Genomic DNA, 67,858 nt, shown 5'->3' with positions numbered 1-67,858 from the left:
GGGCCTCCTCCTCCAGGCTGTCATGCTCACTCATACCACTTCAGCAGGCCCCATCTCACGCCTCAAGCCTGAGCCCCATCTGGCTCTCACCCATATCTGCTCTACTTAAAGGCGCAGGGCTGGGGGACGAGGCCTGCAGGCTGGATGCAGCCATCCCACCCTTACCCTCCATACCCATCCCTTCTCCCTACTGACAACTCATCCACCTCTAGCTCTGTCTGCGGGCAGGTGCCTGGTCCCAGCGAGGGGGCCACCATGTCACTGGTGACAGGCAGCTTGCTGGGCAAGCTGGAGAGGCAGTGGAGCATGACAGGATTGACACCGTTCAGGTACTGGTATCTGAAGAAGTGGTCTTCACATCAGTGCTCAGTGACGTACTCTAGGGGACAACAGAGGGGGGCCAGTTGAGCTGGAAACTGCTTCACTAGATCATGCTCAACCCAGCCCTTTGCTCATCACCGTGGTTTAGCCTTTCCTTCCAACAATCCTATGAGAGTAGGTATAATTATATCTTCAGTTTAACACTGGACACCGAAATTCCAAGAGGTAGAGTGACTTGCTCAGTTGGGTGGCAGAGCAGGAATTTGAACCAAAGTCTGGCCCCAAAGCCCAGAACTCTTGGTGGCAGGGGTAGGGGAAGAAAGGCAAGTGCATCTGATCAGGATCAGGACTCCTAAGTGACCCGTGACCCTCTCTCTGTCCCCACTCACTTATTCTTGTCCCCTCCCAGAGGGAGGAGAGATTGGTTCCTGAGGGGAATCTGGGAGATTGCCACCAGTGAAGCCAGGAGCCCCTCCCTCTGGGATCCAGCAGTCCCCCTGAGAGGGCCAGAAGAAGGCCCTTTCCCAGGATGGGGCGGAGGGGTCTGAGTATGGGGTAGGGTGGAGGATGGACATCTCTGCCTGGCTCTGCACACCTGAGGTGAAGGGCTTGTGGCAACACATGATATTCCGGATGTCATCCAGCTTCCTCCAGGAGCCCTTACGGTCCAGCAGACCCAGAACCTTCATGCCCAGGGACCTGTGGGAGGGGAAGTGGGGGTGGGCAGGGGGGCTAGGGGCTGCCAACTGCACTGTGCCCCCAGCCTAGAGGCCTGGAGGGATCTGACGAGGTCAGCGCCCAGAGAAGAGGTACCTAACAGTCCACATGGGAGAAAAGTCTAGAGGCTACTTGAGGCTTTGTAGGGGTGACTCCACATGTGTGTGCAAAGGTGGCGTGCAGGGTGCAGACAAGTCTCCTCGTTGGTGTTTCGTCCTGCTTTCTCCAAGCTCTCAGCTTGTCACAGACCTTCCCTGGTCCCCCTCCACCCACATGACAAAGCCCCAACTGCTCTGCCTAGGAAGCTCCCCACCAGCTGATTTCTACAACCTTTCTAGCTTTTTCTCCCACCCTTTGCACTAACCAATCCAGTCACAGCCTTCTTGCTAAACATAGCCAGAGATGTACTTTGTACACTGAACCCATAAAAGTGGGCTTGCCAACCTACGGGCCGGCACTTTTCACTTTGTGGATGTCGGTACTGTTTTAATTATTTTACAATGAGCATGTACTATTTTATAATCAGAAAAAAATGCTTGAAATGAAGTCAGCTTTCTCCCCTGTCCAGGGCTTTGTTCAAGCTGTGCCTCTTCTAGAAAACCTTCTGCTACATCTCCACCTAGTATCAAACCTATCTGTTCTTCTGTGTGCATCTTAGATGCAAAGTCCTTCATGAAGCATGGCCTGATGGCCCCCCAAACACACGCCTTGTGTGTGTCTTTCACAAAGTACCCATGACTTCCTTCGTTCCATCGTAAACCCTTAAGTACATCACTCCCTTTATTATCCTACAGTGTACTCAAATCAGCTCCTAGTATACTGTGGGCTCCTTAGGGCCAGGACTGGGCTGTGTATGCCTGACATACCCAGTTCGTAATAATTGCTCACTAGCTAGGCCAAGTCAAGTGGAAGGGAATGGAACATAGGTTAGGAGGTTATGGCAGTTGGTCAGTAAGGTAGGCTGTGGAAGGATGCTGATGTGCCATGAAGAGTGTGGGCACCTGGAGAGGGCGCAGGGGCCTTAGTAACCTGACAAGCCCAAGGGCAGCTTCCTATGTGCTCATTAAGCCGCTCACTCCTCCTTCCATGGGTCTTTGCTGAGCGCCTGCCCGCTCAGGACCTGGGGATGGGAAAAACTGGATGGGAGCTTGGTCATTAAAGCAGAGGCTGAGGAGGCAAGAGAGAAGAAAGAACAGGCCTTCCTTTTCCAAGGCCTGCCACACATGTCCTTCAGGACACCCTGCAGTCACCTCACACTAAAACCCAGTGACTCCCTCCCCTCTGTAAATGACCACATGGCTGCCAAACGCCAGCTCCTCTTCCCATGGGCCCTTCTCTGAGCCTCACACAGGCTGTCCACGTGGTCTCCTGGGCCCTCCCTTGCCTAGACCCGCATATCCATCCGGGGACCAACTCAGGTGACTCTACCTTCCGGGATGCTCCCCTGGTCCCTTAGCCCTGCCAGGGCCTCTCAGCGGGTCCTTGTCCTGAAGCCTGAGCCCCCGTGTCTGCCTGTGCACCCCAATCCACTGTGGACACACTCAAGCTCCACACTCCGCCTCACCTCTGCATCCCCTCCCACTAGTGCTTCTCCAGAAGAACCGTTCTGGCACCAAAGCCCAGAACACGAGGATCCGGCTCCTCGCCCTGGCCTCCTCTGGGCCTCCTAATGCAGCCCCTGCACAGATGGCCGAGCCCTGCACTCCTCCTGCCATACTGACCTGGGTCTGCCCAGAGCCCACCCGCTCTCCCCTCACTGATCCTCCCCCCCCGCCCCCTGCCCAAAGCTTCAATCCCACGTGTCTCCCCAGCAACCACCTCCTGAGCCCCGCTGACCCGCCTCCTCTGTGCACTAGATGTCAGCTGTACCCCCTCCAGCCACATCACACTCACAGCCTCAGACTTGAGCTGCTTGTGACCCCTCCGATTGCTGATTAACTGTGCTGCACGTCTCCCGAGGGAGACTGTGAGTTCCTCCTGGCCAAAACTCTATCCTAATACTAGTCAGTAACCTCTATTGAGAGATTATTTTGTGCTGGATGTTAGCACATTAAAGTCTCCCCCACACCTATGAGGTAGATATGAATATTATTTTCATTTTACAAATGAGAAAACGGTTTAGAGGCTAAGTGAAAATCAAGGTCATAAAGCTAGAAAGTTTTGGTCTGGAAATAGAACCTGAGGTGGCCTGACCACCTCCTTAAATCTTAAGGGCTGGGCCTCTCTGGTCCTACTCAACATGGTCCCACCAACAGTGCCTGGGACCATGCTCTGCTCTGAGTAGGTGCTCAATTAATTCTATTGATTTGAGGAATGGAAAGAGAAGGGATAATTAAGAGCAAAGAGGTGGTGATGGGGAGCTAGAGAATGGAGTTGCTTAAAGAGAGAGCGGAGACGGGGTGGTGGGACAGGGAGAGGGGAGACTGGGGACAAGGAGAGGGGAGACTGGAGACAGGGAGATGGGAGACTGGGGGCAGAGACATGGATGTGCATCAAAGGGACAGAGGCTGAAGGAAGAGTGAGCAGGAGTGCGGAGAGGGCAGTGGCCTCACGCAGGGATGGCGTTGAAGAGCAGCGAGCTTGTCTTGGTGGCCGAGTAGCGAATATTGGGTTCCATGGACAGCAAGGACGGGATGTCAGTTTTCATGGGAAAGCCAGGCAGGTACCTATTCCCACTGCTGGGGAGTGGAGGGAGCAGAAAGACAGAAACCAGTCAGAGGGACCTGCAGCCCACTCCCCTTAATTCCTCTCCTCTCTCCTCCCCCAGAATCCCCAGGCCTCCCCTCACTCCAGGCTCCTCCCCTGCCCTCTCCCCTCCTCTCTGCCAGACCCCAGGGACCATCCCCACCCATTCTTCTCCAGACACTTGAATTAAACTGCGTTTGTCACCGATGCTGCTTTCCAGGCCGCCCACCCAGTCCTCACAACAGACCCTTCACTCCCCTCCAGCTTCTTCCCCAAATCTCAGTTCACCCTCACCTGTCGCCCTGGTCTGCACAAGGCACCCTCTTGATCAAAGCAAATTTCTTATCTGACTCCACCTCCTCAAAGCTGCTGACGTCTACAATGCCCGGGAAGCCAGGGGCAGGCGTAGACTTTCCAGCTTCCAGGGGAAAGAGGTCAGAGGTGGCAAGTGAAGCTTAGGGTAAACAGGAACCTTAGCTTTCAAAGATATGACTTTAAAACTCCCAGAAACCACCCATTTTCTGGGTAGATGACAAAGAATTAAAGTTGTTTTTTTTTTTTCCTGAAGGCACTAAGCTTCAGATCAGGGTAGCATTTGAGGATGACATGAATGTCCACACTGGTTTAGAGTTGGGTTTGTGTTGAGATCAAGATCATGGCTGGTTTGGGGGTGAGGCTGAGGATGGGCTGAAGTTGGTCAATCCTAGGGTCATGTCTGGTATCTGGGTCACATCAGGACAGCTGGGGTTGAGTGTGGGTTCATTGATGTTGTTGGGACAATTGTCAGTACTGGCATTTTGGGTCTGGGCTCAGGGTCAATATTAGATTAAGGTTAGGTTTAAATGAGGGTCGTGATCAGAGCTGGGCCGCCAAAGTTGGAATTGAGTTTAGAGTTAGTACCAGTCTGATTAAGGATGAGGTCAGATTAAGATAGCAAAGAGGTCAAATTAGGCCACCCTCACCGGTAGCATTCCTGTCGGGCCTGGAGTTCCCATTTCCTGTGATCCAGAAGGAGGGGAAGGGAGTCCTGACAAATAGTTCTTGCCGTGAGAAATGAAAATTACTCATTGGTAAGTCTTTTGTCAAATGACACCTCCTCCAGCATGCCTGTCCTGAACCCCCCAACCCTTGAACCCCATCCCTCAGTGACACGGATGTCCCACATTCTTTGTGCATTCATCAGTAGAAGGGATTCAGGACAACCTCACCCCCAGATTAGAACAATCTTCCTAGTTGTTTGCATGTTTGGCTCCTTGGGGGCAGAAGACACGTCGTATTCATTTTGTGTATTCCCAGCATCCAGCATGGTGCCTGGCACCGTGCATATAATATGCACTTGACAAAGGACTGATGAACGAGTATATTTTGTGAAGTGATGGGTGGATGTGCTGTGATGACAGATGGGGATTCAGAGTGAAGTCTATGAGTAACTCACAGTACTAGCAAGGGTGATGTTCACTCGCTTCACCTTGACCTAGAACATCATCTCTCATGCCTAAGACTCATCTCCACGCTCGGACTCGCCTTAGTCTTGCCTCTGCAGATGAGAGAGCTGCTCAGGAGATATGGGGGTCCAGGGGCTGAAGGACCTTCAGCCCAGCAACCTTGAAATGTCCCCCAAATTCAAGAAAGAATCTGAACAGCCCCTCACAGGGACTTCATCCATACCAGAAAAGCCAGTGGTAGTGGCCAGGGCCTCTCCAGCTAAATTCTCTAAACATTCAGGGCTTCTCCCCCTGTTGAAATTCAGTAACTCAGCTTGCAGGTTAATTCCTCTCAGAGGAATTGGCTCTGGGGAAGGGCAGAGGGTGTCAGTGGTGAGCACACATATCTGTGTGTTTGTGTGTGTGTTTCTGAGTGGTGTGAGTGTATGTAAGTGTGTGTGTGCCTAGTCTCTGTGTGTCTGGGGGGGGTGGGTAAATACTGCCCAGAAAGCCCCTGCATTTCAGGGCGTTAGAGGCTTATATTTTCAGAAAGCACCTACTTGGGAGCCCTGAGTTCCAGTTACCCTAATTCCAGCCCTATTCCCTACACCCTGGGCTCTTGTGAGAGCTCCCCCTGATCCCAGCAGATGTCTTCTGCAGCCCAGGCCAGCCCCTGCCTCTGGCCCGCCTGTTCCTTGTCGAAGCTCTATGGTGCAGTAGCCCTCAATCCACTGATAGCAGGGAAAGTGGCAAAGAGTACCACCAGGGGTAGTGATGGAGATACGGCTGCAGTACCAGGAGTCCTTGGGGAAGAAAGCGTAGCGCTCCTTGTGGAGCCGCAGCAGCAAGAGCTCACCCAGCTCCTCTGAGCAGCGTACCTTGTACTTCTGCACCTGGGGGGCAAGAGAGCAAGCAGTTGAGAGGCAAGGAACTGCCAACGTCATCCTCGCACCTTGAAAAGTGCGACTACACCGACACCTAGTCTGACATATAAACCCGAGCTGACCGTAACCCATGTGGTGCCTTTGCATGAATTAGAAAAAGGCATCCTTCATCCAGGCAGTAGCAGCCACGGCGCTGCAGGAGTCCTGTGTGAGCAGAGTGGATTCTGGATCTCCCTAGCCTCCCTGGAGCCCTCACCTTATGTAGGCCAGCAGCAAACAATCCTGGGGCCTGGCAGAGGCAGGTGGACCCCTTCCAGAGAAGAGGAAACCCAGGCTCAAAGAGGGCAAGCGCCTTCCCCAAAGCCCACCTTCAGTTACTGGAGGAGGAGCTAGGAAGCCAGTGGAATTCTCCGGAGCCACTGCCCAGGGCTCCTTCTCCACAGCCCTGCCTGGATAGGGTTTATCATCCCCAGAAAAGACAAGACCAGAATAGGGGTAGTGATGAGGTCAGGACCGGCATCCTGAGTTCTGCAGGATTTGATGAACTCTGGAGGAAAGACCCTCTCCTCCTTCAGGGTCCCCTGTCCACTCTGCTCCTCGGGGTGGCTCCTCCCTCTCTCCAGGGGCGAAGCCACTGCCCATGCGATCCAGCCGCCGCTTGGGGCTCTCACCACATGTGCCCACCAGTGTGACAAAAATGTTGTCCAGTGTGCCGGCCATCAGGTAGGGAGCAGTGCCCACACACACGCGGTACACGGCCCTGATGGGAGGGAAGGAAGGATGCCCCTGGCAGCCGGCCTGGAGGAGGTGAGCCGCAGGCCAGGCATGGCTGGGCTGCTGAGCCGCTGTGTCAGAGCCTGGGGGTCAGGATAGGCCTTTGAGGAAAAGTCCAGCTGTCTCTGGGATGCTCTAGGGCTCACTCGCTGGCTCGCTGGCTCCAGAAGCTCTCTGTTGTTGCTAGCTGAGGGCTCCCTCTTCCCGCCCACAGCCTTTCGCCCTAATAGTTGTTTGTTTGCATCTGGCACAGCCGGTCCCTCTGACTGGCAGGACTGGGTTCACCCAGATGATTGTCAGGAGCCCGGGTCCCACTGGGAAGGGAAGGACCAGATGCCGAGAGGGAGACAGGGATTAGGTGATGCCTGTATGACTGGGACACTGATCTGCTCCTGGTCAGGGGCCGACTGATGCCCTGGGGCCCTTGTCCACCCACTCCCCAACTTCCCCCAAGACTCTTTCATCCTCTCTCTCAGCCAGAACTGGCCACAGGGCACCCGCATTCCTACTTGTGAATCATCCATGTGAATCACTATACACAAGTGAGCCGTAAATCACACGTGACTACAGCCACACGCGAGTCGGACACGCATCTCTGCACACTGCACAGGGGTCAGAAACAGCCCTCCTGTCACCTCCTAAACTCGGCACCACCACCCGCAAGCCCGGCCCTCTTGTGTCCCCGGTCCTTGGCACGCCCGATCTCAGCCTCTCGCTTGGAATAGGGCCGGTCTGGGGACCGAAGTGGTCTCCGGGCGCACAGCATCTGAAGGCCCCATGTGGCCTTCTTTCCGCTCCGGGCCGCCCTTGGCCTTGGGGCGGTAGGCGGGAGAGCCCAGGTGCGTGGGGTGCCTGGGGTCTCGGTCATCCGGACTGGGAGGAAACCTCTCCTCGAGGGAAGCCCGCGGCCGGCAGCGCCCCCGTGCTGCCGATACCGACACCGCACCCACCTAGCCTCCGCGGCGCTCCAGCCCCCAGCGTCCTAACAGGTGCGGCCGCTGTACGGAGGGGGGTCCGATAAAGCGCAATCATCCGCCATTAGCTTCACCGGCTTCCTCGAGGTGCGTTCTGTAGTCTCCTGCGCGCGTGCATAGGATACCGCTTATCCTCAGCATTTTCGTAAATGCGAAACTCTTATAGGAAGTAGAAGCGCTTGTGCAGCAGAGCCCGGATAGCTCAGTCGGTAGAGCATCAGACTTTTAATCTGAGGGTCCAGGGTTCAAGTCCCTGTTCGGGCGTCTGCCCTTTTTCTCCACCGGTACATGAAAATCTTTAGAATATTTTTGAGTAAATAATTGTATTCATTCAAACATAACAGAGGAAAAGAGTAACGCAAATATTGCTGCCTGGTGTTAAGAGGAAACGGTATTAAGTGCGTCAGGGTATTTTTCAGAAGGCAGAACGAATGACAGTGGAGGGAGAGCGGAGATGTTTTAGAGCAGTGCATATGCGAGCCATACATGCGAATTTAAATTTTCTAGGAGCCACACATTAAAAAGAGTACAAAGAAATAGGTGAAATTTTTTTGAAATTAATTTTAATAACATTTTACTTAACCCATTATATCCTAAATCTTATTTTATCATGTAATCAATATTTTTAAATTATTAATGAAATTTTAACCATTTTTTGTACTAATTACAGTGTGTATTTTATACTTACAGCACATTTAAATTCATATTTCAGGTGCTCGATAGCGGTATCCACCCTAATCCGACAACTCTTTTTTGTTTTCTATCTATGAATGGCAAAGTATGTAAAGGCACAGAATAGGAAGTACAATAATATATATACTGTCAGAAGCTTTTCTTAGGGAATGGGTTCCATGGTGTAATGGTTAGCACTCTGGACTCTGAATCCAGCGATCCGAGTTCAAATCTCGGTGGAACCTTTCCTTTTTCGTTTTCACTCAATACCAATGTTCTATTATATTATTCATTAGCTTCATGTATGATATTCTCTTATGTTCTGAAAGGATCTGGAAAGAAAATTAAACTAGGGTCTTACCTTCTGAGCTTTTCAGGCTAGGTAATTCGAGCCTGTAGCACACCGTCAGGAGAACATACAGTAAGTCACTTAAATATATAGCAAGTTGCACTAATTTTGATAGGAATGTTATTTGACGACATGTTAAAGTGGAGATCGATTATGAAGGTCCGAGGTTTCTTTGGCAGTTTCCATTATGTATTGGTTTGGGGCTGGGAGGCAGACCTAAGTTCTGTCTGGAATACACGTTGGTGAGACCGCTACCAGGAGTTCTCATAAAAGTAAGTAATTTACTTTATGAATTAAAGAGTGCTTAAGCCTCGAGAAAAACTCTGGTCTGGCAGCGGTGGGATTCGAACCCACGCCTCCGAAGAGACTGGAGCCTAAATCCAGCGCCTTAGACCGCTCGGCCACGCTACCTGCGTGGGGGAAACCTTTCCTCGCAGTCTTCCTAAGAGACTAGAAAGGAGGAGTGGAGCTACAAATAGTTCTGCTAAATTGGCTGGTCTTCTTTGGCAACTATCGAGATTCCTTCGGAGAGCGGAGCAGCAGATGGGAAGGCAGAGAGACCAGAAGAAACAGAGACACACAGAAAATTTCCAACAAAACAAGTTTATTCTTATGGGTGGGGCCACATCTGGGAGTGGGATGCGCCTGGACTGGAAGCATCCCCCAAGCGGGCAGCTGGAGCTCTGTACTCGCTCGCTCATATTCAGTTGCGCTGTCTCCCAGTTTCTTCCACCCCTATGCTCCCGCACTCCCACCTGGCTCACGTGCTTTGCGCACGCTACCTCTTCCAGGCAAGCCTCTGAGGTCCAAACCACGCGCTTCTGTCACACGCCCCGCCCAATTCCCTCACAACCCTCCCCCTCCCCCCGCCCCTTTCCCATTCTAGTACCCGTAAGCCGTCAGACGCCGCCGCCCGCCAGGTGGCTCTGTGGCGCAATGGATAGCGCATTGGACTTCTAGTGACGAAAGAGCGATTCAAAGGTTGTGGGTTCGAATCCCACCAGAGTCGATTTTATTTTATTTTATTTTTTTCCCTTTCCTCTTTATCCGGCTTTTTCTTAAAGGCTCCCATCCCTTCTCCCCCATCCTATCTCACTGTTTTCCATCTGGTTTCAGTTCCAACCTCAGCCTCCGCTCTGCTCTTCTTTACTTACCTGTCTGCCCCGGGTCTTGGGCCAAGGAGAGCAGGACTTGGGGGGGGGGGCGGGAGACAGAATGGGAGGGAAAGTGGGCGTGGACGCCGAGATAAAGGCAGGCCCCTGGCTCGGGGACACACGGGGATTTAATAACCACTTTATTCCATGCACTAGGGACTGGGGAAGGGACTGGGGCTGGGCCGGGGGCAGAGAGGGTACAATCCTAGACGCAAAGGGGGCAGGGAGAAGGGACAGGAACCAGGGAAATATATATTTATATAGATACTCTAATATAGACCACATCTCACCCGCGCGCTGCGAACGCGCGCCCCGCCGCCCTCCCCAACACCTCCTCACCCCAACGCCCGGGTCCCTCTGCTGCGCTCGGGCTGGAGTCTCTACCCCAACCCCCCAGCCCCCGTCCCCACCCCCACCCCCCCAAAGCTCAGGGCCAAGGTCTCCAGAAAGCGGGCGGCGGGGCCTTGGGCGCCCCGTCTTGTCTGTGAGGAGGCGGCGGCGGCGGCGGCGGCGGCAGCAGTCCGGTGAGGGGGGCCGGCGCGCCGGAATCCCTGGCTCGGGGGGAGCAGGGGGACGGGGACCATGCGCAGCGCGGGCTAGGGAGGCCCTTGTGCACTGGGGGGCGCTGGTGCAGCGCGGGGCCGGGCGCTGGGGCGGCGGGGTCCAGCGGTGGGCGCGGCGCTTGGGGCCTCGGATCTACCGGTTCCGGCCGGGGCGGCTTGGGGCGCAGGTAGCCTTGCAGCGCGGAGAAGAGCTGGGCTCGGGCGGCCGGGCTGGCGTCGTGCGCGAAGGCCGCCAGGCGAAGCAGGCACTCGCGGAAGCCGGACAAGTAGCAGCTGGCGAGCGCCTCGGCGTCCTGAGCTGGGGACCGGGGAACACCTGAAGCCGCGGCAGCGGGTACGGCCGGCGGGAGGACGGGAGGGCAGGGCAGGGGTCCCAGAAGGGGGTGGGGAAGGGGCGGGGCGCAGAGATACCGAGGCCGGACAGGCGCACAGAGTCAGGAAGCCAGATGGACCGACAGAGGGAGAAAATGAGGGAGACACAGAGACAGACACGCGCGGGTGTTATTATTAACCTCGCCTCGGAGCGGAGCATGCCACACCCCAAGCCCACCGTCCACCACAGGGTCCGCCCCATCTACCCCGGCCCGGGCCCCAGTGAATTCTCCCCTCCCTCCCTCCGCTGCCCCACCCCCGCGCTGTACCCGGGGGCTCCACCCGGCTTCGCTCCCTCAAGTAGCCCACGGCGAACTCCAGTATCTCTGCTTTCTCCAGCTTCGGGTTCCGGAGGTTCTACAGATGGGAGGGGAGGGCGCAGAGACAGAAAGGGGTGGGGAGAGAGGGGGAAAGTGGCAGGGGGAAGAAGGGAGGGGGGATGCAGGAGCTGGGGGTGCCCCTGGATCGCGTTTGTGCGCGGACCACAGAGCGCGCTACCGAATGTGGAGTGGAGATGACCAAGAATGGTCCTGGCCCACCCTGAGACGAAACTGTCCAACCCGAGGAGATGAAACCAACCCACAGTGTGAGGAGCGGATTTGAACAGAAAACCCGGGGAATGAAATTAACCACCTTGCTGGCTATCTCGGGGAGTGTGGGGGAGGAGGAGGGAGAATTTACAGACCCAAAGGTTGAAACTGACCCCCGGGAATGAAATTTACAGAGCCGGGTGTGAAACTTACAGACCCGAGGGGTGGCGATGAAGATCGCGTTCTGAGAGCGAGAGGGGGTCTGGGATGGGATTCGAAGGGTCAGGATGCCTTGGGGCCAGGGTCGCCAAAGCAGCATATGTCCCCACCCAAGTGGGAAGCCCTGAGACAGGAGGACGGAATGCTTGGGAGTCCGATGATGGCGGAAGAACTGACCTGGTCTCGGGTCCGCTCCAGCAGCAGCAGCCTCAGTTCTTCCAGGCTGCGGTTGATGCGGTCCCGGCGCCGCTTCTCCACAAGCGGCTTCAGCATCTGCGACCAGCAGGAAAGGGAGAGCGGGCCGACCCGACCGAGACTCAGCGCGGCCGCGCAGGCGTTGGAATCCCGCCGCTGGGATAGTCCGGCCTCCACCTCTTCCCCAAGACGCCAGAGAACCTAAGGCCGGACCCATTCGATCCCTCTCCGCTCCCCCTCCCAACGCCCCTAGGGTCAATTTCTGTAGCTCGCCTCCTCTCCCGGGTCTTCTGCATTCTCCTCTCTCATTCTTGTCCTCCCTCCTCCCCTCTCTGTGTCTCTCCTCCTCCTCTTTTCTCTCTACGTCTCCGTCTCGTGCAGTCTTTCTCTGTCTCAGTGGAGAACTTTGGGGGCCCTCTTTGCGCCGAGACACGTGGGCCGCAAGGCGGCGGGCTGAGTTGGTGGCCCTGAGTGTAGAAAGGGAGATACCCAGAGCGACCGCGCCCCCTCTTCTCCCACTAACCCGCCTGTGCGGTCACCCTTCTCCGTTGGTTCTAAGATCTTCCACCTGGGCTCGGGCTTCTGGAACCAATGCCCTCCAGACCTTCTCTTACAAGGCTGCATTGGCCCAGCTCCGGCTCACAGCCCGCATGGAGCAAGGGCCTATCCTCTCCGCTTTTTGTTTCCACTCTCGTCCCTTAGCTCTGTGCTCCTCCTGCTTATTTTACTCGGACTCTGACCCCCGCCCAAGCCCGCCAGGCCGCAAGGTGTCAACTGCCATTACCTACGCCCCAGACCTCTGCTTCTGCCGCCCACCCAGTGCCAGCTCTGACGCTAACCCCTTCTCCATACTTCGCAGCTTCCTCCCCAGCTCCTGGCTCCTCGGGTTCCCCGCGCACCTCTCCCCCTTCCAGCCCTGCATCTCCAGCCTCTTCTCTGACTTTCGGTCTCAGGGACCCTGTCCCCTGACCAGCCCAGGGACCTCTGCTTCCTCCTCTCCCGCCTCTCACCTTGGGGCTGTCCCTATTCTCGGCTCGATCCCGGGTGACCATTGCTCCTCCGGACCCTTGTGTGGACCGAGTCCCCGCTCTCCCTGAGCCTTATATCCCGCAGGCTCCCGAGTAGGGGGTGGTAAAGACCCGGACCCGCCCCTTCGGCACCTGGCTCCTGCCGGACTCTACCCTGGGCACGAGGCTCCCGGAAAGGGGAGGAGCACAAGGGGGAGGGGTACGAGTGGAACTGGCCTGGGAGTGTGGGAAATGAGAGGCCAGTGCAGCACCGGCTGTTTAAGGACCATAAGGCTGTATAATGAGGCGGGACCCAGCTGAAGGGAGGAGGTAATTAGGAGAAGAGAGAGTTTGAGTAGTTTGGGGATAGAACTCAGGAGTGGAGTTCAGAGTTCCCCCCCGTTCACTATTTCAGCTTTCTTGGGAGCTCACTGTACTCCCCACTAACCCTGAAATCGAAAAGTTAGCATCCCTCAGCCCCTAGGCTGGATCCTATACATCTTTCCCCAAAATTCACCTCCTACTTGAGATAATGAGCCACCTGAGTGTGCTGGCTGGATCCGTTTATTCAACTGGGACTTTGCAGGTGGAAGAGAAGCTCTGTTCAATCTAAGTCATATTCAGTTCCCCAATATCTGCGTATTCATTGTGCCCACTGGGCACTGGTCTAGGCTGGGACCGATCGTACTGAGATATGGACTGGAGGCCCAGTTTATTCCTGCAAGTTTCGGTAGAAAACGCTTATGTGTTGTCAAGTAGCTATTTTAGAAGCACAGTGAATTAGGTGCTCTGGGAAAGGGTCATCGTGAGGGACGGCTGGACTGGGGTGGGGGAAGCCTCATGGAAGAGGAAGCAAGGCTTTGAAGCACGGGTGGAGAGATCTTTCCACTTAGAAGCATTTGATTCAAAACTAATTATAGGAGATTCAGGGGTGCGGCTGCCAGGACACCTGATACAAGTGAGCTCGTGTTGCTTGCTCCTGGGGATCCCTCGTGATTATGGGGGGGACAAGGAGAAGGCAGTTTTCTTAAAAAGATAAGAAAGGGAACAAAAAAGGGATCAACACCCACCTCAAACCAAGAGTATGCCACTCTGCAGAATGATGCGTGAGACTTGCAGACTTCAAGACAAAGTGCCTGAGAAGATAAAATCAGAGATTTAACGGGACAGCAAGAATGCCAGGGACAAGGACACAGAATGACACGGTGGCGTTGCAGACCGAGTCAGAAGATAGCTGCGGAGTCAGAGACGGATGGGGCTCCTCCGAGCCCTCCCAGCGCCCGTCCACAGCTTGGTTTTTTCACGGAGCCTGCCTTGCCAAAGTCCGAGCCAGGGGAACACAGACCTTGGGGAGGGCGCTCCCATTTGGAATCAGGGAACCCAGCACATCCCACCTCCCCCTACCTGAGCCAAATGGGAGCGCAGATGTGTGGCCCCAGAACCCCCCGCTGCCCCCCTCCTTGGGAACCTGGGCTGGGCTGAGTTTTTCTCACCTGCACGCGAGGCTCGGGGCCCCCGGTGGCAGTTCGCACCCGGGTGTGGGGCCGCCCCTGGCCATATGGGGCGACTTTATGGCCGGGTGACCGGATCCAGGCGGGAGGAAGGATGGCCTGGCGCTCCACCCATGTCAACTATTGGGACCGTTTCTCTGCGAAGACCCTGGCTATAAAGCCTTCCTGGCCATAAAGCCTCCCTGGCCGTAGTCGTCTCGACTCCTTACAAACTGAGTTGGATCTACCGAAGCTCAATTTTCACTTGCATTGGTGGTTCAGTGGTAGAATTCTCGCCTGCCACGCGGGAGGCCCGGGTTCGATTCCCGGCCAATGCATCGTCTGACTTTTCGTCCTTTCTCCAAAGATGTCTTTTCTGATGTATCTGAAAGGCATCTTTAAGATTTCTACCAAATATTAATATTAATACTTAGATTTTTTACTCTGTAGCAGAGTTTGAGGCGCCGGATCCAGCCCCTGATTTCGAACGTCCTCACACTCCCATCCTCCCAGCCTGGGGTTCCGGCTGTCCACACCCCTCCCTCCGCCCCCTGCCCGCACCTCCGCAGGCGTGACCCTGAGAAAGGACCCGGCGCTGGGATCCCTGCCCCGGGGGTCCTCTCAGCCCTCCGCGGGGGAGGGGCGAGGTCCTCCGCCCCTTGAGCTCTAAGGCCCAGTTGCTCTTCTTTCCTTTTCTCTTCCTCGCTCTCTGTTTCTGTTCTCTGGAGCCCGCCTTCTTTCTCTCTAAGTCCACGGTCACGGCCTTTTTGTCCCGCCTTCTATCGGCGTCTCTGTCTCTTGCACATTCTTTCCAGGTATCTTCACAACGGCTACGCTGGGTCTCTCTGGGTCTTCTGTGGTCTCTGTATCTCTGGCTCCGGGTCTCTCCGGCCTCTGCATCCCTTTCCGCGTCTGCGTCTCGATCTCTGGGATCGTGTCTCCAGGACTCTGTCCCCTGCCGGCCCTCTGTGCTCCCACGCTCCGGCCATCCCCTGGGAAGCTCGCTCACACCTCCAGGTTCCTGCCACTCCCCGCCCGCCCCTTCCCGGCCGCTTTGATCCCGCACGCGTCGGGCCGGCGGGCGGCCGGGCTCCAGACAGCTGCCGCGGCCACTTGTGAGCGGGGGCGGGGTGGCCCGGGCTCCCGGGCTCCCGGGCTCCCGGGCTCCCAGGCTCCCGGGCTCGGGCGCTGGTTTTCCGCCGTCTTCCCCCGCGCTCACGCCCCTCCTCCGGGCACAGTCTCTGGCTGCTGCCCGGGCTGCCACGGGCCCGCCTCTCTAGTTCGCTGAGTCTGGTCCCTCTCGGTCCCTCTCTCCGGAGCTCGCCCCGGGTCTGGGTCTCTGCCTCTGGATCCTGTCTCCTATCTCTTCCAGCTCCATCTGGGCCTCATCTTCCTGCTTCATCTGGGATAGGCTTGGGGTCTTTCTTTTTCGTCTCTGGATTGTGTCAGTGACTGGGCATGCTCTCTTCTCAACTCTGAGGAGTGACAGTGGGCCCCAGAAGGAAACTCTACAACTGTCTGGGCATCTGTATGTCGGTGTGCACAGCCGCTGTGCTCAGTCACGAAGCCGCTATTTATGGAGGGCCTCTTGTGCACCAAGTGTTGTTAGGCATTGAGGGTGCCTTGGACCTGGGCTCTCCTTACATTTACATTATGGTGGGGGCGGGGAGGAGACAGAAAATAAGTAAGAAAGCAGAAAATAATCTAAGATGGTTATGAGGGTGGGGCCAGGGACAACCGGTCGTGGCAATGACTTGAGAGTGAAGGGCTGCTTTACTCTGGGTGATCACGTAATAGGGAAGAACCTTTGTGTTCTGTTACAACTTAATCACTAAAGGGATGTTGCCTATAATCTTAAATTACACATAATGGCCTGTCTCTGGGAACCCTGCCTCCCAGGTAATGAGCATTAAGATAAAATACCTTTATTAGCTCACAGGAAACATCCTGACCAGGCCCACCTGTGCAGGAAGGAAGACATTGACACATCCCTTCTGGAGGCTGACCAGAACCAAGAAATGTTTGACTTTACTCCCTCCCCTTTTGGTATAAAAGAAGCTGAATTCTAACTCAGGCAAGATGGTTCTTTGGGACAGAAGTCCCCCATCTTCTTGGTCAGCTGGCTTTCCAAGTAAAGTAGCTATTCCTTGCCCCCAACAACTCATCTCTTGATTTATCGGCTTGTGGCAGTGAGCAGTAGGGGCTTCGACTTGGTGAGCAAGCCTCGCTGCTGCTCACGGCCAGCTGACCCTGGTTGAGGAATTCTCGGGTAAGGCCCTAGCAGCTGCCAGGACCACTCGTCCTGAGGATCTGCCCTTCAAAATTCCCCAAAGCAGCACCGACTGCCCCAGCACTTGGCAGGCAGAGCAAGGAATCCACGTTTGGGAGCTAACAGGCTCTATACTGTAGGGTAAGTCACTCCGGTGTGTACAGCGGGAAACTTTATTTCCTCTATATTTGGGGGGTTTTGTCTGGAATAAGCCAATTTGTTTTGTATTTGAGTGGGGGTGCCTTGTTGGAGAGAGGAAAGAGTTGTTGAACTTTTACCTAATTTGTGAACCGGTTCGTTTGTTTCTTTGGATGCTAGCCTTTGTGTGTGCCATTTGTGTTTTGTTTGTCTTGCATTTCTGTATTTAAAAATGGGGAAATGTTTCAACTATCCCTAAAGAAAGTTCTCTGAGGCATGTTTTGATAAATGATCGGATTACAGCCAAGAACTCATGAGTGGGACGAATATATTTTATTGAAACAATGTGTGGCCACAGTACCTGTTAGGATCTCCAGAAGGGGTTTAGGCACGGTTATCTTGGGACCCTGTGCACCATGTACTGCTACCCTTGCTGTGTTAATTATGTCATTTGTGGTCTCCTGTGTCATTGGTATATGTAAAATCCCAAGACCAAACTTGAGGATTTATTTAGGATTTTCTGTTGTCCCTTGGGTTTTTCATTTCATTTTGTTTGGTACTGTTTCTCCATTTACAACCAAATCAATTTTGCGATAGTTAGAGCTTTTACTGATGTCAAATGGAGGAAAGGAACAACAGGAAAAAAAAAAAAAGAAGTCTGTGGGACTTTCCCAGAGAGAAGAGAAGGGTTCCACTTGGTTCCTAAAATCACCAAAAGCCCCATCCCAGAATTCAGCCTGGTTGGTTGATGCCAAAGCAAAAAGGCATCCTTTTGATGGTTAGAAGTGATCAATTGCATTTATGATTTTATGGTGGCTATTCTGTGAGAAAGCAGGGAAGAATAATGAAATCCTTTATGTGTAAGCATTTGTGCTATTACATCAGGGAAAATGAAAAAAGGAAGGGAATGAGAGCGAGAATATGTTGCTGCAAACCTTAACTCCTCCAGCCAAGCAAGCTGTCTTAGCTGCTCTGATCATTATGCCAATATATCCACTCCTTCTACCACCTTGCACTCCTATCCAGCCCCACTTCCTGACACTGGGGCTCAGGACTTCCCCTCCTCATAGGGATCCATTAGAAAATCCTGTGTTTGTTAGTTTCTGGGGCACAGGGACTTGGTCTGGTATTGTCACATAAGACCCAACTGGGCGCCCAGTTCGGGCCAGAGGGTACTCCCGGGGCGAGGCGATTTCCCTTATGCGGTTGTCTCTTAGGGGGCCTGAATGCCGGCTGGCGGGGCTTCTCAGGCTTGTTTAATTGGAAAGATTTCAACCCTACTTCACAAGGAGGATCCTTTACACCTGAAGCCCACTTGGCAGCCCCCACAGCTGAACCCAGTTGGGACCCCAGCGAGGGAAGAAGGCCCTTATTAGAGCACTGCTTCTTCGTGCACCTTGGCAGGGCTTTGAAAATGGGAACCAAAGCAAAAGGGTTTGAACAAAATTCAAGAAATTCAGCAAAACAAATGAAGAACTCTCGGAATTTTTAGAAAGGATTTATCAGGCCTACAAACATCATACTAGTGGAGACCCCGAGGCCCCTGAAAATATTAGAATGGTAAAGTTGACGTTTCGGGGGGCGAAGTGCCTCAGATATCAGGAGAGAGCTGCAAAGGTGAGATGGTGCTTGATTGAACCCTTCTCAGCTGGTAGATGTCGTTCCCTGTTGAACACTTTAAAAGCAACAACAGAAGAAAGAGGATGCAGAAGGAAATGCCACTTCTTTTGGCATAGTGGCGTTGGATTCCCAGAAGGCGAGTAACCTGAGAAGAAGTAAGCCCCCACTGGGGAAGGAACAACGTGCTTACTGTCAGGAGGAAGAACGTTGGAAAACAGATTGCCCTAGGTTAAAACAGAAGAAGAAACGATAAAAGAAGACAGCCTCTCGCGTGGCAGAAAGAGAGGAACACTCTGATGAATGAAGAGGCCCAGGGACTCCCTTGGACTTGAGGTACCGAATTCCAATTTCCCCACAGGAGTCCCGGGTAAAATCGACAGTGGGAAATGAGCTGATTAACCTGATAGACCTCACCCTGAAGTTTTTTCACCACGACAGCTTGACGTCAGTCCCATCAGAACAGGCTTTAAGCCTACAGATGGCGCTCATAGTTATGTTACTTTGTGGCTTCAATTTCTATTGGAAAAAGTGTCCACTTCGTTGCTGGTGCCCCTCGGACAAATAGTACTGACCGGATAGTACTGTACAGTGTTAATGAGAATGACAGTGTCGCAGTTATTCAGTCTCACGGGGGTAACCAGATTGGCTCCTAAGTTGGTAGTGTGCGGAGTTCAGTCGATGTGGATAAAGACACATTACTGCACCAACGTACACAGATGACCTAAAGAAAGAGGAGGGAAGAGTCTAGCTGTTCTCTACCACAAAGGGCGTTTTGAATTGGCACCAATTTCTGGAAGGCCCCAAGGGTGTTGAAAATGCTCGGTTTGGTTCAGCAGTCGCAGCTCTTTCAGATGTCAGCGTGGATGGCTTTCATGACGTGATCATTGGTTCACTTTTGGAAAATCAGAACTCAGGAGCTGTGTACATCTACCATGGTCGTGAGGGCAGTGTTTGCATGAGGTATTCCCAGAAAATCTTGGGATCTGTTGGAGCCTTTAGGAGCCATCTTCAGTACTTTGGGAGATCCCTGGATGGCCGTGGAGATTTAAATGGGGATTCCATCACCGATGTGTCCATTGGTGTCTTTGGACAGGTCGTTCCCCTCTGGTCACAGAGTATTGCTAATGCTTCCTTCACACCAGAAAAAAATCACTTTGCTCAGCAAGAATGCTGAGATAAACCTCAAATTCTCTACTTCTGTGCGAAGTTTACACCTACTAAGCAAAACAATCCAGTGGCCACTTTATATAACATCACAATTGATGCAGACCAATAAATAAACCTCTGTGGGTTTATTTAAAGAACATAACCAACGGTGTTTGCAGAAGACCATGATAGTAAATCAAGCACAGAGTTGCTCTGAGTACGTCATCCACCTAGAGCCCTATGATGCTGTCAGCTCTCTGGATCTGTGTGTGAACATCAATCCGGAAAAACCCTGGCACTAGCCCTGAAGCCTACTCGGGGACGGCCAAGAACTTCAGTATCCCTTTCTATCAACAGAAGGGAAAAAAAAAAGAAAAGAAATCATACACTAAAAAGGAACATCATTAATATATGTCGAGAGACTAATTTAACTTGGGATAAGGCCTTGCCAGTTGCCCTGCTCACAGAAGCAGGCTTAAATTAAGCCCCTTTGAAATATTGTGTGATAGGCCATTCCAGGTGTCTGCCCAGCAGGAGAATCTATAAATGCTCTAAAAGACCTAGCATTTGCCAATTATGTAAAAACGCTGGGCACTGTTCTCATCTCTGTTCATGAGTTTGGGGGTCAGAGCTGGAGGGTAAACATGGAGGAGCCATTGGAAGATAGATGGCTTTTAATGCCATGAGACTGGAGTGCCTAGGGAGAGAGTGTGGAGAGAGAAGAGAAGGAGCGTGGAGCACCCCAACGCTTCGAGGTCAGGTTGAGGAGGAAGACTTGTCAAAGGGATGTAGGGTTAGAGAAGTAGCAAAAAAGCCAAGTGACCTGGAGACCAAGAAAAGACAGTGTGTGAAGGAGGGAGCCGTCAGTTCTAGCTAAGCTGCTGGGAGGTCAAGTAAGAAGGGAGCTAAGCAACCACCCGGTTTAGCTCTTAGAGATCACAGATGACCTGGGGGGAGAGTGACCCTGTGCGGTCCCACTTGAGTGGGTCGAGGTGAGAATGGGATGTGAAGGCATGCAGACGGTGGCTATAGACACAACTCTGTCAAGCTTTGCTGTGAATGGGGAGGAACATTGTTGGCAGCCGGGGCAGAAGAAAGTGATGAGGGTTGCTAGAGTGTGTTTGATGCTGGTGGGAGTAACTAAGGGTGGGTGGGTGGGTGGGTAGACTTCGCTACCAGGTGGAGAAATGGGTCTCAGGTAGTAGGGAAGAGTCCTCACCCCCAGGGAGATGGGGAAGACAGGGGGTGTGGGTCACTTAGAGTGTGGGAAGGATGAGGCAGTTTCCCTCCAGTGGTTCCTGTTTTCCCAAAGAATGAATTAATCCTGTGATAAACCATAATGGAAAAGAATATGAAAAAGAATGTGTGTGTATATATATATATATATGTATGTATGTATGTGTGTGTGTGTGTGTGTGTGTGACTGAATCACTTAGAAATAGACATAGAAAGTAGCACAACACTGTAAGTCAACTATACTTCAATAAAAGAGAATTTTTAAAGAAAGAATGAATTAAGCTTATTGCTGGAGGAGAGAGAGCTACAGGTCCTTTGAGGAGAAAGAAGGTGTGAAATGTTCATTTTGGGGAGTAGGAAAACAAACCTTCTATGATAGAATAGGATTTCTAGGCAGGTTGAGAGTCCATCTGAGATGTGGAATCAAAAATGACAATTTCAGAGGTGAATGCACCATGAAGCTGATGAAATGTACAATTCAGGACCCCTCACTCAGGCCCCTGGGAGGGTCCCAGCAATGTGCTCACATGGCCACATGCTTCTGTAAAACTTGCCAAAATAAGACACTTTAACTGCAAATGGTAAAGCCCACTGTCTGTTTTCACTCCAGCTTCCCCTCTGTCACCCTTTCCCCCCGCCCACCGCCCCCGGTGTTGGAGTCGCTGTGGGCATTCGAGGGTATGTTAATGGTAATGCAGTTAATGTGGTTCCCAGTCACTCCCACACATAGTTAAGCTAGCCCAGTCATCCTGGTGTGGGAATGGCTTCCAGGGAAACTCCTGTCACCTGTGCCCACTCACTAGGCGTCGTGCAGTGAAGGTGCAAAGCCCAAGGGCCCATGTGATGTGAATGCATCCAGTGCTCTTGTCACTATAAGTACATGGGTGGTAGAGGAAAAATGAGGAAAAATGAGATTTGAAATATACAAAGTCAGTAGCCAGTCTGTGGAGAGTATTACAGGGCTATGCAGGCAATTAACTGATACCAATAAGGTATTTTTCTGGACTTTGTAACCTTTGTGTCATTTGCCAGCCTTTTCAGTTTGTAGGTTATGATCTCTTGTTTCACTGTAAATATTTTATCTTTATTGGAGCATAATTGCTTTACACTGTAAATATTACTTTTTGTACCTAGTGTTTTGTTTTTTTTTTTTTTTTGCGGTACGCAGGCCTCTCACTGTTGTGGCCTCTCCTGCTGCGGAGCACAGGCTCCAGACGCGCAGGCTCAGCGGCCATGGCTCATGGGCCCAGCCGCTCCGCGGCATGTGGGATCTTCCCAAACTGGGACACGAACCCGTGTCCCCTGCATTGGCAGGCGGACTCTCAACCACTGCGCCACCAGGGAAGCCCCTGTACCTAGTTTTATATTATTTTCTTAAAAAGCTCTCACCCCCCAAAACAATTATATACGCTTCAGGCTCCCCAAACCTGAGACCAGTTGGCCTGGTTGGGGGATTTTCTGCAGCCATCGCTCCTGTGTAGATGTGGCTGTGAGGGCATCCTCCACACCCATTCCCAGGGTTTCTAAGGCTATGGGTTGGGGGCCTCTGTGGATGGCACGCCTCCGTGTCAGCGCAGGCCTGTGTACGTGTCCCTTGTGGTTGTCTGTGTACATGGTGTGTGTATGGGTGTCTGGGCCTCTGGCCTGTTCCTGGCCGCCCTCTCAATACGGGGCAGCGTAAGGGCTTGGGGGAGGGGAGCTCGTGTCCCACACGCGCTGGGGCCCTAGGGAGGCGGGAGGCGGGGAAGGAACTGAGACAGCACAGCTGGCCTAGTGTCGCTGCTTTGCCTCCCCCGCTGTGACGTCTCCCCAGGCCTGGGTTCCGAGGCTCAGCTCCTCCCTCTTTGTTCTTCAAAGAGAAGGCTGGCTTCCTGGGACCCCCTGGGTCCTGGTAGGGGGGAGTTCCTGGAGAGTTGGGACCTGGGGGTTGGGGGTGGGGAAGTAGGAGGCCCAGGCCCCTGGGCCAAGGGAAGAATCAGGATAGAAGACCTCTATAGAGCCCCAAACAAAACAGACAATAATCCCTGCCTTACGGCACATACGTCCTTGTGGGGGAAACAGTCAAATGCACATCGTACAGAATTTATCATTTGTCAGTTGGTGATAAGTGCTATGGAGAAAAGTGAAGCAAGGAAGAGTGGAGAGTGGGAATTGTGACTTTAGACAGTAAGATTAGGGAAGGACTCACTGAGAAGGTGAAATTTACAGAGGTGAGGGCACAAACAGGGCCACCTGGGGTAAAAGCACTCCAGACAGAGGGACAGGCTGGCTAGTAGGACAACCTGCCAGGCTTGTCAAGGGAACAGAGCAGCAGGGGGCGGAGTGGGGTTGTCTGGAGTGGACATAGCAGGTGAGATCAGAGCGACAAAGCAGTAGGCTGATTATGTAGAACCTTCTAGGCCATCGCAAGGACTCTGTCACCTCTGAGTGTAATGTGAAGCCGTTGGGGGACTTTTTTCCCCCTAGCTTTTTTGTTTTGTTTGTTTTTGGAACTTTTAATTTTTATATAATTTCAAATTTTCAGAAAAGTTACAAAAAAGTACAAGGATTATACATCAACTATTCTTCAATTAAAAAAAAAAGGAAGAAAGTACAAGGAACTCCTGTGTACTCTTTTCTCTGTTAATTGTTCGCGTTTGCTCCGTTTGCTTTATCATTTCTCTCCAAATATAATATAGATATAAAATATTTGTTTTCTGAATCATTTGGGGGTAAATTGAAAATGTCAGGCCCTTTTGCCCAAGTTACTCAGTGTGTTTTCTGAGAATGAGGACATTTGTAGTAATAATAGTACATAGTAGTACAACTGTCAACATCAGAATATTAAAATTAATATGATAGTATTATTTAATGCCAGTCCATACTTAAATTTCCTCAAATGTTTCAATTATGTCCTTTATAGCCCTTTTTTCCCAATCCAGGATTCCATCCAGGATCCCACACTGCATTTAGTTGTTCTGTCTGTTCAGTTTCATTTAATCTGGAAGATTCTTGATCTTCAGTTTTTTTATATATATCCTGGAATTAAAAAAAAATTATGGAAGTATAGTTGATTTACAATGTTGTGTTAACTTCTGCTGTACAGCAAAGTGACTCACTTATGTGTATTCTTTTTCATATTCTTTTCCATTATGGTTTATCACAGGATACTGAATATAGTTCCCTGTGCTATACAGTAGGACCTTGTTGTTTAGCATCCTATATATAATAGTTTGCATCTACTAATCCCAAACTCCCAATCATTCCCTCCCCACCTCTCCTCCCCCTTGGCAACCACAAATCTGTTCTCTATGTCTGTGAGTCTGTTTCTGTTTCATAGATATGTTCATTTGTGTTGTATTTTAGGGTCCACATATAAGTAATGTCATATGGTATTTGTCTTTCTCTTTTTGACTTACTTCACTTAGTATGATAGTCTCTAGGTCCATCTATGTTGCTGCAAATGGCATTATTTCATTGTTTTTGATGGCTGAGTAATATTCCATTGTGTATACACACATCTTCTTTATCCATTCATCTGTCGATGGACATTTAGATTGTTTCCATGTCTTGGCTATTGTAAATAGTGCTGCTGTGAACATAGGGGTGCATGCCTATGGAGTGGGATATACTCCTGGTATATGCCAGGAGTGGGATTGCTAGATCATATGGCAACTCTATTTTTAGTTTCTTGAGGAACCTCCATACTGTTTTCCATAGTGGCTGCACCAATTTACACTCCCACCAACAGTGTAAGAGGGTTCCCTTTTCTCCACACCCTCTCCAGCATTTATTATTTGCAGACTTTTTAATGATGGGCATTCTGACCGGTGTGAGGTGGTACCTCATTGTAGTTTTGACTTGCATTTCTCTAGTAATTAGCGATGATGAGCATTTTTTCATGTGCCTGTTGGCCATCTGTATGTCTATTTAGGTCTTCTGCCCATTTTTCGATTGGTTTTGTTGTTGTTGTTGTTGTTGAATTGTATGAGTTGTTTGTGTATTTTGGAACTTAAGCCCTTGTCAGTCACATCATTTGCAAATATTTTCTCCCAGTCCGCAGGTTGTCTTTTTGTTTATGGCTTCCTTTGCTGTGCAAAAGCTTGTAGGTTTGACTAGGTCCCATTTATTTATTTATTTATTTATTTATTTATTTATTTATTTTTTTGCGGTACGCGGGCCTCTCACTGTTGTGGCCTCTCCCGTTGCGGAGCACAGGCTCCGGACGCGCAGGCTCAGTGGCCATGGCTCACGGGCCCCGCCGCTCCGCGCATGTGGGATCCTCCCGGACCGGGGTACGAACCCGTGTAGCCTGCATCGGCAGGCGGACTCTCAATCACTGCGCCACCAGGGAAGCCCTCATTTATTTATTTATACTGATATGAACTTTGGATTCTTACTTGATTCAGTGCATTATTTATTTTAATGCTCAGATTGTCCAAGATTTAGCCAGTGGAAGCCCCTTTAGCCACAGCCCCTAGCTGCTGTGTCTTTTTGATATACACCCAATATTTCTGAGCACTTCTTTACTTTCTGGTGAAACAAAATGTTCTAAGATCATTTTGTAATTCCCCAGCTGCAGCCCTAGAGACACCCTTTTCTCCAAGGAGTGCTGGTTCATTTTAGTAGAAAATGGTATTTAGTAACCAAGATCTGAGCACTTGGTGTGTTTATCACTACTTGTGTGTCATTCCTTTTAGGCTCCCTCAGCAGACAGAGCTAGGAAATATAGGTGAATGTATACATTGTGTATGTGCATACATTTCCTTATATTACATTTCCTTCCTTAACTATACAGATTAAAACCATGAATTCATATTTATACCCTACTGAGAGATTTTAAAGAGAGGAACGACAGAATCTGATTTATGTTTTAAAAGGATCACTTTGCCCAGTGTGTTCAGAGTAGACTGTAAGGGAACAAGGAACAAGAGTGGAAGCAAGGAAATAATTTAGGGGCTATTGCAATAATCTGGGTGAGAGATGAGGGTGGCATGGACCAAGGTGTAGTATTGAAGTGTAGTAACAAAGAGTCAAATTTTTTACCTATTTTAAATAAGAAATTGTTGACTGATTTGATGTGGACTGTGTGTGTGTGACAGAAAGGGAGATGAATCAGAGATGATTCTAAGGTTTCTGGTCTGGCTAACTGAAGAAATGGAATTTCTATTTACTGAGATGGAAAGACTACAGGTGAAGCAGTTTTGGGGGAGATGACCAGAAGTTTGGTTGGGACATTTTAAGTTTGTGATTCCTTATTAGATATCCAAGTAGAAACAATAAGTGGGCAATAGGATATATGCATCTGTAATGCAGGGAAGAGTTTTGGAGCTAGAAATGAAAATTGGGGAGGCGTTAATGTAATGTAGGTTCATATTTTAAACCATGAGCCTGGAGATCATCAAGGGAATGAATACAGATAGAGAAGAGAAGAGGCTAGAAAATTGAGCCTTGGAAACACCTCAACATTTAGAGATCCAGGAGATGACGAACTAGCAAAGGCATCTGTGAATGAATTGTTAACGAAGTGGAAGGAATATAAGAAGAGTGTGGTGTCCTAGAAGGCAAGTGAAGAAAGCGTTTCTAAGCAGGGAGAGTAAGCATCTGTGTCAACTGCTGCTCAGTAGTGATCAATGGATTTAGCAACGTGATGGTCATTTTGTACGTTAACAAAAGCAGTTTTGTTGGGGGCAGGTGCAGGGTTGGGGGCACCTGATTAGAGAGGGTTCAAAGGAAAGTGGAAAGATGGTATTGGAAACAGTGGGCATAAGAGAAGTTGTTTTGCTGTAGAGGGGAACAGAGGAACGTAGTGGTAGCTGGAGGGGAGTTGTGGGGTTAAGATGGCGTTTGTTGTCTTGCATGTTCTAAATTGAGATAAACTTCATTATGTTTGTAGCCTGGTGGGAATAATCCAGTTAGAAAAGGGGGAAATTGATGGTAAAGAAAGAAAACAGAGCAATGTCCTTGAGTGGGCCAGAGGGAATGGGAGATCTAGTTGGTGTGGGGGTTGGCCTTAGTTAGGAGGAAGGGGAATAGCATGTGGTCACAGACTCAGGTAGGCAGGCAGGCGCGATTGCCGATGTCAGTAGGAAAATTTCTTCGGAATGCCTTTTTTTAAATTGAAGTATAGTTGATTTATAGTGTTATGTTAGCTTCAGGTGTACAGCACACTGATTCAGTGAATACATACACATTTTTTTCAGATTCTCTTCCCTTATAGCTTATTACAAAATATTGAGTATAGTTCCCTGTGCTATACAGTAGGTCCTTGTTGGGTATCTATTTTATGTATAGTAGTGTGTATATGTTAATCCCAAACTCCTAATTTATTCCCCTACTTCTGCTTTGGTAGCCATAAGCTTGTTTTCTATGACTATGGGTCTATTTCTGTTTTGTAAATAAGTTCATTTGTTTTGTTTTGGTTTTGTTTTGTTTTTAGGTTCCACATATAAGCCATATCGTATAATATTTGTCTTTGTCTGGCTTACTTCACTTAATATGGTAATCTCTAGGTCCATCCATGTTGCTGCAAATGGCATGATTTCATTCTTTTTTATGGCTAATATTTCTACTGTGTATATATATATATATATATATATATATATATACCACATCTTCTTTATCCATTCATCTGTCGATGGACATTTATGTTGCTTCCATGTCTTGGCTATTGTAAATAGTGCTGCTGTGAACATAGGGGTGCATGTATCTTTGCAAATTAAAGTTTTCTCCGGATAAATGCCCAGGAGTGGGATTGCTGGATCATATGGTAGCTCTACTTATAGTATTTTGAGGAACCTCCATACTGATCTCCATAGTGGCTGCACCAATTTACATTCCCACCAACAGTGCAGGAGGGTTCCTTTTTCTTCACACCCTCTCCAGCATTTATTATTTGTCGACTTTTTGATGATGGCCATTCTGACCAGGGTGAGGTGATACTTCATTGTAGTTTTCATTTGCATTTCCCTAAATTAGCGATATGGAGCATTTTTTCATGTGCCTGTTGGCACATGTATGTCTTCTCTGGAGAAATGTCCATTTAGATCTTCTGCCCATTTTTTGCTTGGGTTGTTTGAACTGAACTGTATGAGCTGTTTGTATATTTTGGAAATTAATCCCTTGTTGGTCGCATCATTTGCAGATATTTCTCCCGTTCTGTAGGTTCTTTTTATTCTGTTTATGGTTTCCTTTGTTGTGCAAAAGCTTTTAAGTTTAATTAGGTCCCATTTGTTTATTTTTGTTTTTATTTCCGTTACTCTAGGGGACGGATCCAAAAAGATATTGCAGCAATTTATGTCCAAGAGTGTTCTCCCTGTTTTCCTCTAGAGTCTTATAGTCTCCGGCCTTACATTTAGGTCTTTAATCCATTTTGAGTTTATTTTTGTATATGGTGTTAGAGAATGTTCTAATTTCATTCTTTTACATGTAGCTGTTCAGTTTTCCCAGCAGCACTTATTGAAGAGACTTTTTTCCATTGTATATTCTTGCCTCCTTTGTTGTAGATTAATTGACCATAGGTGAGTGGGTTTATTTCTGGGCTTTTATCCTGTTCCATTGATCTATATGTCTGTTTTTGTGCCAGTACCATAGTGTTTTGGTACTGAAACATAGTGAAACAGGAAGTAAAGCTGAAGGAGGATGAAGGGATTCGTGGTTTGGTGTGAAAAGGAATGAAAGAGTCGTATAGGAGAGATGGAGGGGAAATGGATGGGGAAATGTGATATGATTGCTAATAGCACTGAGAAAACACCTGAGTTTGGAGTTATGAATTCAAATTGGCAGTTAAAACGGCTTTTTGCTTGATATAACCTTTGGAGGAGGAGTAGAAGCAGGAATCTGAGGCCCGCAAGAGGGCGCTCGTGGACAGGTCCTGGGTGGCTGAGTCCCTGAGAGTCTTGGAATAAAATTGGGATCTGCTCCAGGGAAAGACAGCACTGGAAAAACAAGTTGCTTTCTTCACCGGAGGCGGCAGTAGTATTCATTCCCAAAACTACTGACGCTGTGAGCAGGATTCGAACCTGCGCGGGGAGACCCCATTGGATTTCGAGTCCAACGCCTTAACCACTCGGCCATCACAGCCGCCTGCGGACCGCGGCCTGCGGAACTATAGCTGCCTATCAATACGCCCGCCTCTTGCGAGCGCTGTCTTGATGTCAGTGCGCGTGCGCTTATGAGGCAACGGCCCTACAGAAGCGGCGACTTTCCAGTTCTCTCTCCCTGCCCCGAGCCACAGTACAAAATGGGCCCAACCGTTCCCACACCGTTGAAGGCAGACAAAGGGATGCCGCTACACCCTGGTTCTTGACAGCTGGGGTCAGCCTCCAAATTCGCACTAAAAGTGCACAGGGAGGGAGACTCAAGTAGCAATGGGATGGCTGGTAAGAAGAATAATCCTTCCATATGTACTACAGAGAGGCGCCCTGTCAAAGTCTGGAAATGTGTCCCCTTCGCAGCAATAATATACTAGAGTCAACCGTCCCAGGCACCGCTGGGATTCGAACCCAGGATCTCCTGTTTACTAGACAGGCGCTTTAACCAGCTAAGCCACGGCGCCGTTGGGTGGGGTGTTGAGTCTAGATGTAGATCAGCTGTGCCTGAGGGTCACTAATCGAGACGACCGAAATAACGGCTGCCACGGGGCTTCAGTGACTCATCCTTTCCAAGGTTCCCCCTTTCCTTCCCAAGCTCTGAGCCTGAGGGTTAATACTCTGCACCACCCGCCTCTCTCCCACACCGTTGGGGACCAACTCGACTATGAATGGCTGCGTGGCCCCCCGTCCCTTAGCCACCTAGACTGACCTGCTTTCTCAGTGAGAAAGGGTTTGTGGAGAAGAGGGATGCGGGTCCTCAGAGGAGGGAATGGCTCACTCTCACTACAACCTTCCGGAAACGGGGGCGCCACACCTCCCCACAAAGAGCTCCCCTAACCCAACCCCCAAAGTTCATTCCACAAAGTCCTGGTATTTTTTCTTTTTATATTAAAAAATAACAGACACGATATCAAAAACACAAATGTCAGCGGTAGAGGGTACAGCTGAGAACACCTGGGTCCCACCTGAGGGGCAGCACCAGGGACTCCACGGTCCACCAACCTCCCCCACCCCGGAGCAGCTAGGGGTCTGGACCACTGGGTCCTGCTTGGGCCTCAGAGGGCTGGCTCTCCAAATAAATAAACGCAGCCCCAAGCCGCAGGGACAGGGACTCCGGCTCAGCTGGGGCTTGGAGAACCACTTCAGCAGCTTGTCAGCAACCTTGTCCAGGGGAAGGAACGACTCCTCAGCAGCGGTGGGAGGTGCAGCTTCTCCGGGCTGGGCTAAAGAGTGCCACCCTCTGTTCTCTAAGAGGCCAGAGGCAGCCCCTGGATCCTGGGCTGCTGACGGGGGGAGGTCCCACACCCCCTACAGCGGGAGAAGCCGGGACAGTTTTCTATTGGTTGGTCCAGCCACGTCTGAGTTCTGCGAGTTGGGACATGGGAGAAGGAAGCTTCTCATGCATTCCCGGAGGTGGCCCCAAATGTAGTCTAGCTGGTGCCATTTCCTGCGGCAGGTAAGGCTGGACTGGATGAGCTCCCACCTTGTTCCTCCTCCTCCATGGCCAGGTCCTGAGAGCTTGAGACCGCGGCCCCAGCTTGGGCCTGGGCCTCATCACCGCCCTCGCCCTCACCACCACCGCCACCCGCCTCGCCCCCACCCTCCTCCATGGGCTCCAGCCCCAGTCCATCCATTTCCGAGAAGAGTGGGTCATCAGGGTGGCCAGGGTCTTGGGTGCTGCTACCGCAATCCACACAGGCCTTGGAGAAAGAAAGGATATGAGCGAGTCAGGCAGAGTTCTCACTGCTGACCTGCCACCCCAGTTCCCCTTGTTCCCCAACTCGAGAGTACTTCCCAAAATGTATGCCCAAGAAACATTAATCCATACAGATGCGCATGGGGTCAACAAGATTGGAAAATGCATTGTACCCTGTACCCAGACCGCACTATACACTAGCATAAGATTGGCCGAGAAAAGGTCTACCAAAACACACGTGGTTTAACACTAAATAACCCAGCAGCAAATTTAGTGGAATTAACGTCCTTCAGAATTAATGATTCAAGGAACAATGAGGGGATCAGCCCTTAGCCTCTACCCTTTCAACTTGAGCTCAATTCTTTCTTCTCCCTCCTGGCCCAGACTTGACTTCTCACCATCACATCAAGGGCCCGAGGCAGTTGACCCTTCCGGACCCAGGAGTGCACAGCACCCAGTTCCCTCCGCTGGTCCTCTGAGAACCGAGGCTGCTGCTTCTGCATAGCCCGGAGCCGCTCCCGGTCCTGCTTCAGCACAGAGGCCATGTCCCTGCTCCGGGAAGGGGTTCAGGAGGCAGAGAATGGGAGCTGGGGCCAGGGCCCACGAGGCTGGCATTTTTCCTTTACCTCAACTCCCCAGCTCCCCCACTCACTGCCTCATGCTCCTCCCCTGAACCGGTGCTCTGGGAATTCAGGCCTTCCAGGACCAGGAAAGCTGCCCTCAGCCTGACTAATGGTGGGGCTCCAAGGGGCGGAGGGCAGAACAGGAAAGCCCCAGAGCAGAGCCAGGCCCAGAAAGAAAACCCCAAGTTAGCTGCAGTGAGGGTGGGCCGCCAGCCTCCCCACTCCTCTGAAGAAGAGGCAGAGGAGGTCCCTGAAAGTCCTCACCTGGAGGGCACCTGATAGGTCATCATGACATGCTGGTCAGCATTGGCCATGAGCAGCCAGATGGGATCCTGGAGCACGTACTTAATGACCTGGTCCCCGGGCTCAGCCCTGGCACGGGCAGCCCCAGCCTCAGCCTCGGAAGAATCGACGCTGCCGAAGTACTTGCTCGTGTGGCTGCTCTGACTGCTGCCTGTAGAGTGAGGGGCGGGCAACCAACAGAGTCAGGCCGCCCGGCGCTCCACCAGGCCTCGCTCAAGCCCACTGGCCTTAGGAAGCAGGGCAGGGGCCCAGGCTGCTTGGCCAAAGTGGGGCCTGGCCTCCCAACCCCCCAGACACTGTCCTACCCCGGGAGGTGTTGTGGGAGGCAGGGCACTCACGCGTGATGCTGGCTGAGGTGCTGCTCCCCTCATGGGAGCCTGAGCCAGACCCAGAGCCCAAGCCAGAGCCCAAGGAGCCCGAGGCAGCAGAGCCCGTGCCAGAGCGCGAGTCCTCCTGCAGCAGCAACTCCAGCAGGTCGCTGGAGCCCGAGAGCGCGTCCTGGTTGGAGGACTCAGTTATCTCCACCTGGGGGAGGGGAGGGGAGGGATTAAGGGATCAGCACCTAGGCTTCCCTTCAACTGCTGCCTCTGGCCGGGAGCGCACCCAAGCCAAGCGGCCTCTTCCCACTCCATGACAGTGGGCCCAGGCTGAGTGATGAGAGCTGGCGCAGAGCAGCGCCGTGGCGCTGGGCCCTTTCCAAGCAGCAGAGGCACGCTCAGAAGTTACTGGGATGTCCTCGCCACCTGTCAGACAGACGGGCCTGTCCCCACTTCACAGATGAGGCAGCTGATTTCTGCCTCATTCAGAAACGCAGCTGGGGCCTCCCACCCCACGACACCACCCTCTGGGGACGCCAGGTGGGCGGGGGGCAGGAGGAAGAGCGACGGGAGGAGCAGGGGAGAGGGCCGCGTGGGGGCCCTAAGAGGATGGGGGCGGGCCTCGGTGCTCACCGGTCTGGCCGCTGGGTCGGCAGTCTCCTCGCTGGGAGGGGGGTGCCCAGCACTACTCCCCTCGACACGGGGGGGCTCCTCAAGCTGCAGCAGGTTTAGCTGGAGCGGGGAGCTGCATCTCGAGTTGAAGAGCAGAGAGTCGGGGCGGCGGGGAGGGCTGGGGGGCGGCAGGGGCAGGGACGGAGAAGGGGAGTGGGAAGCGGGGGCCTGGGGTGCCCCACAGGGGTAGGTGGGTGGGGCAGGGAAGATATAGTTAGGGAGCACCAAGGCCACCACTGGGGTCACCAGTGGGGCAGGGAAAGCTGCAGGAGACACAGATGTGGGTGCAGGAGGGAGAGGCTGGGGGCCTCCTCTGGGGGAGAACGCGGGGAGGGGGCAGGGCTGGACCACAGCCGGGAAGGGCGGCGTGGCTGGTGGTGGGGGCCAGGGGGCAGAGGATGGCACAGGTGACGGGTGGGAGATGGGGCAGGGGGCTTCGGCCTGAGGGGTTGGGTGCTGGCGGGAGCGCTTGGCTTTGGATCGGCAGTGGTGGCGGCGGCCGGGGGCTGCGGGGCCGTGGCGGCAGCCTGAGGGGAGAGACTAGGGTAAGCAAGGCCCTCGACCTGGGGGTTAGCAGCCCTGCCACCCCGGCCGGCTGCCCTGCCACTCGGACCAGGGAGAGGATAGGCCCCAGAGAGTCTGCCTCCCTGGCCCACACGTAACAGAGGGGACTCTGGAGAGGTGGGGGGACCTTCAGGGAAGACGCGGGAATCACTGACAAAGCGGCCGGGGGAGGAGAGGTTACACGAGGCGGGGTGCTGCAGGTGTGCAGAAGACCGAGGCCTGCTGGCGGACAGCAGGCAGGCGAGGTCGTGGACGAATGGGCAGGTGGCTCCGGTCCAGCAGGCAACTACCAGCCTGGGCGACCCTCCTGCCAGTGGGGCCGTGCTCCGCATGGCTCATGATGGAGCCAAGGTGGGCGGGAAAGCCCAGTTCCTAGCCCTATGCCCGCCTGCAGGGGGCCTCCCTCAGGCACCTGGAGGGCTGCCACCTGCCCTTGAAGCCCTGCCCCCACCCGAAGTCGTCCCAGTCCTCCCTGCCGGTCTACACAGATCTCCCAGTCAGCAGCAACTGAGTCCTGAGTGGGCTCGCTTCCTGCCCCAGCCCCCAGACTGGGCCTGGAGTGGCTTACCTGGAGCAGAGCGCCCCTGCCTGCCTGTCTCAGTGCTGCCCTCCTCTGGCGGCAGCCTGGACCCCCGCCCGCTGGGGAGGAGCTAGCGAGGGGCCATCCCTAGGCAGGGCCCTGGTGGCGGAGGTGGCAATAGCCTGGGTCCCTGGAGCACAAGGATCTCCCTCAAGAACCCCTCCCCCGACAGTCTGGCCCTAGACCGGGTGCAGGCAGGTGGCTACCCAACTCACCGGGGCCCGAGGGGGCCGTGGAGGAGCCGTCAAGTCCACGCAGCCTGCCATGGTCGCGGAAACGGCTGAGGAAGGCCTGCTCCTCCTTCTGGGTGTGCAGGGACAGCACAGCCTTGGTCAGGCCCACTGGCCGGTAGGCACCTGCGGCTGGGTCAGGGGCCACCGTGGGGCTGGGGGCTGGGCTGGGAGCTGGGCCAAGAGGCAAGCCAGGCAGGTCCTCCATCATGATGATGTCTGAGGAAGATGAGACAGGGGAAAGGTCAGAATCACCTTAAGTGTTAGCACACCCACACCACACGGCACCCTCCATGTCCAGCAGCTTAGCCAAAGACCTGGGCTCTGCCCTGCGGCCGAGCCTGGGCCTCCCCTGCATCTCTTGGCCACCTCCCCACCGAGAACTGGCTCTGGGCCTTCTTCCCCGTGTAAAGCCGTCCCAGGGTAAGAAAGGGATACTCAGTCCTCGTCAGTGGCACTACCCTAGGATGACCCCCCCGTGACTCCTTGGAAGGGAAGCCCACACCTCGCACTTCCCTCACTCGTTTTCCAGGTCAATGCCCGAAGACCCTTCAGGGCTTTTCAACAGTCCCTGCCTCGACCGTCTGCGGGCAGCACCTCAGGCTGAACTACACCCCAGACTTTGTGTGTGAACTGACGGTGAGAACACAGGAAGCAGGATGAGGGACAGACAAGGCGGCAGAGGCTGGCGGGCGGGTGGAGAGCAAGAAGCGGCAGCCCTGAGCTAAGACGGGGGCCTCCTTCTCTCCATCAGGAACCAGAGGGCGGGAGAAGGCAGCCGGCAGGAGGGGGGACGCTGGCTGGGGGAGCAGAGGGAGCCCGGGCACCGCCCCCCTCAGCCACGCCCGTACCCGATTCCGGGGGCTTCTTGTCTCCCACATGGACGATGGTGGAGCTGAAGCTACACTGACTGGTGACGGACACCACGCTCTCCGCCTTATTGGCCAGGGCGAGCGGGCTCAGGGCGCCTCCTCCCACCACCGGCTCCTTCAGAGGGGCGGCCCCCTCCCCAGACAGCACTGCCGATGGATCTGTACGGAGAGATGCCGGTTATCGCCCCGCTGGGAGGCTGGGAGAGGAAACCCCAGTGGGGGTGGGGAGAGAGAGGAGCGTGGAGATCTGGAGGCTGGGCGGGGACGGGACAGAGTGAGGTGGGGCCCCAAAGACAGAAATGCAGACGCAGGAACAGAGGACAGGGTTGTGGAGGCAGGATGGCCTGGCTCTTCACCTTTCTCGGCCCCCACAGAGACCGCTCCCGCCCGCTGCCTGTCCTCGTCGGAGGCCGAAGAGGCGGTGCAGGACGAGGAGGAGGTGCACTTGCGCTTGGTCGTGCTGGGGAGGTTGCAGCTCTCCAGGTACCTGAGGAAGCACCAGAAGACATGAGAGCAGCGCCTGGGTGGGGCAGGGCCGGGGCCCAAGCGGGAGAATGGGCCAGGATGGCCTTACCTGAGGATGCTGTCCAGGCAGTTGATCTGCTGGTAGGAGCAACCCGAGGCTTCTTTCCGCTCAGCCTCCTCAGGAGCCGAGGCTACTGGGGCCTGGGTCAGAGCAGGTGCCACCTCCAGCTCTGGGTCTGCAGATTGGCAGGGAAGGGTCTTGGCCTTGAATGTGCCTGCAGCTGGGCCGAGGAGAGAAAAGCTCCTCTGGGTTGGGCTGAGGGTCATGGGACCCGCCCCGCCCCAGGCCTCACTCCTCACCCACACCCTCACCAACTCACCAGGGACACGGGGCCGGGGCAGAGGCCGGGCCCGGGACTCAATAAAAAGCTGCTGCCCCTGATGCTTCACCAGGTGCACGTCCTTACAGATCTGCTGGAAGGTCACCTGTGGGGCAGGGCAGTGGGCAGCATTGGGGGGGCGTGGCCAGCCTGGGGAGCCCAGAGCGTAGCGCAAGAAAAAGGCCCCAGGGCTTCCCTGGTGGTGCCGTGGTTGAGAGTCCGCCTGCCGACGCAGGGGACGTGGGTTCGTGCCCCGGTCCGGGAAGATCCCACATGCTGCGGAGCGGCTGGGCCTGTGTGTGAGCCATGGCCGCTGCGTCCGGAGAGGCCACAACAGTGAGAGACCCACGTACCGCAAAAAAAAAAAAAGAAAAAGGCCCCAGTGGGGAGGAGCAGAGATCACTATGAGAGCAGGACGAGAAAGAAAAGGAGGTGGACGCGGCTCCTCTGGGTTTGGCAGTGCTGACTCTGAGAACAAGGGAACGGGAGACTAAAGGGGTAAAGTGGCAGAGAGGCACTCACCGGTGCAGGAGGCCCAGGTCCCTCGGCGTCACCCCCGTTGCTGGCACTGGAGGAGCCAGGGCTGAGGAGAGGGCCTGGGGAAGTCACCTGGCCGACTCCACAGAACCCGGTAGGGCTGGGGCTGTGCACAGGCTGAGGCAGGAAGAGCGACAGGTCAGATGTCCAAGGCCTTGTTCCGCACCCCTTCCTCATTCTCAAGCCCCGTCCCCTCAACTCTCACCTGTAACAGCAGCCGGTGGATCTGCTCAGAGAGCTCCTGGATATCAGGGTCCAGGGAGAGAGCGGGACTGGGGACTGGGGGAGTGAACACGTCTTCATTCAGGGGCGCCCTGCGGGGTGGGAAGGATGAGCTGAGCCCTGCCCCCTCCACACTGGCCCGCCCTCCAGGGCACCACCCACTTACGTGCGTACTTTGTGGCGGCCCAACACAAAGGCCACCTTGCGGCTCCAGGGGTGCACGAAGCCAGCCCAGCTGGTGTCCATGGTGACGTACTCCCCATTCCGGGCGCAGAAGCGGATAGGGGAGTGGTCAAAGGGCTGGCCAGCCAGCTGCAGGACTGAAGGGAGTGAGAAATGAGGTGCGGGTCAGTGGGAGGGAGAGCTAAGTAAGGTTGTGGAACCCCCTGGAGCCTCCCCCCACCCGAAATCCAAGAGGCCAAGGCGCTGAAAGACACAATCACAAGGACAGCTGTTAGGAAGCCCTGGAGACAGCCGGAAGGGAGCGCAGGATGAAAGGAACTCACTCTTTTTGTGGATGGCCAGCATGAGGGGTCGGTCCTCGGGATGCAGGAAAAGGAGCACTGGGGCCCCCAGGAGGTCCTGGGGGAGGTAGCCCAGCAACGGGGCGGCCCTGAAATGACAGGAGGCATCAGAATGGCCAAAGCCTCGGCCCTGGACACCTCCTTTTTCTCCAGGTCCTGACCTCACCTTTCATCCACATCCTGGAAGAGGCAGCTGGGCGTGTGCCTCGTAGTGAAGATCCTCTTGTCGGGGGGAATCCGGGGAGCTGAGGCACAGAAAGTGTGGCCATTGGATTTCCTCCAGAACGGTCCAGCTCCTCAGCCCTCCATGCTGCCTCAGGCCCAGGCTGGCTGGCAGACAGTTCTCTCCACAGCTCTGCCTTGGGCCCTCTAGCCTACAAAGATGGTCTGGACAATCTTTGTGCCCCATGCCGATAATGAAACTGAAAACCAAGGTACTCTCCTTTGCCTTCTCCTAGCTTAGGGCTCTCATCCAACTCTACCTCTAAAGAGGCGTTCAAACCCTCATTTTAACAATACCTTCTGTGTTCCAAAGCTGTCTCCCACACTCCCGTCCTGCCTCACCCCCAGCCTAGAGAAGGCCCCCTTCCTCCTACCCCAACCAGGCCAGGCGCCTGGCCCGCCCACCTTCATAACCAGAGTGAATGCGCTCTGCGATCAGCAGGCAGCACGGCTGTGCAGGGGCCCCATCAGAGACCCGGATCTTGGTCACATATGGGGTTAGGCGGAATGGCTGGTACCGAGGCCCGGGATCTCGGTCAGGACCCCCTCTAGCAAGGAAGAGAAAGAGGCATTAGGGACTGTCAGTGAAGAGCCACCCACCACCCACCTCAAGGTCATGGGCCACACAGCAAAGAAAAACGGGGTGTGGGAGGTGCAAGGGGTCTGCTCCCACGTCCCCTGCCTACCTGATACGGCAGAAGACAGACTTCTCCTGGGTGAAGTCCTTGAGGCCTGAACCTGAGACAGACCAGGAGGACAGTAAGCACAGCTCCCCATCCCCTTCCTGGGCTGAGAAGAACCCAGCAAGGAAAAGCCTGGGGCCCCTGGCCCCTCATGGCAGGTGCTTCCTGGAACTGCTCATCCCTCCCCCCAAGCACTTCGGGACCTCACCTGCCGAGGCCCCCGTGCCCCAGGTGGGCAGGCGAGATGGGGCAGTGGAACCATAGAAGACGCCCACATCCTGGGGAGCCAGGAGCTCTGAGAAGCGGGCACCGCGGAACACATCCTGCTTGCAGCGCAGCAGGATACCTGCCTGCTCAGAAATGTAGACGATGCGGCCTGTCAGGAAGGAGACAGCCACGGAGAAAGTATCCTAGGCGAGAAAGCAAAGACAAGAGCAGGTTCAGGAGCTGTGGGAGTGGGGCTGGGGGTGCGTCGGGATACAGAGGCTGGGCTGCGCTGACCTGGTTGCGAAGCGTGTACTCAGATGTGATGTGCTCCAGTTCCTCCAGAGTGTAGGTGGACATGTCCATGGCACAAGGCTCGCCCTCCTCCAGGCTCCACTGCTGGTAGTATTCCTGGTTGGCTGCAGGGTGCGGGCAGCAGCACACTTAGTGAGGAGACTGCCCCCATGGTACTAGCCCAGGACCTGAACATTGCCCTCCCAGGAAGCACCACTCACCTTGCACCTGCTTGACACAGGCCAGTGCGTACTGCAGCGTGGCCAGGGTCCCAGAGCGGCCCTTGCCCCTGCGCTCTGGTGGCAGCCGAAGCTTGAGCTCCCGCAGCGCCGTCATGAGTTCTTTCTGGGTCCTTGCCCGAGCTGACTGTTCACTGCTGCAGGGCCCACAGGGAGGGAGCGGGTATAGACATTAGCCCCAGAGCGTGGCCCCCAGCCCTCTCCCCCAGCCCTCACCCCACGAACCTGCAGCCACTGGTAGACGGGTTGTCCTGCTCTGAGCTGGCACTCAGGAGGCTGTAGGCAATGGAACTGCTGGGTGGGGATGGGCTCTGAGAGTTTGTGCTAGGGGAGAAGCAACAGACCCAAGATGAGAAAGTGGGCAGCAGCACGGGCCTGTCTCCCAGCTCAGTCTGCTCAAAAGACCACTCCTAGCACCTGCAACCCATCCAAACACACCTCTTGCTGCTTTCAGTGGTGTCCAGCAGGGCCGAGTCCTTGCCATTGCCGGAGGAGGAGCTATGTGAGCTCCGCTGAGATGCACCCCTGGACTCCGGTCCATTGGACTCATTGCCGCTGGAGCCATTGCTGTTGGCATCCGTGTCGTCAGCCAGGCTGGCGCCAGGACAAGGTCGATGCTGTGGAGGCCCAGGGGATGGAGCCCCTCCAGGACAAAAGGATTCCCCCGGCCTGGGGTCCCCTCCCCCATCAGCCCCTTCGAGGGGGCCGCTCATGTCTGGGCCATGGGGAGCGCAGGAGAACAGGGAAGGCGGAGAGGCCACCAGAGAGGCACGAGGGGGCCGGGAGGCCTGGCCAGGGGAGCGAGGTGGGAGACTCAAGCCTCAGAGAGCTGAGAAGTTTGATCACAGCCAGCGCCTGAAAAGAGAGACAAGAAGGAGAAAAACCTGGGCTGTAAATTCACAACACCTGCCAATTTCATTCAGCCTCCTCCCTTTCAGGTCCCCACGCTCCTGAGACCCAGGCTTCCAATATGGAGCCTAAGCAATTTCTGTTTCCTGTCCGCGTACGGGGCGGGGGAGCGTCGGGGGGCTGCAGGTGGAAAGGGGCCTCTCTTGGTCCTTCCCCCACATCCCCTGCCAGCGTGGCCTGAGGAGGTAATACCTAAGCGGTCGACTAGAAAGAACTTCAGCTGTGAGCCACAGCCTGGATACTTCCCATTCCCAAATTCCCAGCAGGCCCCCACTCCGCCTGGAACTCCAAGGCCTCGGAGCAGGGTGCGAGCCTGCCGCCTTCTATATTTAGGCCTCCGGGCTAATTTTATCCGGGGGCGGTGCCACCTCCGCCGCACATGCGCGCGGACTTGCGCGGCCCCGCCACGCGCTTCCGCCGCCACTGCGGTCGCCAGGGAAACCGACGTCAGCGGCTGAGCTCAGCGGTTGCTGGAGGGCCCGCAAGAGGGCGGGGGAGGGGGCGACCCCTCCCCCATTTCTCGGCGGAAACGGGGCAACGACACACTCCCGCACTCGCAAGCGCGACCAGGGGTCGCCCACCTCTAATAGATCCCCAGTCCCCGGAGGGCCGAGTGGCCGTAGGAAGAGGGGCAGCCATCGGGGTTTCAGAGGCTGGCCTTGCTCCCCAGGGCAAAACACAACCACCACCGCCCTCCGCGCAAAAGCCCCTAGACTGGCGCTCTCCAGGATCCCAATCATTCTGGTTAAGACAACACAGCCTTTCCTCCTCTTGCCCCTGCACCTTCTCCCGACCCCCAGGACCGAGGCCTGTCAGGAACCCAGGAATCCTCTCTTCGGTCCCCTACTTTTCTATACACTCGCCGCCACCGCCACCACCACCCCCCACAGCCATCCGAAGCAGACACACTCTGCTCTGACCAAGGGACGGACAAAGGCCAGAGACGGCTGTTCCCTTACTCTCTCCCTCCAACCACACCCCCAACCTCAGAGCATTTTCTGAGCTTCAGGAGAAAAGGGAAGGCTGTGGCCAACAGCAGGAACTAGCACCGGGAACGAGATGTTCCAGTTTGAACCGGGCTGACATCACAGCCGGCGCGAGGCCAGGGACTGGAGGAGGGAGCGCGGGAAGCGTGGAAAGCCCGAAGGGGTCCTGGTGCTGGGGCAAAACCGGAGACCCCCGAGTGACAAAGGCAGCAGGGGGCATGCCTGATGAGGGTCAGGTGTGGGGCCGGGGCAGCTGGGAGTTGGGGGCAAAGCTGGAGGTAAGGTAGGCAGGTCAGGAGTGCGGACGCCCAGTGCAGGATTGTGAGGAATACCTAGGTCCCCGGGGACAGGGAGCGGGTGGACAACGGCAAGGAAGGCGGATTATTGGTGTGCCGTCTGAGTGCCCAGGCCGAAAGCGGCCCATCAGGCTGGAAGTGGCGGCAGTCAGCCTCCGGGCCGAAGACCGGCCCCTGGGGTGGCCGCGGAGATGCTTACCTGGCCGCGCGAGCGCCCTCCGGTCGCCTGCCCGCCGCCGTTGCAGCCCGCAGCTGAGTGCAAGCTCCGCGGGGCCAGGAGGCGGGTTGCATAACGCCAGGCGCTGCCCCTCATTGGCCTCCTGCCGGCGGAGCCACAGGCCCCGCCCCCAATTGGCTGGGGATCTCGTCCCGGCGCCTGATTGGCTACTGGCCCCCACTGAGGTCAGGGCTGTGTCACACACACGGGCGCACGTGGATCTGGGTGCTGGCGCTGGGCTGAAGGGCCCCAGACACCACAGCCCAGCCAATGGGCGCGGGACGCCTTGTACAGTAAATAATGGAAGGGAGGGGAGGGGAAGGGAGGGGAGGTAAGCTGTCCCTCTTCAGAGAACATACCAGGGCCACAGTAGGTATTTAAGATAACTCTACTTCCTGAACCGACCAGCCTTGCACAACAGGACACCCTGGCCTTGCCAGGGGTGGGCAGAAAGAATGCAGACCTTAGGAGGTGGGCCAAGCTGGATGAGACAGCTGGTCCCTGGGAGGAGATGGACAGAAAACCCAGCTTGGCCTTTCCTAGGTTCCCCTCCCCAGCCTTGTCATCACAATAGAGCCCTTTTACCCAATCCCTTCCTCTGACACTTCAAATCCTGTGGACAGCTAGGAGGAGGGTAATCGAGGGTCCACATCTGAGGAGGGGGTGGAGTGGGGGGAAGGATGCAAACAATAGAAGGGGCAGCCAGAGCCAACAGGAGCTGTGAAGGGAAACAATGGCAGGTGTTTCCATGGCCAATCAGAGAAAAGGTCACCGGGCAACCTACGTGGTGACTAGTGCTTCTCTCCTGAGGATGCAGCCACCCACAGTTACGGCTGCACCAAAAGTAGGGGCCAGGCAGCCAGGGCTGCAGGGGAACAAAGCGGTGGCTGAGAGAAGAGACCTTAGACAAAGGTGGGGTGGCAAGGGCTTCAGGTCCCCACCGCAAGGAGAAGAGAAAGCCAAGGACCTCATCACCTGTCTCCTGAACTGTATTCCGCAGCCCCCAGGAGAGAACCTGACACGCAGTAGGTGATCATAAACATGGTGACTTTGTAACTAGAGCTGGGGAGGGGGAGGGGCCTCAGTAATAGAGAAGGAGCTGGAAATTATAATTTTTTTTTTTTAAGAGGCAAGAAGCAGAACACTGAGTCCTAAATTTGGGGGAATAAAGTGCCAGCTTGGGCCGCGAAGAGCTTCAGTTACACAGACCCCCTCCATCCAAGACTGATGTGTAGTTCCTCTCAGGGCTCCCTGGAAACGTGGGTGGCAAGTGAAGAGGCTGATGCTGACGTAATCAGCGTGGGTGCACACGCCTGTTACGTGGCCTAAGCTTTCCTTAACAATTGTGTTCCCCATGGTGGGGTGAGGGGGTGGGCAGGGTCAGGGCTCTGTAGAAAAGCTTACAGAATAACCCAGAAAAACCAAAGCAAGAAAACACAGGAAATAAAGGATTGAGGAGCCTGGATTCTCAGTCTTCTCTCCTTGAAAATGCCCCCCCAACTCATATATTGTGGCCCAGTCCCTCGTCTCCTTTTCAGACACCTCTTCTCTGGAAACATCCTTTTTCTTCTTCCTCAGCACTCCTTAGGGCTCTAGATGTGATCTCCCCCGGCACAGGCGATCCTTGCTCTCCACCTCCACCTCCATATTTTCCTTTTGCGTAGACAAAAGGGTCCAGCGCTCCAGCAGCTCTCAAGGCCCTAATCAGGATCCTGCCTCACGGCCCCCACAGTAACCAGACCCTGCTGCCGTCAATGGAGGAGAGGGGGCGGGAGGCGGCGGTGACGTCAAGCGGAGGAAGGGGGCGGGGCAAGGCAGCCGGGGAATGTGGGGCAGGGAGGCTGGAGAGGCAGCGGTTTGGGAGGCGGCCAGCCCGAGAGGGCGGCGGCCAGAGAACTTGGGAACATCATGTTCTTTTGGCTGGTAGCCCAGGACATGCACCGAGCCTGGACGCCTCCCCCCAACCCAACGATAGCCATCCTGTCCCAACGCCAGGGATTCCTGGAGAGAGGATTAGGAGGAAGGGGTCCCCCCCTCCCCCGCCCCCACGCCTGGCTCTCTTCTCCAGACTCGCATCCGCCCTCCCCTTGGCTTGCTCCTACAGCTCCTGGCATTGGCTTTCCCCCTCTTCCAGACTGTACACATCTGCTGGCCCGATCCCAAAGCCAGGGCGGGTAAGTTGGAGGCCAGGTTCTGCAAGAGACCTTTGCTCCTTCCCTGAGGCCCCCTTCAGAGCCTGAATCTCTTGTTACTATGGTAGCAGAGACAGGGAGGAGGGATAGGGAGGAGAATGGGTCTAGGATGAGGAACTCGAACTGGGAAAGAGCAAGTGGCCCAGCCTGGGGCCTTGGATCTTGGGAGAGGGATAAAAGGGAGGAATGAAGGTTTGGGGCTGGTGCCTCAAGACAAGAACCAGGAAGAGGGAAATGGGGCGGGGGTCACCAAAATTTGCAAAAAAAAAAAGTATGAGAATAGTTCCCAACCACAGCATTCACATAAATCTTACACCCTGTCACTGTTCTTTTGTCACCCTATAGCAATTTTCTTTTACCTAAAAAAAAAAAAAAAATTAAAAACATGACCCAGGCATTGCGCTGAGCACTTTACATACATTATCTTATTTAATCTTCAGAACAATCCTGTGAGATGGGTATAATTATCCCCATTCCACAAGGACCAACTAAGGCTCAGAAGTTACCAAACTTGCCTAAAATGTCTCATAATCAGTTCTCAGGCTCTTAACAAATGGGACCCAGGATTCAAATCTGAGCTCTGATAATGGCTTGTCATTCTGATTTCTTACCCTTCAGGAACCTTTGAGGTGTTACCAGCTCTGGGAACCTGGGCCTCTCAAACACTCAGCCAATTCTAAGTTTGGTGCCTAAAACACAGACTCCATCCAACCTCTCCTCTACCCTGGGACATTCAGTTTGCACTCTCCACACACTTCAAATCATCACAGTCCCAGTTTTCACATGCTCACAAAGTCCTTGAGATCACCCTAGCAGCCACCAGCTCCAGTGACTTCCTAGGAACCCCACTTCCTCACTCTTCCACCTTACCGCAGGTCACTTTACCACAGGCCTCGTTGCTTGTACAGACAGACACCAGAGCACTCTGTTGGTGCCTCCTCACTGCCAGGGGCTCAGGAAGACAAGTATACAACCAATCTGCACAAGCCCATCCTCCCTCTCAGGATCCGACAGTTGCTACCCCACGTTTACTCCCAAAGATGGCTCCGAGTCCCAACCCCTCCCCTTTACGCATGAGAAAGACATCAAGAGCCCTGATGTGACTAGCTCAGGGTCACACAAATCATCACCCCACCCTTTTTCAAATCACCGTACCCCCTTTGGTACCCTCTCAACTGCCCTAGCAGGACCTCTCTCCAGCCTCAGAACCCCTGCCTATTTCAAGTGCTTAAGGCACCTACCAAAACAGCAGTCACGCACTGGAACGTCTCCCACCGGCTCTCAGGGGTCCTGTCCCGTACCTCCCTGGGAGTAGGGTTCTCAGCTCCCTCAGTTCGCTGGCTTCTGAGCCCCTCCCCGCGGCAGTCAGGGGTACAGGGACCCTAGGGCGTTGAGGGATTTGATGTCAAGGATTCCCGCTCCCCTCTCTCTAGAGCTGAGTTCGCAGCCCCTATTCCCCCGTAACCATCAGAGCTCCCACCGCGGTGATCACGCATTTGCAAGATCCCCCTCACGGCAATGCATTAACACCCCTCCTTACAGAACCACCGTGGAAAAACCCATACCGACCGCCGCTCCTCACCCTCCACGCCTGAGCACTTACCGCTCAGCGCGCACGCCGTCCAATTTCTTCCTAACTAGGATCAAGGAGACTTGGATTCGCTTCTCCAGGCCCGCCCGCCGACCAGGATGCCACGCCCCTCAAGCTTATTGGCCGAAGGGCGCCGACCCATGCCCCGCGCCGCGTGCGGCCGCGCAGCCCCCGCACTGCCACCATTGGCGCCACCCGCCTCCCTCATCTTCTCATTGGTCAGTTTGCCAACCAGCAGTGACAGATCCACGTCCGGGAGGGGCCACCCTAGCACGTTGATTGGAAGCTGACCGAAAGCCACGCCCACATCCACCTCCGAAGTTCTTACTGGCTGTGGCAGCGTCCCCCGACCCGCCTAGATCGGTGACGCGGCCGCCAGTCCAGTCCTCCAAATTTTCTCATAGGCTGAGAAGTCCCGGAGCTGTAGAGGACACGTGCGGCCGATCTCACGCGGCAACTTGTTTACCTAGAAGCTGGGGATTTTCCTTGACGACACGCTAACCCAGGACGGCCGAGTCTGCGCAGGCGCAGATGTGAGCAGTGGTGGCTTTGGTGGGGGCGCTTTGTGAGCCGTTAGGCGCGTGACAAGAGCGCCCCCGCGCTGGGACTGTGGACCTGGGTTCCTGAAGCTCCCTGAAGCTGGAAGCTGCTGGCATTACGGTGAAGCGATCTTCAGGTCTCAGTGCCGCGTGGTAACGATGAAGATGATAGCCACCTCCCAGATTATATTTTCTGTGGGCCAGGCCATGCGCTTACAAACCCGGAGGAGGCGGCTGATCTACTTCCCACTGTCTCAAATGAGACTGAGATCCAGAGAGGTTACATAATGTACCCGGATTAACACGCTAGTCTCTGGTGGGGTCAAGATTTGAACTCAGGTCCCTGATACGATAAAGGTGGGCCCTAAGGCCTGCGGGAACCCTAAATATGTGAAGGACTCAGTAGATGAAGCACAAAAAGGCCCTGAGCACTGTCTTGAAAATAGTAAGCCCTCAACAAGTGATGAACATTATAATGACTGTATACATAGTGATAAGAATCACCGGGGTCCCTTACAACTGCGGAATCAATCTCCGGGGAAGGGGCCTGAAAATCTATTTTGAAAAGCATTCCCGGTAGTTCTTAGGAGCCTAGAAGTTTGGGAAACACTATTAGGTTTCCTAGGCTGCTGAATCCTCATGCTGCAGCACAGAAAAGTGGGCCCTCCAGAACTCACCTAGCACTCACCACCCACTGTTAGAAGTGCCTGTGGGCAGGGATGCTAGGGTGCCACGTCAAGGGCGTTATGGAGCTGGAGGTTAAAGGAGTTCAGTATGGGGTCTAGAGCCACCAGTCGGGCAACAGAGTGCAGGGGCAGCAGGCCATCTACAGCCAGCTCCACACCGCACTCAGCTGGATCTCCCTGAGCTGTTTTGTTCAATAAGTATTTACTAACGCCTTCTGGATGTAGCACTGTGCTAGGCACAATGAGGGAGAGACGTTTCACTGTTGTCCATCTACTTCACGCCTAGGAGTACATGACCACGGGAGAGACTGCAGAGCATTTGGACTTAAATCAAGGAGTAGAAAGGGATCCAATAAACAGCAGAAGCATGCCCGCAGGGAAGTGGGGGGGGGGAGCTGGGAAGCCCAGACCTCAGGGTTCACGGGACCGAGAGACAGTGGGATCATGAACATTTCCCATTATCAACTCCTGGTGCCCCCTCGTGGCCACTTGGTGAATCACACTTTGCCTTTGCCCTGCCCAAGGTCAGGCCCCCTGGCAAAGCTGTCCCTTCCAGATGTATCTTCTCAACCTTCCTGTTACACCTGCAGATCCAATACGCTTCCCACTGGTTAAGAAAAGATCTTAAAACACCACCTGGTTACTCATTACACATTTATTGTACATTTTCACAATCTGGATGCGCCACAGAATTGGGGGCATGGGGTGAGGGAAGGGGGGCAGGGGATACTGGGATAATATGGGGGGTCTAGAACACAGCACCCTCACCCCCAGCCAGCATCTCTCCCTACCCTTTCACACCACAGCTTCGATCTCCCTGCTCCCCCTCCACACAGGAACCTCGACTGTGGGGGGAAGAAAGAGTTTAGGGGGTGCCCTCCAGTGGCAGGTTAAGGGACTGCACCCTCAGACCCCTAAAATTGTGCCATTTAAAAAGACATTAGACCCTTCCTTCATCATTTCACCTAAGGAGGAGACCCGGAGAGGGGCAAGAATCCCCGTCTTGCAGCGCGTCCCATGCACACATTGGCAGTGACCAGTACTCCCAGCCTGAGTTCAAGGGGGCAGTCAGAGGAGCTGGGCAGTGACAGGGCAACACCCCCCAATGAGGGAGGAGGGATTTCAGTTCAGCCCCCAGCAGGGGTGGGGCCAGAGATTTCAGGAAGGAACTGGAGGGATTCTTTGCCCTGCCCCATCCTCCCCAAGGCAGTGATGACCCCCCCGACACACTGGCAGCCACCTCTCCCAAGAGAGATCAGATTGTGGCCAACCCCCAACTCTCCTGGTGGGAGGAGGAGGAGGCAGATCAGGCAGATGGGAGGGAGGGAGACCCCATGGGAATGTCAACTGAGCACCCCACACGGAAACTGGGGAGCAGGAATGTGGGGAGAGACTCCAAGTGGCAGAATTATTGGTCCATCATAACACACTGAACTCCAAGACACTTACACACCAGCTGGGGGGAGGGAAAGGAGGGACAAGAGGTTTGGAAAATCGGGGTAGGGGAGGCAAACTGGACTAGGGGGGCTAGGAGGAGGCAATCCTGGGGGCCAGAAGAGCCTGGCTCCCCAAAAGCCCAGGCTCCCCACCACCTGCAAGTAACGTCATGCAAATGAAAGTGTGATACAAGGACCAACAGGGACTAACTCCTCAGTAAAAAAGAAACACAGGTTGAAAGACTGAACAGAAGAGAAAATGGGGGGGAGAAGGAAACCAAAAGCGATGTCAGTAGGCAAATGGATGCTAATTAACATGCTGGAAGCTCCCAAAAGACCTTGGGATTCTCAGGACCATAAGGGACCAGTCTCGGAGCCTCCCAAAGATGCAAAGAAGATGCACCTAGGGAGGCCTGGACAGTTGCTTTTTATAATTTTTGCAGGGGGTGGAGGTATGGGGAAGTCCAGGGCGGGAGGAAGGATCAGCTAAATCCAAGGGAAGGAGGAAGAGGGGACTGCATAACAGATGCAAATGAAGGGGACTTGGGGCTGGTCAGGAAGAAAGGGAAGGAGGGAAAGAGAAAAAGGAGGTGATGAGAACCTCAGGAAGGGGTGTTAAGGACAACCGGAAAAAATCTTCTAGTAATAAAACTACAAACAGACCAAATATATATAATATTATATATGTATAAATAACAGCTGGCTATTTACAAGGGGGCACACACACGACACACACACACGGATCCAGGGAGGTGGGCTGGAAGATATGGCTGAGAGGTGGAGGAGCAGCTGGGGGTGGGGGGGAGAGGCCCTTCTCTGGGCAGGGCAGGCTCCTCAGGGGTTTAAGAGCTGAAGTAAACTGTGGAGAGGGAAAGAGAAGGAAGAAGAGGGAGAAGGGAGAAAGAGAGAGAGAAAGCAGTGTGTCAGCCCGGCCCTGCTCCCATCATCCCCACCTCCCAGCCGGTTGACATCCCTTCCCCTCTTGGCCTCAGGTTCTCCATCTGTAACACAAAGAGGCTGGACAGGTCGGTTCCAAGGTCTCTTCAACTCCACGGTATGGCCTTGGGGCCACAGACCCCTAATTCTCTGGGCCTCTGAGACCACAGCTCTCAGACAGTGGGGTGGTTGGCTTCCTAGCTGTTTCTCAAGCCCCTGGGTCTCTGCTGCTCTCCCACTCCCCAATTCCAGGGTTCCCAGACTGGGCTCCTAGGCCCAAAGGGTCCTCAAGGGAGCAGTGGGGATCCACCAGCTTTCCTGTTTCCAAAAATCTTAAGAGAAATTGCCTAGATTCACGCAAAGAGCAAGCTAAACAGCTTCAAGGTTTGGGGCTGTGTATAAATCAGAACTTCTATTGGCAGCTATATGTGCTTTCTGCTGAATAGTAAAAACTAGGTTAATGACCTTCAAAACCCAGAAATGACAGGGGAAACCTCTTCAGGAAGGGGCCCTAGCCACTCCCACCTACTCACCGATGATGATGATGAGGATGATGGCGCAAATCACTCCCAAGATAATCATCATCTGGGGGCGAGAGGGGAGGGTCAGTGAGACAGACCATGATACTCCCATCCACCCCCCACTCCTCCTACCTGCCCTCCCGCCTGCCTCCACCCTTACCTTGAGGTTTTTCCACCAGTATTTGCGCTTGAGCTTGGCTGCACTTGTTTCAAACTGGGAGGCCCCTGCTTGGAGTGCATCTGCACGGTCGTCCAGCTCCGACAGCTTCTGGTCCCGCTCCAGGACCTTGTCCACGTTCACCCTCATGATGTCCACCACCTGGGGGAAGGCCCGCAAAGCAGGGGGAGTGTGCCAAGGCCCATCGCAAAGGGCACTCCTCCACCATGAGCCCACATATAGAACACGCACCCTGATGCTGCCTGGCTAACATGACAAGAACATACACAGAACATGCCTAGCATAGCCGCAGATGCGCCAAGGCATGCTGGTAGGCAGACATCTCAGATATCACAGCAGCACCCTCTATTTACCGAGCCTCAAGCAGCCTGCCGATCACCAGAGCACACCCGCCCAGGGTGAAACACCCCAGGCTAGCAAGGCTGACTGACACCTCACGGCCCTCCCAACTGCATGCTGACAAGGACCGGGCATGACATATTTTTGTCCCCAAACTCACTGACATGAAGTGCCGTCACCCCCAACCCCAGATGGGCCCGCACACCTGTTTCCCAACCCTCAGGGTCCTTCCCACTGGCCTGACACCCGCCCCCCACAACTCACCTCATCCACCTGGGCCTGGGTCTGCTGCAGTCTCCTGTTACTGGTGAGGTTTGGAGGGGGCGCAGGGGGGCCTCCCTCCCCAGCCGGGGCGGCAGGGGGGGCGGTGGCAGCCGTGGCCGACCTGAAGGGCAGGGACGGATCAAGACCCAAGGCCTGGAGCCCTTGGCTCCGCAGCCAGGGCCCCGCCCATCCGCCTGTCCATCCATCCGTCCCTCCCTTCCTGCTTCCCGGGAAGAAAGCCACCCGATGGGAACCCTGGACTCCGTCCGGCCCCGCGAGCGAGTTGTTGCGTGACCTTGAGTGAGGCCCCCTCCCCCCCCGGGCCTCAGTTTCCCCGCCTGTCAAATGAGGGTGGACCCGAAACGACAGGCGGCAGCGATGACAGGGGCGGGGCGGGCGCACGCCGGGTCCGCTCCCTCCCGCGGCCAGGGCCCGCGCGGCCAGCCGGGGACGCGGGGCCCTCCGGCTGCCTGCGCGCAGTCACTGGCGCCGGCCTGGTCTCGGGATGCGGGGCGCGCCGGGGGGCGCAAGTCGAACCCCGGGCCCTCCCTGGGCCTGGGCCTAAGGGCGGCGGCCGGCGGCCGGCGCAGGCCACCCGGTGCGGGCGCGGGCGCGGGCGCCAACTCACATGGCGGGGGCAGCGGGCGGAGAACTTGGCAGCAGCAGTGATGGCGGCGGCGGCTAGCGCTGGCTCCGACTGGCGCTGGCTGCCCGGGACAGGAAGATGGCGGCCGCACGTCACTCACATCCGGGCACTGCAGGCGGGGGCGGGGCGCGGCGGGCCTCTAGTCGGCAGCCGGGCCGCGGGGGCGGGGCGCGGAGGGCGGAGATCGCGGCTGGCTGGGCAGCTGGTCTGGCGCCGCGGAGCCCCAGCCACTCCTTCATCGCCTGGGAGCCCGGAGCCTGGCGGCCGCGGCTTCCCCACACCAACAGCTGGCCCACCCGGTCTGACCACAGCTCTCCCCGTCGTCCCCGTGCCCCTGCCTCCTGGCCCTTACGGCACCCTTCAGCCCCAAACACGTCGTCCTCCTCCTCCGTGAAACCCATCAACCGGTCCGCACCCCACCCAGCCCCAGGTCTCGGCCTGCCCCCAGGTCCCAACGCCTGCGGACCCGCCTTCAGCATGTGCAATGGGCGGGCGGAGGGAAATCAGAAGGGGCAAGTGCAGGTTCCCGGGCCATGCGGATAGCTGGGACCCCGCTGGTGAGGTGAAGTGGTGGCAGTTGGTCCCCAACCCCTTGCCCTGCAGATGGATATCTCAAGGGAGGTCTGGGGCCCCTGACAGCTGAGTAGGGGGGATAGCAACACGATCCTCACAGCTGAGGTTCAGACCAGGGGTCCGTGGCAGGAGAGGCCTGGCTGAGGTGGGGCAAGCTTAGGGCGCCGGGAGGAGGGCACGGGGCTGCCCCGTGGGGCTGCTTCAGGTGGTGGCTGCAGACTGGCCTAAACCTAGCTCTGTCCCAGAGTGGCGGCAGCTACCCTGGCAGCAGCAGGAGGGCTCAACCTCTGATCCCAGGCACAGGGCCTGGGCGAAAGGACAGGACTTTTGCGGTGTGTGTGTGTGTGTGGCCTCTCCCGTTGCGGAGCACAGGCTCCGGACGCGCAGGCCCAGCGGCCATGGCTCACGGGCCCAGCCGCTCCGTGGCATGTGGGATCTTCCCGGACTGGGGCACGAACCCGCGTCCCCTGCATCGGCAGGCGGACTCTCAACCACTGCGCCACCAGGGAAGCCCAGGACTTTTGCTTTTTTGTTGTTTTGTTGTTTTGGTTTTCCTTTAGGCGGAAGGACAGTCAGTAGGCAGGGACGGCACCTGCGGTACTCAGGTACTTGGTACTACTGTACGTGCAGATTAACCTCATGGGTGTCAGCCTAACAGCTCCTGTCCTGGCTCTGGACCCAAAATATACTACTGGGACCCGGTAGGAGATAATCCACTACCCCTGTCGTCCCTGACGCAGCAGCTGACACACCCACCCCGCTCCTTTCCAGAAGGACTGGCCCCCCTGAGGCAGGGGAAGATGGGAACAGGTGAGCTGCCTGTCCGGTGGGATGGGTCAGGACCAGCCTCAAGAGTGAAGAAGAAGACCTAGTGGCCCGGGGGCAGGGGTGCTCACTGTGTCCCTGGAAGGGGGGCAGGGGAGGCTGGTGGCCTTGGTCTCTGAGACAAACAGGAGCTAGCTTCTTCCCTCCCCCACCCAGGCTTCCCAGGGCCTCCGGGTGTGACAGCCTCCCCCATGCAGCACCCCACCCCCTCCCAGCGGAAGCCTGGGACTGGCTCTGTCACCAGAGGTGTCATTTCCCAGCTGTCCGGGGGAGGTGAGTGAACTGGGAGTGTGTGTTGGGTGTGGGGACCCAGCAGATCTAAGATAAGATGCGCTCAGCTCCCTTCCCCTCCCAGGAGCCGCCACTTCCCTGGTCCTTGGGCACTGACACAGAAGGTCTGGGTGGCTCAGCCTATGTGAAAAGGAAGAAAAGAGCAGCTTCCCTGATGGTCTCAGATGATGCTGTGGGAGACTAGCTCTTGCTTTTTGGCCCTGAGATTACTTTACTTTCTAGCCAGAGAACAAAGACGCCAAATTCCAGGCTTTTGAGTTCAAAAGCCTCAGGGTCTGGGTCTCAGACAGGTAAGGTTGGAAGGAGGTACAAACAGGAAGCGCTCCCCACCCACACCCTGCCCCGACACCCTATGCTAGCAGGGGAGAAGCTAGTGGAGGACCAGACACGATGATAGACACGGGTGTAAGAGTGATCCTCATTCCCCAACGGCCAAGTCCAGGGGACATGGAAGGGACGGAACCCAGAATACACTGGGGGAGCCAAGGCCATGCGGTGTGGCTTGGAAGGCTGGCACATTGCCATTGCTCTTGGATCCTGGGGGCAGCAGCAGCATAACAGAAATGAGAGCACATGGACCCATGGAGGCGGGGACCCAGGAGGGTTTATCCCCAAGAGAGGACGCGCAGCTCACCGAGCAGCCCTCCCCACCCACCCCACCTATGCTGTGGTGCTAGGGAACTCCCCACATTTACATCAATGGTGGAGGCAGGAGAAGAGGTGGGGGTGGGGGAGACCAGGTGAGTTCACCTGGGAATGACGAAGAGAATGTTTTCTGCAAGCAGCTAGAATGGAGACCCAAAATACAGGTAAATTGAACTAAAGAAAAATAAAGTAATATATTTGCATAACTGAGATCGTAGCTTCTACATTTACCTGCTTCTGGGGGGTGGTAGCCAAATTTCCAGGCTCCACTCCCAACGCTCATTCAAAAGATGTGCGAGGGGGCGAAGCACCTCCAATGATTCTGACGTAGGCGGCATGGCAGAGACCTTTAATAAAGGTTTAATAAAGGTTTTCTTTTATTGCTTTTTCCTCTTCTAACAACTGACTTCAAAGTTGGGGTGGAAGGGAGCTGGGTCATTGCCCCACTGACTCATGAACTTGCTCCATCCACATGAGTCAAACTTGACCAAACTAGTAATTAATTTCAGAGACCTTGTGTGTCCCTCAACACAGCATGTACAGAAAAGGCCTTCTAATTAGGAGAATCATGCCCCTGGGAGGGCTGCATGGAATGGGGACCAAGGGCCTAGCCCCCCTCACAATCGGCTACTCAAACCCTGTGACCTCTGGCTCTACCCTCCAAACTGGAAGGCTCGGGGCTGCCTGCCAATCCCTGGGCTCCTGGAGGGAAGGGAAACTACCAGGTACCTACTGCATGTGAAGAGCTTTACATGGATTGCCACCCACATTCAGTGTCCTAATTATGCAAATAATATGACTGCATTCTCCTCAAAAAATATTAAAGCACTAGACATAAAACTGAGGTTCCCTTGGATACCCCCCACTTCATCTTCTTGTTTTACTTTCTGGAAGTTTTCCTGTGTCCTCCTTTTGGGGGGAAAAAGTTTTTTGTTATATTTATTTTTTTCCATTACTCTTTATCCTTAAATAAAGATGGATGTTGATTACCTTTTTAATTTCCAAAGTGCAATATCTTCTCGCATCTCTCTGCATCTATATTTTTTAAATGCAGTATTATATTGTAACCCAAGAAATAGGTAACAATCAAAATTCAAAAGGTACGAAAGAACGTACAGCGAACATTTGTCCTGAGCCACCCAAGACCCCTATTCCACACAGCTGCTGTTTCAGTCTTGTAAATCCTCCAGATTGGTTGGTGCAGAGACACAGACATAGATACTTCTTTTCTCTTTAAAAATACAAATGCTAAAAAAAAAAAAAATACAAATGCTAACAGACTATATGCATTGTTTCCCCTTCCATTTTTTTTTTAACTTTCCAATTACAGAGTTTTTTTCTTTTTTTCTTGTGCTTCCTAGTTTCTCTATTTCTTCCAGATTTCTTTGATAGGCTTTTCAATATCTGGGAGGAATATATGGAAGGAGTCTCTCTCTTTTCATTTTGGAGGCTTTCCTTAAATGTCTGCTGGTCGTTGGCTCTCTGTTAATATCTAATAGGGAGCCAGCAAGAAGCCGAGTGGAAGGGGGGTGTGTGTGTGTGTGTGTGTGTGTGTGTGTGTGTGTGTGTGTGTGTGTGTGTGTGTGTGTGTGTAGGGGGAGGGCACTCATTGACTGTCGGCTTTGCTGTAGGACAGTGAAAGCATTTTACGCAGACTCCCAAATGTTGACAGGTGGCAGGCTTTCTCCGGGGCCGTTCAGTTTTTTGAGAGAATGTCCTCCATTCTCCGTCCCTGTCCTGTATGGGTGTGGGTTGGGAGGGCAGGGTGGGAGTTCCTATTTCTAGCTTCAAGCCTCACCTCTGCTGCGCCTGGGGTCCCCAAGTCCAAAGCCTCCCCAAAAATGAGTGTGCGGAGGGTTGGTGTGTGTGACTCAGATGTGAGAGGTGAGGGAGAACCAGGGGTCTCGACACCCTGAACACAGGCTCTCGGCCACCCTCTGTGTTCAGCCAGGCCCTGACCCAGAGTCTAGGGACCTCCAGGATCGTGGAGCATCATTTCTTGTTCATTCTGTCACCACCCTTAGGCCGCTGTCCAGCCTCTAAAGCCTGTTGGAATCTTTTTCTCCACTGCTGTCTTCTCTCCGGGTCTTTGTCCGTGTACATACATGCCTCTCTGACGCCTCTCCTGTTATGCAGTTCAGTTATGGAAGGGAGAGAAGACAAATGCTCATGTTCACATGTCTTCCATGTTTAGCCAGAAGTCTCACCACAGTTTACTTAACTAGTCCCTCAAGGACCAACTTCGGATTTTTTTTTTCTGTTTTTTTTCCGACCGCTCCTTGCAGAATCTTAGTTCCCTGACCAGGGATGGAACCCGTGCCCCCTGCCTTGGGCGTGTTGGAGTCTTAACCACTGGACCACCAGGGAAGTCCAAGGACCAGCTTTTAGGTTGTTTCCAATTTTTCCGCTGTTACAACAGTGCTCTTAGGAACACTGTTGTAAATACCTCCCACCATCAGTCAGCCCTCAGGACAATCCTGTGAAGTAGGTATTGGCTTGATTTTACATTTGGGGAAACCTAGGCTCAGAGAAATGCCTTGATGGGATCTTTTATTAAATTGGTTAGTCCGTGTTTTCTTTCATATATAGAATAAATATCTCTTAAATTTTTTTTCGTATGCAACATATTTTAGTACATAAACTGGCATCTTTTTAATCTGTGTAGTTCTCCCTTCTCAGGTACCAAGCACAGCGCAGAAGCCAGGCAGGCACATGAATAATGAATGATGGTGAACCGCGGTCTCAGTGAGGAACGTTTTAAAGGAGAGCCCAGCACAGCAGGCCTGGGAGGCCTCCTGATCCCATACCCTCACTCTGCAACCTTCCATTTATTATTCATTAGAAATTCACTGGGGTTAACAAGCTCCTCTATGAAACACTTGCTGAATTCAGTCAACTGATCTGGCCTCACAGCCAGGAGTCTCAGGTTCTGGTCCCAGATCTCCCTATCTGCATGATGACCTCAAGCGGATAGCTTTCTGCTTGGGCCTCATCTTCCTCATTTGTTAAATGAGGGCTCTTTCACTCTACAATGCCGGGCACTGTGCTGGCACCAGGAGCTACAATAATATACAAGAAAAGAGATCATTAAACAGAGCATGAGGAAATTCCCTGGTGGTCCAGTGGTTAGGACTCTGCTCATTCACTGCTGAGGGCGCAGGTTCAATCCCTGGTCGGGGAACTAAGATCCTGCAAGCCAAGCCGTGCGGCCAAAAAAATAAAAACAAAACCCACAACACATCATGTTTGTCAATTATACCTCAATAAAGCTGGAGGGAAAAAAAGCACCCACGATGATCTTTGATGGACGTAATGATCAAGACACTTGCCAACACAGCTCAGACAGATTTAAACCAGAAAGGAGGCTCTGAGGGCTCACATGACTGGAGTGTAGCTGGAAACAGCAGGGTACAGGTGCTCATGTGATGTCGTCAGGGATCTGGTTCTCTGTTTCCAGGCCTGCTGGCCTTTGCCTTAGCTTCATTTCCAGATAGGGAACAGAAGCAGCTGCAGGCTCACATTCTTTTAAAATGTTAGTTAAAAAAAAAAAAAATGAATGTGGTTCAAAATTCCAAAAATTCAAAAGAGCATATGGAGAAAGTCTCTCTCTCATCCTTTTCTCCCAGCCCTCCAGCTTCCACCTCTCAGCTCCAGTCCTCCCAGTAGTTTCCCTCCTTCCAGAGATGCTCTGTGCACATACCTTTCCACCTTTCTTTACACAAATGGAAGAACACCACACGAACTGTTCTGTAACTTGCTTTTGTCACTTAAGTATCTTGGAGACTGTTCCATAACCATGTATAAGGTTTGCTTTCGTCCTGGCTGCAGTGTTACATGGTAATGCAGTTTAACCAACCCCCTGTTGACAGACATTTGCTTCCAATCTTTTGCCACTACAAGCAAAGCTGCAAGAAATAATCTACACATCCCCATTCTACCTGTGTGCAAACCTGAAGGGCTAATTCCTAGATGTGAAAGTCCTAGGTCAAAGGGTATGGCTCTTTGTGATTGATTTTGATTTTGATGGGATATTGCCAAATTGCTCTCAGGTGGATGTGTTACCAATTTTTATTCCACCAACAAACAGGTGAGGCTTGTTTACTTAAACCCAATACCCTCTTCAACTCGCTATGAAACTTCTTGGTCATTGAGTGTAAGTTAGGCATGATTTGCATCTGTCTTATGCTGAATGAAGTCAGGCATCTCTTCCTATATTTGAGAGTTCTTTATATTTCCTTTTATATTTCCTGTTCTGCGAAATGTCTGTACAGTTTTTTGTACATTTTTATTGGGTTGTCAGTATTTTTCTTACAGATTTGTAGGACATTTTTATGTATCAAAATTAGCTCTTTCTAATACGAGTTATGAATATTTTTGTTTAGATTTTCATTTGTCTTTTAACTTTCGCTTTTTTTTTTACCACGCATACTTTTAACATTTTAAATACAGATTTAAATATATCAGTCTTTCATGACTTCTGCATCTTGTTTTCATACTTATGTCTTCCTTACTCCAAACTATTTACTTCTGTGGTATTCTTACCAGAAATGCATAACCTCAATCTAATCACGAGGAAACATTGGACAAATCCAAATTGAGGGATATTCTGCAAAATAACTCACCAGTGCTCTACAGATGTGTCAAGATCATGAAAGGAAAAAAAAAAGGGACTGTCTCAGATTGGAAAAGCCTAAGGAGACGTGACAACTAAATGCAATGTGAAATCCTGGATTAGATCCTGAGTCAGAAAAAATGCATTAATGGGAAAACCGGAAAAATTCAAATATGACTTGTAGATTAGTTAACAGTATTGTATCAACACTAATTTCCTGGTTTCCATAATTATACCATGGCTATGCAAGATGTGAACATCTGGAGAAGCTGGGTGAAGGGTATACAGGACATTTGTACTGTTTTTGAAACTTTTCTGTGCTCTAAAATTATAAGGTATTGATCCATATTTTCCCCCCAATGGCTACTCAGTTTTTCTAATAAACTTTATTGACTAATCCCTTTCCCCACTGATTTTTAATTTTTTTTACTTTTAAATTATAAAAAATACATAAAACTTACCATCTTAACCATTTTTAAGTGTACAATTCAGTAGTGCTAAGTACATTCATATTGTTGTACAACCAATCTCCAGAACTATTTTCATCTTGCAGAACTTAAACTCTCTACCCATTAAACAACTCCCCCTTTTCCTCTCCCCCGGCTCTCGGCAACCACTGTTCTACATTCCGTCTCTATGACTTTGAGCCTCTACTCTTGGTCCCTCATATAAGTAGAATCGAGCAGTATTTGTTTTTTCATGACTGGCTGACGCTGATTAACAAGCCACTAATTTCACAATAAAATGAGAACCTATTTTTGATGCTAATTGGCAAAGCCTCGGGTGGTGGCTAAGAGATAGATTGTTGAGGTGCTTGTAGTAAGTACTTCTGGAGCGTGAAGGAATTGAGGCACAGAGAGGTTTAGTGACCTGTTGGTGATCACACACCAAGGAGAGAGGGTGCACGTTAACCCCAGGATTGGCTCCACAGCTCGCTTCTGGTCTCTGCCCTAGGCTGGGGATCACAGAAGAGAGCCAAGGCATGGAAACCAGCAGCATCTGGGTGGTGTCTGAAGAGGTGGATGAAGTCACCCAAGGAGTAGTGACCACCGGCACTTAAGAGGCGACAACCCAGTAATATGTCCCCAGTGACTGGCCAGCTCTGGGTTCTCAGTCAATATTCATCAGCTGAGCCTAAAAAGGAGCAGCCAGAACAGGGGGAGGTAAGCCAGGGGAACTAATTTCAGAAACGAAGGGAGAACAAATTTCAAATGAGGGGAGTGGTCAGCATATTGGAAAGAGATCAAACTCTAGTCTGAGAGGGAACCTCTGGATTTAGGAACAAGGAAATCATTGGTGATGAGAGGTTTCTTGGGATTATTGCAGGAGCAAGAAAGTGCTGGTAAATGTTTAACAACCCACTTTCCAAAAAAAGTATGCATTTGTGTATGTACATAAGTTTATTATAAATTTTACTGATATAAAGGATATGTAACAGAATCCACAAATAATAAAATGTACAATATTTTTTTATTGTAAATGCTATTCTGTATCCATGATTTCATAAATGGAGTTATAGCCTAAGTACAAGTGCAGTTCCAACGTGAACGTTTGTTGATGTTTTCATTTACGTTTTTGAGTAAGACAAAAATGAAACACACGATATGCTGAAACCTCACAGATTCCTCAATGACTTGAGTGATTTCTTTGCTGAAACTGACAACAGTTTTCAAATCCTGGAATGTATCCTCAACTTTCTGTGCTATTCACAGTGTAACAGCCTATAGACATGACATTTCAAGATTCTTTTTTTTTTTTTTTTTTTTTGCGGTACGCGGGCCTCTCACTGTTGTGGCCTCTCCCGTTGCGGAGCAACAGGCTCCGGACGCGCAGGCTCAGCGGCCATGGCTCACGGGCCCAGCCGCTCCGCGTGGTTCTTCCCGGACCGGGGCACGAACCCGTGTCCCCTGCATCGGCAGGCGGACTCTCAACCACTGCGCCACCAGGGAAGCCCAAAGATTCTTTTTTAATTAATTAATTAATTAACTTATTTTTGGCTGTGTTGGGTCCTTGTGGCAGTGCGTGGGCTTCTCATTGTCGTGGCTTCATGGCTTCCCTTGTTGCGGAGCATAGGCTCTAATGCGTGTAGGCTTCAAGAGTTGTGGCTTGTAGGCTCCAGCGCTCAGCCTCAGTAGTTATGGCGCATGCGTGTAGTTGCTCCGCGGCATGTGGAATCCTCCTGAGCCAGGGCTCGAACCCGTGACGTTGCAAAGGTCCACCTTTTTTTCCTCGCGGACAACCTGCTCCCTTTTTTCTCTGCTCCAGCCACACTCGAGGACCTCACTCAAACAGCTCCTGAGAAGCAGCACTCCTGCCACCTTCGGCAATTTCATCACTCCTTCGTAGCACCTGTAAATCGCCTCTGCAGCTTTTATAACAATTTAGAACTAAACTACTCTGGGAGTACCACACACTTCTGTCTCTTTCCATGAGCCGCAATATCTGTGATGGCCGAGGATCAAACATCTACTCCCTCAGTGCCTACTACAGCATACAGTACTAGTATCCATAAAGAAGCGCTGCCAGAAAACAGAGAGAGCTAGGAAAAAGTTATCTACGTACAGGAATCACTTGCAGGGCATCACCAGAAAACATCTCCTTGCATGTGTTTTTGGCTTCCCTGGTGGCGCGGTGGTTGAGAGTCCGTCTGCCGATACAGACGAAGGCGGGTTCGTGCCCCGGTCCGGGAAGATCCCGCATGCAGCGGAGCGGCTGGGCCTCTCAACCATAGCCGCTGAGCCTGCGCGTCTGGATCCTGTACTCCGCAACGAGACAGACCACAACGGTACAACGGTGAGAGACCCGCGTACAGCTTAAAAAAAAAAAAAGGCCTGGACTCCACCTTTTAAAACTGAAATGTACGAACAAAACTTTCCCAACACACAACAACCCTTCTCTTGAAAACGTGAGCTTGCAAATAAATATACTCACCCCATGACAAGACCAAACCTTCGACTCCTGTAGTTTTCACAACACCTAACAGCGCGTTTCAATAACTTCTTTTTGAACGTATTCTTTCTATAAACTACCAAGCAAAAACAGAGTACTCTTACTTACACTATTGACTGAAAACAGAAGCTTCAACAGGTTCTTAAAAGAAAAATTCCACTACAAGGGAACTCCTGCAGAGCGAAATTAAAGATTCGAAACTAATACTGCCAGAATAAAACCATAACAAATACAGAAAACCCACTCCTCAAAAACCCAAGGACACATAACACGTCATCAGAAACTTAAAAAATAATATTAACCAGCACTTACTACCGTAGTATTTAACATATATCTAAGAATTACCGCTACACGACCTCTCCAAACAACAAAAAAAAAAACCCTAAACTTTCTCCTTCCAAAAAATACATCTCATTACTAAAAAAAACCCAAGAAACACTTGTGCTCTGCACACGAATAACACGTCTGTTTTTTCTCTCAATAAGCATACCATACCGCTAAAAACATTTAACTATTACCCGTGGCAAGAACTACACTAAAGATAAAGATCGTCAGAAAGAATCAGAAAGGAGCAATCAGGATGTTGCAAAGCCTGATTACGCACAGCCGTTAATCACGAAATCATGCGTGCTCCAATCATCATATTCAATTCTGTTCTCCAAAAGGAGAAACAGGTAAGGATTATCCTACCTGACGATACAGAAAACTGTGGGGCATTCCGTACTCTGGGAAAAAGATTCCACTTTGAGCGAGGGTGAGAACCCAACACGTTACCCTGAGCAACCTAAAGCTATCTAGGTTCTTCCATTTCTGTTGCTACATTTATTTGCAGATGTTATAAAATATATTTTTGCATTTGGCGTCAAAAAAGCATAGGCTAATTCCTCCCAGAGCGCTCCACTCACTTAAGAGCCTGCTGTCCTACCCGGCCGCCTCACTTTATTTACATATCCCCGCCCACTCCCTTCCGCCAGAAAGCTACCGTAATAACCAAAATAAAAGCGACATCTAGTATCTTAGAGTGCAAGACTGTTCCGTTTCTATAGTAGATTGGCCACCCCAATTTTCTCCTGAAATTTTTATGTCTTGATCTATCTTTTTTTTTTTTTTTTGGCCACGCTGCGCGGCATGCGGGATCTTAGTTCCCCGACCAGGGATCAAACCCGCGCCCCCTGCAGTGGAAGCGCGGAGTCCTAACCACTGTACTGCCACGAATTCCAGTAAGTCTTGATCTTACCCTAAAATATATTTTTTTTACAAAGAATTGTAAACAAAACTCATAACTCCAGACTCGAGAGACAATTACCCTAACACTGACATCCTCCACCAAATGCAGTTTTAGGGGGAGGGCTGAAGTCTATGGTTCCCTTCTTCCAGGAACGGTGAGTGGTCCCTCGCTTCTCCAGCCTTCATCCCTACTTCCAGTCACGAAGGTATCAGAAAGGTTTCTTTTTCAGCCCAAAGACGCTGATGAATAATGCTATTTCGGTGACGGCTGGGATGGCACTATGGAAGGTAGGTGATAGGTTCAGGGCCCCTTCCAATAAAAACATCCAAATCCCCAAGCCAGCAATCCCACCCTCAAAGTGTAGGAGTGGGGGACCTCAAAAAGACCACGGGATGTTGAGTGGATCTGATATCTTATACATGGAGTAAAGGGCTGGGTAGGGGAAACCTTCAGATTTAAAGTAAACCGTCCTTCCCCGTCCTCAAACATTGGGTGCTACCATACCTGCAGAAGACAAAAATGTACCAGTACGTGGTGCACTCCCAACGCTCAAATATGAAGAAGGATAGGGCCACAGATGCACTACAGTGAGCCCCAATGGCTTGGGAACGCACCAGAGTCAAGGAAAGCCTTTGGATCAATAGGTAGTGATGGGCCAGAAAAGGCCAGTGGTGGGACTGGCATCTGCATTCTGGTTCACCTCCTGGAGAGCAGGGCACCTCTTGCTCCCTTTACCACACTGCAAAGGCCAGAGTCAGCAGCCTTGACTTCTGAGTTTTAGGACTGCCATGTGAGTGGAGGCCAGAACTGAGCCTGCACAGCTGGGGCCCCAAGCTACCGCCACCCCATATCTATCAGGTGAAGTAGTAGGCTCCCCACCTACTCCAAGCACACGGGAACGCTCACAGTGACATTATACACCCTGCTAGAATCACTCTCCAGCACCCTGGTCCTCCCCGTCCACTATCCCAGTGTCAAGAGCCTTCCCTGATCCATCTTCCTCAGTCTCTTCTGCATTCCCATAGTGCTTCACATCTTTACACATCCTATGGCACAGTGCTTATCACACTGAATTACAGATGTCTGTGTGTCTGCCTCTTCCTCAAGATAGAAAACTGTGTTTTACTCCCATTTTGAGATCTCCAGTGCCTGACGCATAGCAGGAGCTTAACAAATGATCAAAGATTGTATTAAATCTTCTACATTACCTAAGAAGATCTCTCAACTGGAGGGATTCTGTTTGCCTGCTAGGGCAAACACCACTGTGCCAGAAAGGCCTAGTTAGGTGGCTGAAGGGCGTTAAGATGGAAATGGGCCGTACAGGAAAGGTGCACAAGTAGAAAGGATACAGATGAGGCTCTGGGTGCTGTTGAACATGGAAACTCCTGAGAAGAAACCGGCCAGCTCCACTGCAAAGAGGGCCAGGGTGACAGAGAGCGCTGCCACCAGCCTGTAGAAAGGAAGGGAGCTGGCTTAGGCCTTCTGGCCTTTTTCTAACACCCCTTCACTCCCACTACTGCTTAATTCTGACCACCCTGCCCCAAGTGCTCACTGCATGTCCTGCTTTTCATATTCCTCAGGGGTAAACTTGAGAGGCAGGCAGGCCTGGATGTTGCTGTCCTGGGGAGCAGGGCAGAAAGAAAGAGAAGTTGAAAGAGGGTCGGGCGGCGGATGGCGGGGGAATGGGAGGACCCCACCGGGTAAGGCCCCGGGGGAAAAGGTGCGGTGGGGCTGGGACCACCCCAAGGTGGGAAGGGGGGCGAGAGGAGGGGGGCCATGGGTCTTACCCGCGACCAAAATAAGGTGATGACGACCACCAAATGCGCCAGGAGCGTCAGAAAGCGAGAGGGCACGAGTCCCGAGATCCGACCCATGGCCCCCTGGGTAAGGGTTACCTCCTGGAGCAGAGGCCGTGGTCTCTGGGACTGGAAGCTCAGGGAGGGCCACTCCTTAAGTCTCCAGGCTAGCCTACAAAAATTCGACGTACTCCGCCTTCCCGCTCGCGCCGGTGCCGCCCAGTTGCCTTGGTAACCGCATAAGCGGGGGCTACGACGGGAAATCTCTGAAAATATCGCGAGAGCAGTAAATTATCGCGCCGCGGAGAACCCCCAGAGGATCGCGGGTACGGGTCCTCTGTACCTCATCCCGGCCGGGTGCGGACAGCCAGCCGCCTCTCCGCGCGCAGCCGAGCTGTCGGCACCTGAGAGTGTGCGCCGGTGGCGCGGTCCCGCACTGCCGACTCTGCCCGCGCAGCCACGGCGAACGGAAACCCGCCCTGCCTAGCCCAGGACACTCCTTCCTACCCGGATGCCCACGCCGGGAGCCGCCCGGCCCCCAGCCCCCGCTGCGCTGCCCAGGACGACTCTCCGGATACCACTGTCACCGCCACGCCGGCCTTAGGGCATCGCCATGCCTGAGGCCTGGACACTCTCTTTTCTTCCATCCTCCGCATGCGTTTAGCTTCCACCTGCCCTGGGCCGAACTTGGAGAGGTGGATGCCCCTACGGTGTCCGGCTGTCGTTTATTCTCCCGGAGCCCCTGGTTGTCGGCGGACAACCGCTTGTCGGCGGACAAGGTTCATACCTGAACCTTCCTTGATTCGGGTTCCCCCCAACCAACTCCCCAGACAACTTGCTCAGATTGGTGAGGGATTTGCAGAGTGCAGAAAATGGCCCGCTCTCCTGAACTAGGGTGTGGATGAGAGACTTGTTTAGGGAAGGGAGTGTACGAGAAAAGGGGGTGGAGCGGGGAGTGGAGGAAGAGAATGAAACCCTGCGTCCCTGGGAGGCAAGGATCGAGGGCGGAGATGCAGACCCCGCAACGATTTCCTTATCTCTTTGAGCTGTGGGCACGACTTAGCCCAACTACAGTCCAAGCATCTCTCACTATCGCGACCTCACTGACCTTTGGGCCTCAAAGGGGATCCCTGCAGAACGGAAAGTTCTCGCCCGCATTCATTGCTCACAGTCTAGTCACAACCTCGCAGGGGCCTCCCTACCCACTTACCAGATCATCTCTCTTCCTACTGTCAAGAATAATAATGGATAAACATCTATAGTAAGAATAGAAAAGAGTTTTATTTGAACCAAACTAAGGACTAGCCCGGAAGCCCACTTCCCACATCACTCTGAGAAACTGCTCCAGGGAAGCATGGTTTCCAGTACAGTTTTATATCTGGTCAGAATAAAAAACATTAAACAAGTAAGTGTTACATTTCTTCATGTTTTTTTTTTTAAAAAAAGAACAGACCATGAGTACACAGCAAGTCAGTATGGTGTTGGCACCTGGGAAGGGAGTCATCATCAAAAGAGGACCAGCATTGGCATCCCAAGATGCCATGTTTATTTTTAACATGGACATTCTTTACTTCTGGTCAGTGTGCCCTTTTCTTTAATAAAGCAGGTGTACAATGTATGTTTGATAGGCCACAAACAGGCTGTTTTAGTTAGCATAAAATTCAAGTTAGGGGCTTCCCTGGTGGCGCAGTGGTTGAGAGTCCGCCTGCCGATGCAGGGAACACGGGTTCATGCCCGGGTCCGGGAAGATCCCACATGCCGTGAAGCCTGCGCGTCCGGAGCCTGTGCTCCGCAACGGGAGAGGCTACAACAGTGACAGGCCCGCGTACCGCAAAAAAACAAAAAAACAAAAATTCAAGTTAACTCACGTTTAAGCCAGAATGACTTCCCCATACCTCAATATGTGAACATTTCTTTTATCACTACTCTTCATCTCAGTGCTTCTAGGAGGGTCTAAACTACAAACCCTAGAGGCATTTTTTATTTCTTCATTCATTCATTCAACAGATATTCATTGACTAGCTATAAGTCCCTGGCACTGTGCTGGGCTCATGTTCTTGAGGAACAAGTCAGAAGTGTCTACATTCCTGGGGTCAGAGAGATCGACGACAAACAGGCAAACAAATAATATATCTGCATGATAATAAGTGCTGTAAATAAAAATTTTTAAGGGAAATATTAGAATAATGTGATCAAGGAAAGTTTCTTTGAAAATGGGTCATTTGTTCTTAAACTTTGTTTTAGGAAATGTGGTCAAAAATGAGAGGAAATGCTTTTCTCTCTTCCAGGTCCCCAATGTAATAAATGGATTTCCTTTTTTCTAAACCAGTGGGTGAAAAAATTCATAAGTCAAAGAGACAGTCAAAAGATGTTTCCTCAAGGTCATGAAAGACAAAAAGGTGTGACAAAAATGGGCAAACGACAAGGTCCTGCTGTATAGCACAGGGAACTATATTCAATATCCTTGATAAACCATAATGGAGAAGAATATCTATCTATCTATATATCTGAATCACTTTGCTTTACAGCAGAAATGAACACAACATTGTGAAACAACTATACTTCAATAAAAAAAAAAGACGTGCCAAATTTGACATGAGAAATTTAATGTGTGATCCTAATGGATCCTGGATCAGGAAAAAATTTTTTTTATTACAAAGGACATTAGTGGAACAACTGGCAAAATTTGAATAAGGTCTCTAGCCTAGATAATAGTACTGTATCGGTGTTAATTTCCTGAGTTTTTGATAATTCTACTGCCTTTATGGAAGAGAATGTCCTCGTTAGAACTTTTCCCTGGGAATAGAAAGCCCAGGACTTCAGAGCCACGCTCCCCCAGACAGTTCATCGGGTCTGACTATTCACAGGTGAAGGAAGCACTGTCCTAGAGTGAAAGTAGGAAAGCCCATGACCCACTTTTGCAAGATTCTCCAAGGTCCCTGGAGCAAATAGAATGAACAGAAGGAGTCAGCTGTATGAAGATCTGGGGAAAGAGCATTCCAGGTCAGGCACAGCAAGTGCAAAGTTCCTTAGGTGGGAACAAGCCCAGTGTATTTGTTGAACAGAAAGGGAGCTAGTGTGTCTGAAGCCCATAATGGAAGGGGAAGAAGTGATCAGGGCGAGGTGGGATGGGTAGACAAGGGACATGGCCTTGCAGCCATGTGGAGGGACAGGCTCAGATTTGTATAACATACATAGATGACTTTGGTTGCAACATGGAGAATGGATTTTAAGATTTTAAGCAGAAGGTCTATGAAGAAGCCATGGTGTTATCCAGGAAAGATAGGATGAGATTGGACCAGAGTGGAGTCAGGGAGGTGGAGTGAAGTGGAAGGAATCTAGAGATCCTTAGAAGATAAAGTCTGAACATGGGGCTGTGGGTGGATGAGAAAAAGGGAGCAGTCAAGGATGACTGCTAGATTTTGGGCTCCAGCAGCTGGAAGTTTGGGGTATTCTGCTCATAATAGCCTTCCTGCCTAGGGGACCTATAGATAGTAAGAACTGGGCAGTCACAGTTCACATTGTGAATTAGTAAACAGCAAGCATTTAGGTCTGTCCTGTCACTTTCCATGACCTTGGTTCAGGGAAGCCTGCTCTACAGTCTCACAAAAGCGAGTTTTGGAGCCACCCTGTGGCCATAGGAGGTATTGCTGGTGACCAGGTGTCCTTCCCCAGGGGGCCACTCGTCCCAGGGCTGGAACTCACATGTCCCAACATTTGAACTGGTCATAAAAGAATTTAGAAAAACATTTTTTAAATCACAGAAATATTCAAATATTTGTAAAGATAAAGAAAAATAAAGAAAACCCCATTTGAAGCCTACCGTTCTGCTTCAGCAATTACCAACACATGACCAACATTTTTTCAGCTATCCTCTCCCTCCCAGTCCCACTGGGTTATTTTGAAGCAAATCTCAGACATCACGAAATAATTCTGTTCAGGAGGAAGAAATTTCCCCCCATCTCTCTTGAGTTCTTTTAGCTGATCTAATAATTACGTTGACACAAGACATTAACAGGAGGAAAAAAACAATTTAATTCATACACAGGGAAGTCTCATAGAAATGGGACCACCGAAGTGACCAAAGCAGGCTGTTTATATATCATTGTTTGACAAAGAAATATTATTTGTGAAGATTTAACAAAGGGGCTTGTGCTAGGGGTAGCTGACTAATGAAGACATTTGTTACACAGCTTTCTTAGCCTTAAATTTCCTCATTCTGGTGATGAAATAAAATTTATATTTTAAGGCAGGACAAGAGAAACTAAACATAAAATTCTCTCTGTGTGTTTGTTTGGGCCTCCTCCCTCTCTCCCTAATGTGCAGTGTGTATCTGCATTACACATTAGCCAGAGCTCCTCAAAGACAGAAGTGACTGCTCAACTGTAAAGATCAATTTTCCCCCCTTTCTTCTGATGCTAGTAGTGTAACTTTTTTTTTTTTAACTTCTTAAAAGAATAGCATTCTTTCCCAACTCTGTAGGGCGTCATGGTGACTTGCCGGTCACTTTGTAAGTGCTTACCTGGACTATGTACCTTGGTGAACTTTATGTAATACATCAGTATGTCATTTTGATGTACGATCCCTTGTCTTGAAAATGCATATGACTGTGCCTTGGACTTTTAACAGGCAGCACATCATGCTTGCTTGTCTCTCTTTTTCTGGTTTTTAATCTGAGCAGTGGGTTCAGGTGTAGTCAGACTGAGGCAACCACTGTAAAGTTCCCCATCAGTTTTTCACCTACTGGTTTAATTAATCGTCACTG

General features: G+C 52.7%; 5 protein-coding genes across 10 annotated transcripts in view; all 5 read right to left on the bottom strand.

Annotated features, from left to right (window-relative positions):
- Positions 1-7,673, bottom strand: part of LOC309838389 (hydroperoxide isomerase ALOXE3-like) — a gene marked incomplete at both ends in the record, with an annotated part of 20,258 nt that extends 12,585 nt beyond the window's left edge. The window contains 10 exon segments of the mRNA XM_082679453.1: positions 207-359; positions 363-379; positions 917-1,020; positions 3,591-3,716; positions 4,018-4,127; positions 4,129-4,141; positions 4,686-4,763; positions 5,832-6,040; positions 6,647-6,888; positions 7,457-7,673. Of these exon segments, the coding sequence (XP_082535579.1) occupies positions 207-359; positions 363-379; positions 917-1,020; positions 3,591-3,716; positions 4,018-4,127; positions 4,129-4,141; positions 4,686-4,763; positions 5,832-6,040; positions 6,647-6,888; positions 7,457-7,673 (1,269 nt within the window).
- A 2,708-nt stretch (positions 7,674-10,381) lies between these two features.
- Positions 10,382-14,398, bottom strand: HES7 (hes family bHLH transcription factor 7; the record flags this gene model as incomplete). Of its 4 annotated transcripts, XM_082679147.1 has the most annotated exons (5): positions 14,334-14,398; positions 13,911-13,976; positions 11,816-11,911; positions 11,159-11,246; positions 10,382-10,833 (listed from the first exon to the last, which is right to left on the bottom strand). In XM_082679147.1, the coding sequence occupies exons 3-5, from the start codon at positions 11,909-11,911 to the stop codon at positions 10,382-10,384; spliced, it is 636 nt and encodes a 211-aa protein (XP_082535273.1). In that variant the 5' UTR covers positions 13,911-13,976; positions 14,334-14,398. The 4 variants fall into 4 exon arrangements, with proteins under 4 accessions (XP_082535273.1, XP_082535275.1, XP_082535274.1 ...); XM_082679149.1 differs by lacking the exon at positions 13,911-13,976; XM_082679148.1 differs by lacking the exons at positions 13,911-13,976; positions 14,334-14,398 and adding an exon at positions 12,844-12,975 and having other exon boundaries at positions 10,382-10,848.
- Positions 14,399-29,692: 15,294 nt separating this feature from the next.
- Positions 29,693-44,719, bottom strand: PER1 (period circadian regulator 1). Of its 3 annotated transcripts, XM_082680151.1 has the most exons (24): positions 44,642-44,676; positions 44,280-44,420; positions 38,877-39,293; positions 38,664-38,762; positions 38,421-38,575; positions 38,203-38,324; positions 37,910-38,111; positions 37,705-37,756; positions 37,424-37,566; positions 36,963-37,041; positions 36,779-36,885; positions 36,439-36,592; positions 36,256-36,364; positions 36,036-36,167; positions 35,514-35,619; positions 35,243-35,414; positions 35,025-35,155; positions 34,648-34,827; positions 33,782-34,015; positions 32,384-32,949; positions 31,772-31,958; positions 31,395-31,584; positions 30,906-31,056; positions 29,693-30,511 (listed from the first exon to the last, which is right to left on the bottom strand). In XM_082680151.1, exons 3-24 carry the CDS (start codon positions 39,149-39,151, stop codon positions 30,242-30,244), a joined length of 3,816 nt encoding a protein of 1,271 aa, XP_082536277.1. In that variant the 5' UTR covers positions 39,152-39,293; positions 44,280-44,420; positions 44,642-44,676; the 3' UTR covers positions 29,693-30,241. The 3 variants fall into 3 exon arrangements, with proteins under 3 accessions (XP_082536277.1, XP_082536278.1, XP_082536279.1); XM_082680152.1 differs by lacking the exon at positions 44,280-44,420 and having other exon boundaries at positions 44,642-44,719; XM_082680153.1 differs by lacking the exons at positions 44,280-44,420; positions 44,642-44,676 and adding an exon at positions 43,909-44,247.
- Positions 44,720-46,496: 1,777 nt separating this feature from the next.
- Positions 46,497-50,260, bottom strand: VAMP2 (vesicle associated membrane protein 2). The gene is made up of 5 exons (XM_082678967.1): positions 50,157-50,260; positions 49,529-49,649; positions 48,908-49,066; positions 48,760-48,811; positions 46,497-48,149 (listed from the first exon to the last, which is right to left on the bottom strand). Coding segments are annotated over exons 1-5 (351 nt in total). The 5' UTR covers positions 50,159-50,260; the 3' UTR covers positions 46,497-48,132.
- A 10,692-nt stretch (positions 50,261-60,952) lies between these two features.
- On the bottom strand, positions 60,953-63,246 carry TMEM107 (transmembrane protein 107). Its single transcript, XM_082679935.1, has 5 exons — positions 63,085-63,246; positions 62,850-62,917; positions 62,647-62,747; positions 61,802-61,898; positions 60,953-61,575 (listed from the first exon to the last, which is right to left on the bottom strand). Exons 1-5 carry the CDS (start codon positions 63,169-63,171, stop codon positions 61,506-61,508), a joined length of 423 nt encoding a protein of 140 aa, XP_082536061.1. The 5' UTR covers positions 63,172-63,246; the 3' UTR covers positions 60,953-61,505.
- Positions 63,247-67,858: the final 4,612 nt, after the last annotated feature.

Source organism: Grampus griseus, assembly GCF_964374135.1.
Source record: "Grampus griseus genome assembly, chromosome: 20".
Lineage (NCBI taxonomy): Eukaryota > Metazoa > Chordata > Mammalia > Artiodactyla > Delphinidae > Grampus > Grampus griseus.
Note: the sequence above shows the minus strand (reverse complement) of the source record. Positions and strands in the feature narration are given on the sequence as shown.

Excerpts from the sequence above, each read along its gene's own strand:
- PER1 (XM_082680152.1), bottom strand. The coding sequence starts at position 39,151 with ATGAGCGGCCCCCTCGAAGGGGCTGATGGGGGAGGGGACCCCAGGCCG. Across the intron at positions 31,959-32,383 it reads CCGACCCAGCGGCCAGACCG|GTGGAGATAACTGAGTCCTC; the intron begins GTGAGCACCGAG and ends CCCCTCCCCCAG. Across the intron at positions 30,512-30,905 it reads CTCGGGCCCTTGATGTGATG|GCCTGTGTGGATTGCGGTAG; the intron begins GTGAGAAGTCAA and ends TCTTTCTCCAAG.
- VAMP2 (XM_082678967.1), bottom strand. Across the intron at positions 49,067-49,528 it reads CCCAGGCCCAGGTGGATGAG|GTGGTGGACATCATGAGGGT; the intron begins GTGAGTTGTGGG and ends GCCTTCCCCCAG. Across the intron at positions 48,812-48,907 it reads ACTGGTGGAAAAACCTCAAG|ATGATGATTATCTTGGGAGT; the intron begins GTAAGGGTGGAG and ends TCTCGCCCCCAG.
- TMEM107 (XM_082679935.1), bottom strand. The coding sequence starts at position 63,171 with ATGGGTCGGATCTCGGGACTCGTGCCCTCTCGCTTTCTGACGCTCCTG. Across the intron at positions 62,748-62,849 it reads TATGAAAAGCAGGACATGCA|GCTGGTGGCAGCGCTCTCTG; the intron begins GTGAGCACTTGG and ends TCCTTTCTACAG. Across the intron at positions 61,899-62,646 it reads CAGCACCCAGAGCCTCATCT|CCATTGGGGCTCACTGTAGT; the intron begins GTATCCTTTCTA and ends TGCGTTCCCAAG.